Source organism: Pygocentrus nattereri, chromosome 2 (genome assembly GCF_015220715.1).
Source record: "Pygocentrus nattereri isolate fPygNat1 chromosome 2, fPygNat1.pri, whole genome shotgun sequence".
NCBI lineage: Eukaryota > Metazoa > Chordata > Actinopteri > Characiformes > Serrasalmidae > Pygocentrus > Pygocentrus nattereri.
This window is the reverse complement of record NC_051212.1, coordinates 13,532,401-13,595,695: the sequence shown is the minus strand read 5'-3', so window position 1 is coordinate 13,595,695 and position 63,295 is coordinate 13,532,401. Positions and strand designations below refer to the sequence as shown.

General features: G+C 41.7%; 2 protein-coding genes across 6 annotated transcripts; both read left to right on the top strand.

Annotated features, from left to right (window-relative positions):
• Positions 1-3,063: 3,063 nt before the first annotated feature.
• LOC119265397 (GTPase IMAP family member 9-like) lies at positions 3,064-5,290 on the top strand. Its single transcript, XM_037545842.1, has one exon. The coding sequence runs from the start codon at positions 3,084-3,086 to the stop codon at positions 4,113-4,115; it is 1,032 nt and encodes a 343-aa protein (XP_037401739.1). The 5' UTR covers positions 3,064-3,083; the 3' UTR covers positions 4,116-5,290.
• Positions 5,291-12,044: 6,754 nt separating this feature from the next.
• LOC108436866 (GTPase IMAP family member 9-like) lies at positions 12,045-52,585 on the top strand. 5 transcript variants are annotated; one of them, XM_037543506.1, is made up of 4 exons: positions 12,045-12,151; positions 47,171-47,233; positions 50,332-51,203; positions 51,234-52,585. In XM_037543506.1, exons 1-4 carry the CDS (start codon positions 12,145-12,147, stop codon positions 51,435-51,437), a joined length of 1,146 nt encoding a protein of 381 aa, XP_037399403.1. In that variant the 5' UTR covers positions 12,045-12,144; the 3' UTR covers positions 51,438-52,585. The 5 variants fall into 5 exon arrangements, with proteins under 5 accessions (XP_037399403.1, XP_037399407.1, XP_037399402.1 ...); XM_037543510.1 differs by adding an exon at positions 46,203-46,380 and having other exon boundaries at positions 50,332-52,585; XM_037543508.1 differs by lacking the exon at positions 12,045-12,151 and adding exons at positions 33,297-38,698; positions 46,203-46,380 and having other exon boundaries at positions 50,332-52,585.
• Positions 52,586-63,295: the final 10,710 nt, after the last annotated feature.

Sequence of the window (63,295 nt, the reverse complement as noted above, 5' to 3'; positions counted from 1 at the left end):
AGTTCGCATATCGGAGCAATAGATCCACTGAGGACGCCATCTCCACAGCACTACACACTGCACTGACCCACCTGGACTGTCAGAACTCATATGTGAGAATGCTCTTCATTGATTTCAGTTCAGCATTTAACACAGTGATCCCGTCCATGCTGATATCCAAGCTCAACCATCTGGGCATCAGCACATCACTTTGCAACTGGATTTTGGACTTCCTGACTAACAGACCCCAGTCTGTTAAATTAGGCAATCTCCATTCATCACACATCACCCTGATCTCACCTGGTCCTTGAACTCCTCCGTCCTCATCAAAAAGGCGCAGCAGCGCCTTTAATTTCTACGGAGCCTCAAGAAAGCTCACCTGTCTCCCAGGATCCTGGTGAACTTTTACCGCTGTACCATTGAGAGCATACTCACCAACTGCATCTCCGTATGGTACGGCAGTTGCTGTGCTGCTGACCGCAAAGCACTCCAGCGGGTAGTAAAAACGGCGCAGTGCATCACAGGCACCGATTTACCCACCATCGAGGACATATACTACAAACGCTGCATGGGCAGGGCAAGAAACATCATCAAAGATGTTACCCACCCAAATCATAGACTTTTCAGCCTCTTACCATCTGGCAGGCGTTACAGGAGCCTCCGCTCCCGCACCAGCAGGCTTAGGAAAAGCTTTTTTCCTGAGGCGGTTATCCTGATGAACGCTACACAGTCACTTTAAAAAACTGCACTTCCTACACCTTCTGCACTGATGATATACTTCATTCATACAACTTTCATTTGTATTGCTGCTCCCTGATCTGTACAGTATCTATTACATCTACATGTCTATATTTGTATACGCATGTGTATATAATAACCTACATTCATATTACTGCATATCTCACTTTATGTATGTGTTGTATATATGTATATTATATACTATATATTCAATATGTACATTCCTGTATATAAACTTAATACACAGATAGATAGATACATATAACACTGCATATATAACACTGTATATTTTATATTGTATGTCTCATATTTTATATTACATATTTCACATTTCACTTATACACACATGTATATAACAGTTATATTTATGCACTGGTCACTGTTACCACCGCACTTTATGTAAATAATGTTATATATTGCACTTCTGGTTAGATGCTAACTACATTTCATTGGCCCTGTACTTGTACTCTGCACAATGACAATAAAGTTGAATCTAATCTAATCTAATCTAATCTAATCTAATATCATCAAAAGATTCAGAGAATCTGGAGAAATCTCTGCAGGAACTCAGGAACACTTCAGAAAACCACTGTCAGTGAACACAGTTCGTCGCTCTGTCTACAAGTGCAAGTTAAAACTCTGCCATCCAAAGTGAAAGCCACATATCAACAACACCCAGAAACACCGCCGGCTTCTCTGGGCCCGAGCTCATCTGAGATGGACTGATGCAAAGTGGAAAAGTGTCCTGTGGTCTGACGAGTCCACATTTCAAATTGTTTTTGGAAATCATGGACGTCGTGTCCTCCAGGCCAAAGAGGAAAAGGACTGTCCGGATTGTTATCAGCGCAAAGTTCAAAAGCCAGCATCTCTGATGGTGTGGGGGTGTGTTAGTGCCCATGGCATGGGTGACTTGCACATCTGTGAAGGCACCATTAATGCTGAAAGGTACATACAGGTTTTGGAGCAGCATATGCTGCCATCCAAGCAACGTCTTTTTCAGGGATGTCCTGCTTATTTCAGCAAGACAATGCCAAGCCACATTCTGCACGTGTTACAACAGCGTGGCCTCGTAGTAAAAGAGTGTGGGTACTAGACTGGCCTGCCTGCAGTCTAGACCTGTCTCCCATTGAAAATGTGTGGCGCATTATGAAGCGCAAAAAACGACAACGGAGACCCCGGACTGTTGAGCAACTGAAGTTGTACATCAAGCAAGAATGGGAAAGAATTCCACCTACAAAGCTTCAACAATTAGTGTCCTCAGTTCCCAAACGCTTACTGAGTGTTGTTAAAAGGAAAGGTGATGTAACACAGTGGTAAACACGCCCCTGTCCCAACTTCTTTGGAACGTGTTGCAGGCATCAAATTCAAAATGAGTGAATATTTGCAAAAAACAATAAAGTTTATCCATTTGAACATGAAATATCTTGTCTTTGTAGTGTATTCAATTGAATATAGATTAGAAAGGATTTACAAATCATCGTATTCTGTTTTTATTTATGTTTTACACAACGTCCCAATTTCATTGGAATTGGGGTTGTATGTATTTTATCTTTCATTTTATTTTATCTTTCTTTCTTATTACATATATTTGAGTTTCATTCAATTTCATTCAATTTAAATTATTTTGTGAACAACTATTTAATTTAATTCAAGTACAAGCGATTCTTTTTTTCTGTGTCTCCCTTAACACTTTAATATTTGTTCCTTTAAGTAGTTCATTGTTAATTTTGATGGATGTTTTAAATCATTGTCTCGTTGTGATCTTCAACCTCTTTTAATCTTCAGTTTTTTCACTGACTTTGAAACATAAATGGAAAGGATTTGTTGAAATTTAATGGAATCTTTTCTTTGCTGTCCACAATATTTGCTGTTATCACCGGTTGCTGCACAACCGCAAAGCACAATTCACCCCTATATGCTTAACAGCTGGCAAATTATTATTTTCTTGAAATGTTTCTCCTTTTTCTTCAAACATACCTTTGTTTATTGGAGCCAGGGAGTTACGTTTTTGTTTCATTAAAGCACAGAACTTGATTGCAAAATGAAGAACTGAAGAACAGGGTAAAAGGGGGCTAACAAAGTATCAGAGAAACAGATGGACTACAGTCTGTAATTGTGAAACTGTAACTGTAGAATGTGGTGGTCATAATGTTATGCCTGGTCATATGTGCAGTCATTGACACAATCAGTTCACTCATTTTTTAAAAGTTTTCATTTTAAATCTTTTCATCTTTCAGTGCAGTTTGTCATATGGACACTGTTGTTTAAAAAAAAAAGTTGCAGAAAATGTGCTCAAGCCATCAATACAGTAACCCCCAAACAACAAATCTAATTCTGTAGAGCCTCTGTGTCTCTTTCTAGGAGCTATGAATGACCTGAGGATTGTGCTTCTTGGAAAAACAGGAGATGGAAAAAGCAGCTGTGCGAACACAATACTAAATGAAGACGTATTCCCCATTGGACATTTATCCATCTCAGAAACCCACAAATGTGAGTCTAGAACAAAGCTCATCAATGAAAAGGAAATATCAGTGGTTGACACACCAGGACTTTTTGTCACAAGTCTTCCTGAAAAAGAATTAAAGTCTGAAATACTGCGGTGTATTGTTGAGTGTGCACCAGGACCACACGCCTTCGTGATTGTGCTCAGAGTTGGAAGATACACAGATCAGGAGAAGGAAATTGTGAACAAATTAACAGCTGCATTTGGAGAGGAAGCTTTAAAATATGCAGTGGTCCTCTTTACCCATGGTGATCAGCTCTCTGAAGACCAGAGGATTGAAGACTTTGTGAAACAGAGCACAGAGTTACAGGGTCTGGTAGATAAGTGTGGAGGTCGTGTTCATGTAATTGATAATAAATACTGGAATCAGCAGCAGGATGAGTACAGAAACAACAGAGTTCAGGTAGAGAAGCTACTGAAGACCATAGAGGAGATGGTGAGGAAGAATGGAGGACTGTGCTACAGTAATGAGATACTGCAGGAGGTCAACAGAGCAATAGAAGTAGAATGTGAGAACATTATCAGGAATAACAATGAAGAGTCACAAGATGTCAACAATGTAATACAACAAGCAAAACAAAGAGTGCATACAAAACTGTCAGTGAGATTAGTTGGGGTGACAGTAGGGGCTTTACTAGGTGCTCTGCTTGGCTTTGGAGCAGCATTAGATGTGTCTTATACAGTGGCACAGGTAGTGCCACCACAAGCAGCTGCTTGTGTGTTTGGGTCAGCAATAATAGCTGGGTCAGTAGCAGGGGCAGTAGTAGGAGGATGTGTAGGTTATAAAGCTGTAGAGGGGGCAGAGACTCTGACTGAAGCAATGAAGAGATCAGCTAAGGTGGTCTGGGAGTATGAAAAGATTGAACAGCTCATCAAAAGATTTCAGAAAATTTAGGTTATTGGAAAAACAACAATTAAAAAAAAAGAGGATATAATTAGATTGTTTTTCCTAAAAAAGCTTGAATGTGGCAAACTGGTGTTTGTTAATACATTTAAACCACCCAAAGAACCAGTTTAATGTAATTTCATATCATCACACCTGTGTAGAATGCTTTGATTACTCAAACAGTACTGTGTAGAAATCAGAACCCAACCATCAATTATTAAAACTGTGATTATGTTATTAATATTTCAGCAACATAAAAAAGCATAAAGAAAACTTGCATTTAACAGAAGATTACACAGAAACCGCAACAGCTAAATATAATATTGAGTTCTATAGTGTTTAGTCTGTCCACCTATTTTTTTATTATAGCTTCCAGTCTTTACAGAAAACCAGTGACATCGGAATGTGTTCTTCAATAACTGAAGCATGTCATTATTGTGGTCTGGTATTGCCCCTTTTTGCTTTTTCCTTTTTTCTTCTGTTCAATATTTTTCTACCAGGTTGACCTTCTGATTTTGGGATGGCCCATGCGTCGTTTGCTCATGCTTCTTGGTCTTTGACTATGATGTATCATTGAAAATCCTCAACCAAGGAGCAGCGCCTGGCCAGTGTGCCCCACTCGGGCAACACCGTGCGGCCATGTCTGTTTCGACCTTTGATTGCTTCTTGTTGTCTGTTTTAATGTATTAATAGCCTAGTAGGTCATTAATTGCCATCTTTTGGATAAATGGATTTTAAGTTTGGACATTTGGATTTAAACTGACTACTATGGATTACTGAAGGGTTGCCTTGACATTTATAGATCTTTCTTCTAAGCTAGTTGGCTTTTTAATTCTGTCTTTGGAAGCTGAGCTCTGTGTACAATTACTAATGTTAACCAAGACTTATAGGTGCTGTAGGGGTGGGTGCTCTTTATTTGATAACGTTTTCTCCTGTTTTACACTCAGTGAGTTAGGGAAGATGTTTGTATTTTCTTTTTCTTTTGTTTTGGATCAGGAAAGGAACCATCGTGAGGTGGTAGGTTTGATTTTGTTTGTTGTTTTTGCCTCAGCCCACCCTGAAGCTATCTAATCTTTTTCTTGTCATGTTGATTTATATATTGTATGTCCATGTACTATAAAGATACTTGGTATGATGAAACGTAAAGTAAAAAAAATGAATATAAATGTTTGGCTTTAATCAAACTTTTGTGTTGGTCTTTATTTTGTGTTACAACCTCCCGCTCACGAGAATGAATAGTGAGTTTTATCCGTCCCCAAAACACAGAAATTGTAGCATTTGTTTTCAGTTTTTGTCCAAACATCCAAAGTTCAGTCTAAGAAGTTTTTTTGCATTTTTTGCTCCTTGCAATCAAAGTAATCCAAAACATATAATTTTGTTTTGATTAATCCTTGTGTTTAACAGCTCTACCAGTCTTTTTAAACTGTATAAAAATGTACACAGAGTACGAGACTACTGGATAAGGTACAAACTCTCACAGCTATTTATTACTTACTTTCCAATGCCATGGCAATCTCTATATCTATATAATAGAATATATGTCTTCTTAATCCATCATAGGCAACATCAGGTCAAAAACAGTTACTGATTGATTTGTTGAGAATTTCTTTTATTTTGTTTTGAGTCTGTAGGGACAGTAAAGTAAATCCATAATCCATGCTGGATGTGCTGACATATCGCATTAGATGTTATGAAAAATTATGCTGTAGACATGTGTAGACATTTAACTACTGAAATAAATAATAATTTAAATATCTTAATCTGAAAATATGAACAGTTTAACTACAACAATGTCCAAGACATTACTGTATAAACGACAAAATATCTATTTGAGTGAAATCATCTTAAATCTGGTCTGTATGTCTGTTAATTCTCATTATGAGATCTAAGAACATTTTAAGATGATCTAACCAAATTTCAGCTTGTGAAAGTCACTTACTCTCTTTATTTCTCTAAACAAGCAAGATTATCTGCAAATACAATAAGACTATTTCTCTAGATAAAATTAGAAACATTAGAACATCTAGAATAATCTTATCATATTCTTACAGCCACCTCGTAATGAGAAATATTAAATGCGTTGACTAGATTTAAGATGTTTTCACTCTCCAAGATTTTTTTTGCAGTGTAGATGAATGTAATGACAGCTACTTTAGAACATCATCATATCATCTAAACTGCCATACGTTTTAAATGGGAGAAACTTGCTGCAGATATGAATTTCTATATTCATGGTTAATGTAAAGTTGGTTGTCAGCATGTGAGTTTAACCAAAGAGATCTGAATAGGCTTAATATTCTGATAAGCTGGTAAAGCAAATTGTGCTGCTTTTCCAGTTAATTCCACAAGGGGGCTCTCTCTGACCCTTTTTTACTGCTAATCTGCCCCTCTGTCTTCTGCCCACCGGTCTTCAAATATTTTCTCTGTGCTTTTCTAATCAATGTGCTATTGACTCTTATCCAGAGCGACTTACAAGAAGTGCTTTGTCAATCTAGAGAAAGTATCTTTGCTAGTTACCAATAGCTTAGAGAAAAAGACAGACCTGAGCTCAGATACTGCTAGAAACAAATGTCACTGCAGACACCAAGAGAAAAAGAAAGAGTTGAACGCAGAACTCTGAGCCATTCAATGCAACAGAATTTGTCTGCTTTCTTCACTGAGCTGTGAGTGAAATAACTTACATGAAACTATCCATCCATCCATCCATCCATCCATCCATCCATCCGTCCATCCATCCATCCATCCATCCATTTTACAAACCGCTTCTCCCTCAGGGTCGAGGGGTGTGCTGGAGCCTATCCCAGCAGTCATCAGGTGGAAGGCAGGATACACCCTGGACAGACGCATGAAACTAAATGTGCTTTATTATCACTAGCAATAAATGCAACTTCTAAGGTTTTGAGTGAGCAGTAATAATGTGTGCTAAAGCTAAAATTACTATACTCCAAATACCTGTATTGTACTCCAAAAGACTGTATTCTACTCCAAAAGCCTGTATTATACTCTGTTCCATCCCGCGCACTTGCAACAGGATTTGTTCATTTGTTTTAATCCCAGTTGGTCAACAGTTGAATTCTCTTTTCCGTCACAAGGGTCAGCCTTGCTACATTTGTTGTTTTTCCGCTTTTGACTCTTAGTGCCATCTAATGGCGAGTGGCTATAAGCAGCAAGTAGGTTAGGGAAGCAGCCGTGTCATGGTCAAGCTTTCGAACACAAAACCAATCCTCGTATCATCTGTGAGCCTTGGCAATTCATAATCTGTAAGTGTAAGAACCACACAATGTTATGTAGCATTTTGTGTTGATTTTAGTTTCTTTTATGATTCTGTTTATAGACCAGTTTCCTAGCGTAGGTGAGAATAGGCTAATGCTACTAGGCTTCAGGTCTGTCTATGCTAGTTTTGGCTAAAGGGCACGTGAATGTTCGTTTATTAGTTTATTCGTGTAACGACTTGTGACAGTATGTTTATGGAAGTGAATTTATTTTATGACAAACCATTTATGTACATCCTGGATTCTCCTTTTGTTACAGTTTTACAGTAAAAAATGTGTCTCAGTAAAGAACAGAAGACAACGTCACACCGTCTCATCATTGCTGAACCCATTAATGTTTAGCTCGCTGTCTAGGTTAATTACATGACAGTTAACTGAGGGCAGAAGATACTCCAAAAAAATTACTATACTCCAAATGCCTGTATTGTACTCCAAAAGTCTGTATTATACTCCAAATGCCTGTATTATACTCCAAATGCCTGTATTATACTCCAAAAGTCTGTATTATACTCCACAAGCCTTTACTATACCCCAAAAGTCTGTATTATACTCCACAAGCCTTTACTATACCCCAAAAGCCTTTACTATACCCCAAAAGCCTGTATTATACTCCAAAAGCCTGTATTATACTCCAAAAGCCTGTATTATACTCCACAAGCCTGTATTATACTCCAAAAGCCTGTATTATACTCCAAAAGCCTTTACTATACCCCAAAAGCCTGTATTATACTCCAAAAACCTGTATTATACTCCAAAAGCCTGTATTATACTCCAAAAATGTACTATACTCCAAAAACCTGTATTATACTCCACAAGCCTGTATTATACTCCAAATGCCTGTATTATACTCCAAAAGCCTTTACTATACCCCAAAAGCCTGTATTATACTCCAAAAACCTGTATTATACTCCAAAAGCCTGTATTATACTCCAAAAGCCTTTATTATACTCCGTAAGCCTTTATTATACTCCGCAAGCCTTTATTATACTCCAAAAAGTCATTTTTGAGAGGTGACACATTCTTTTATTTCTTGTAGATGTGGATCTGTTATGTACAGAATCCTTAAAGTCACAGTCTCTCTTCTAATAACTCTACTGTCTTTTGGCCATCAGAATAATTGTTATATTGTTATGTAATAAAGTTTCCACATGGCAACGTGGCCACCGGTTCTCATTAAAACAACCTACCATTTCTCATTAAAATGACTTGCAAAGTCGACATTTTCTTAAATACTTGCAAGATGCAGGTAAACTGAGAATGGAGCTGACTGAGATAGATGAGCTTCTGGATGGGCACCGTGGCCTGAAAGGGCTTGTATCAAAATTATATAACTTACTGTGTGGTGAATGTACATCTTCTCTACCTTATCTGAGGGGAATGTGGGAGCGAGATCTGGACAAGAACATAAGTGATGATGATTGGAAATTGATTTGGGAAGGCTTACTGTCACGATTGGCCCCTCCCAGTCCTGTCCATGTGCTCCTTTGTTTTGGTCTTCCATGTGCGTTTGTTTTGGTTTAGGTCCTGCCCCCTGTTTGGTTACTCCGCCCCTGATTGTGTTCACCTGCCCCTCGTTACCCTTTGTTATTGAAGCCCTGTGTTTGCCCTTAGTGTTTGCTGGTCTTTGTCCTTGCCTTGTTTGATGTATCGGTCTCTGTTGGATGTTTTGGTCTGTTGTTTGAACGGTTTGTGTTGCTCGTCATGTCTGACCCTCGATCTATCCGTGTTGGCTCTATGACCCTGGACTGCCTTGACCATGAACCTGGATTTACCCTCAATAAAAGTCGCTTAACCCTGCACATGCGTCCGCCTCATCGCTCCGCTTTACACTTACAGCTTAAAGTATACTCAACATCACTTCATGAAATTAGTTTATCAATAAGACTTATGTCAGTTCACCTCCATGAGATCTCCTCAGATTGCTCCAATTTTTGCTTCAAATGTAAACAGGAAAGAAGTACATATAGGCACTGCTTTTGGTCCTGTGACAAGACACAGTTTTACCAGAAGGGGATCCTTTGTTCCTATTAAACTTTGATATCTAATCTGTACTTGAGTATAAAACAGAGCGCCTGTTTGTTTCTATTAGTACCTCTGGCCAAGAAATGTATTTTACTTTTGTGGTCAATTCCTCAGGTTCCATCTGTTGATCTCTGGTTGTCCCAAGTGACAACTTTGCTTCTATTAGAGCAGCTGACCTACAACTTAAATCAGAAAATGTATAAGTTCTGGCAAATTTGGCAATTGCAAATGTCTTACCTTGAGGCACGGTCATAAATAGTAATAGTAATATTACTATTAGTAATATAGAAATAGTAATATTTCTTCCTTTTTTCCCCTCTCCCTTCTTTATGATGTCCACTATTAACCATGAGTATGTACATTCCAAGGTAACTGTATCTGTGAACCTCATTATGTGTGCAAATAAAATGGAAAAAAAAAAAAAAAACCCATTCACTGCCTCTGCTGATTTCACCTGGATGTGCTTTTACTGCTGTCAATGATGTTTTCAAAACCTGATGACATGCTTGTAACTTTCCTGCAGATGGAATGTAAGGATATCAATTTGATGGTCAGCAATGCAGGATTATTAAAGATTAAGAGACCCTTGTTTTCCCACCACGGGGAAATTTCACCTCCTCATTTAACCCATCCGTGAAGTGAAACACCACATACACACTAGTGAGCACACTTGCCCAGAGCGGTGGGCAGCCCAATCTGCAGTGCCCGAGGAGCAGGTGGGGGTTAGATGTCTTGCTCAAGGACACCTCAGTCATGTGCTGTCGGCTCTGGGGATCGAACCGACGACCTTCCGGTCACGAGGCTTGTTCCCTAACCTCCATGAGACATATCTGCTCTTATTCTGTTCTTATTAAAAAGAAGGAACTAAGATTAGTTTGATGAGTCAAAAATGTCAAATGTTTTTTTTCCAAGTATAGCACAGTTTCAGCTCAGTTCAGTTATTCTGTACATAAACATTAAAAGAAGTTTTTAAAAAGTTTAAGATGGAGGTTTAGAATCTGGTGCAAAATTAACCAAATTAATTACTTAGTAATTGGAGTAACACCATGACATTTTGCATGGCTGTATAAGATGCCACTTTTCTATGTGGTCTCACCCCTATTTATTCTGAGTGATACCTGTTACCACCAGCAGGTGACAGCAGCCTGTCATTAAACCAAGGCGTACAAAAGCCTGGAGCTTTGGCCAGCATGATGTAACATGACCAACATAATTAATATTTATTTTTTCCTATTAATACACATATTTGTATAGTAGTGTACAAATATGCACAGGAATACAGGCCTATTTCTTCCTCTATGGAAGCCGTTTTACTTTACAAAAAGAAGTAAAAATGTTAATAAATAAATAGACTTCTTGGTGTATTGTATAGTGATGTCACTTCAACAGTTACAGTTTCTCATGCTTTCCTTAGGTGTGTCAAAGTGATGGTTGAAGAGGTAATTAATGCATGTATTCACTCATCTGCCTTCACACGCATATGAACCTGAGTGACATCCCATTCTTAATCCATAAGGTTTAATATGATGTCGGCCCACCCTTTTCAGCTATAATGACTTCAACTCTTCTGGGAAGGCTTTCCACAAGGGTTAGGAGTGTGTTTATGGGAATTTTTGACCGTTCTTCCAGAAGCACATTTGTGAGGTCAGACACTGATGGTGGACGAGAAGGTCTGGCTCGCAGTCTCCGCTCTAATTCATCCCAAAGGTGTTCTGTCGGGTTGAGGTCAAGACTCTGTGCAGGCCAGTCAACTTCTTCCACACCAACCTCGCTCATCCATGTCTTTATGGGCGTTGCTTTGTGCACTTGGGTGCAGTCACGTTGGAACAGGAAGGGACCGTCCCCAAACTGTTCCCATAAAGTTAGGAGCACGAAATTGTCTAAAATCTCTTGGTCTGCTGAAGCATTAAGAGTTCCTATCATTGGATCTAAGGTGCCAAGCCCAGCTCCTGAAAAACAACCCCACACCATAATCCCCCCTCCACCAAACTTTACACTTGGCACAATGCAGCCAGACAAGTACCGTTCTCCTGGCAACCACCAGACCCAGACTCATCCATCGGATTGCCAGACGGAGAAACATGATTCATCACTCCAGAGAACTTCGTCTCCACTGCTCTAGAGTCCAGCGGCGGCACTTTACCCCACTGCATTTGGCTCTTTGCATCGCGCTTGGTGATGTAAGGCTTGGATGCAGCTGCTCGGCCATGGAAACCCACTGAACTCCTGAGAGCGACCCATTCTTTCACTAATGTTTGTAGAAGCAGTCTGCAGGCCTAGGGGCTTGGTTTTATACACCTGTGGCCATTGAAGGGATTGGAACACCTGAATTGAAGGATTTGAATGGGTGAGTTAATATTTCTGGCAATACAGTGTATGTTAGCAATTAGAAAAAGCATTTACACATTTTACAAAATCTAGTGTCATTTACAAAGTCTGCTCGTAATGATGTAATAGTCCAGATGTTGCAGCCTTGAAAATATTAACTTTGGCAACTTGATCCAGTAGTTTACGGGCTAAAACCATCATGTACCACTGCTTGAACAATGTAGCCAATGGAGTTCATGAGCAGTTTTTCCCCCTCAGTCTATTGCCCTGCAGTTGGCCCCTCCCTGCTCTTTATTCTGTTTGAACGCAGGGAGGAGCTTCACTGGGTATTTTGCTTCACACACTTGTATGAGGAAGAGTTTTTCTCTTCCAACCTCCAGCAACGGCAGTAAAAAAATCATCTTTGAGGTGAAACCATGCACAGTGAGTACCTTCAATTTCAAAAGCTTATCATTTTACTACTGTTATCTGAGAGAGTGCTTCATATATTTTATACACTTTACTTTCACTTTCTAGAGCATAGTGCGTCAAGAAGACAAGCACGGCTGAAAGAGCACGTAATTAAACAGGAACCCAATGAGTTCTATATAGATGCTCCTGAAATTGTACATTTAATGCACCAGGGGAGGCATTGTTACTTTTGGGAAATAGTGACTCAAATAGAAAAAAACTTTCCAAAATAAATGTTCATAAACAACTTGAGCAGAAGTGCAGAAGTAGCAGGTCTAAACAGTAATTACTGAGTAACTTACAGAACTGCAGTGGAACTTCCACCAACTGTCAGTGTAAAAACTGAGGATTATTGGGAGTTGTTCTGCTCTTTATGGGGTAATTTGGCTGAGATGTGTGACCAATTGCCAAGCATTTTAGAAAGAAAGAAATTAAACACAAAAGAGGGAACACAGTCAAATATGAAGGACTAAAATGTCAAAAGTAAATTATGTTCTTCATGAATATACATGAGTAGAAATACAAAGTAAAAAAAAAGTTAAAAAATACTGTTATATGGGCAAAGTTGAAATAAAAAGTTCAGTTAAAGCTAAAAAAAAATAAAGTTAAAAAAAGAAAAATGAAAGGTAATGTTGAAGAAAAGAAAAATGAAAGGTAAAGTTAAAGGGAGTGGTATCCCCTTCCTCTGGGTTATGTCTACTTTTCTGTCTGCTTTCAATTTCATTGCTGCACTGCTTGATTTCTCCAAATTCAGCAGTGACATTTAATAATGAACAATTACTTCATTAGTTGCAACTACAGCAACAACTGCTACAGTTTTTATCCATGAAGGTGGTGCCTGCTGGATGGCCACTCACCCTAAGCTCCTCATGGAACACAGACAGACCCCATGGTGGATGTTACAATACTTTATCCATACAGTCACCAAGGAAAACAGCATTACTATCAGCTGCTAAATCCACCTCTTGAACCCAGGATGACCTCTCCGCTTTTCACAACTCAGCTTCAGCCTAAGGGAACAGCCAATAGCTGAGTGGCTAGTTGATCCCAGCTAAAGAAGTACTGTGTGTTTTTTTTTTTTACTATTTTCCTCTTACTTTGTTGTTTTAGAATAAATTGGCAGCTATTTATTAAACTTTAAATCTGCTGTGCATGTTTTACAGCTAGCTGCTGTAGTTAACACAGGTGTCAGTCCATACAGTCTATCCATATAAAACATGGTTTTATCTCAGTTTTAGTGGAAAACAGCCGTATAAAGTCTGTGATACAACATTTTTTTCTTATACAAGTTCCCCATAAACTCATTGTACAGTAATTTTGTCACACCCACATTTGTTTTTCCCTCTATTTTTTTTTACAGCTCAATGGTATAAACAGTAATCTGATGATATTGTAGCATCTTGTTTTGGCTTTTTCGGCCATGGACACTTTGGGAAGTTCTTGAAAATAATTCTCAAACATCAGGGTAGGCAGAAAAAGGCAAAGGCATTTAAGGCCTCATAGCAAACAAGCATTAGTCTGAGTTGGCCCAGGCTGCCACTGACCAACACACAAAATCCGTTTATTTTATATGTTTTCATTCCAAGATATAACATAGTTTTAAAAAAGTAGGCCCAGGCCTTCAAGCTGTTGTTATTACTCATATTTCATTGTTTTTTTTTTCTTTCTAAAGAAAAATTGTGTTATACTTGAGTTTCTGTGTGTGCTTTTCCAGTCCAAGGCCCTCACACAATGTCCAAGTGTCCCTAGTTTAGACCTGGTATGACACAATTTGTAACAATCTCAGGGTTACACGGGCCAAACAGAGAGAACTGCTCATGCACAGAGATAGCCATACAGCATAGTATGATTAGTTAACTTAGCTTTCCATTATTTTAGCAAAGTTGATCAAATCTTATAAATAATAAATTCATAATCTAAGAAAATCTCTCGCTGGACTGTGCTGGGCTTGGGTGGTTTGTGTTTACACAAACCATTATTTACAATCACTGTGCGGGTGCTGCTGTGGTTCAGTAAAAGAGTTCTCATATGATGCGCTATGTTTCCTGCATCTTCTTCTTCTATGCTGACACCAGTAGAGGCAAACCTGCTCAGCTAACCTCCCTTTTAAATCCATGACACTGTGCAGGGCTGACACATGTGGTCAGAACACTTTCCCCCTCAATCTCATGACTTTACATTGTCAGAACCTTTGGTCAGTTCATCACAGAAGGCAGCTAGACTCTGCTTTCTCTCTCTCTCACCCCCCATTTCTCTATTACTCTTTCACCTCCCTGTCTCTTTATACATTTATGTTTCTGTATATTTAACTGTGAGATGTTGTTTAACTGTCAAATAAAGTCAGAATAATTTTCTGATTGTAAGATCAGATGATTACCAGACTACCTTAACTGGATAAGGTGCTGTTTAAATGGTAGAAATATACTGTACACATAACAATGAATTTATACAGTTTGAAGGCAATGAATGTTATTTTTATTGTCAGTAGAGGCTGACATTATTAATATAAGCTAACATTCAAGAGTTGACTGCAATAGGGTTAAACTAATTTGCTGAACACAAACTATGACGCCTTACACCGATCAGACATAACATTCTGACCACCTCCTTATTTTTGTGCTCATTTTATCAGCTCCACTTACTGTATAGGTGCACTTTGTAGTTCTACAGTTACAGACTGTAGTCCATCTGTTTCTCTGATACTTTGTTAGCCCCCTTTTACCCTGTTCTTCAGTGGTCAGGACCCCCATGGACCCTCCCAGAGCAGGTACTATTTGGGTGTTGCATCATTCTCAGCACTAACACTGATGTGGTGGTGGTGTGCCAGTGTGTGTTGTGCTGGTCTAAGTGGATCAGACGCAGCAGTGCTGCTGGAGTTTTAAACACCTCAGTATCCCTGCTGGACTGAGAATAGTCCACCAACCAAAAATATCCAGCCAACAGCGTCCTGTGGGCAGCATCCTGTGACCACTGATGAAGGACTAGAGGATGACCAACACAAACTGTGCCGCAACAGATGAGCTATTCAAGTTCAAGTTCGAGTTCAAAGTGTTTATTGTCATTTGTACAGAGGAAACAAGTTTCCTTATATACAATGAAAAGAGGAAAGAGTTCTTTACCAGTGGGGTACACATCACACGTCTGTACCTAAGTCTGGCAGACCGAAGTGTGAATAGTTATTTCTGATTCAGAACTCTGATTGCGGTGGGGACGAAGGAGTTCTTTAGTCTGGAGGTCTTGCACATCAAGCTACTATACCTCCGGCCTGAGGGCAGAGGTTTGAACAGTCCGTGCTGGGGGTGGGTGGGGTCTTTGATGATGGAGGCAGCCTTCCTTTGGACTCTATGGTTGTAAATGTTCTGCAGAGAGTGCAGTGGAGAATTGGTGATCTTCTCTGCAGTCTTCACCACTCTCTGTAGGCATTTACGGTCCATCACGGTCAAGCTGCTGTACCACATGGTGATGCAGCTGGTCAGGAGGCTCTCAATGACGCAGTTGTAGAAGTTGCTGAGGATCACCGGAGACATCCCAAACTTCCTCAGCCTCCTCAGGAAGTACAGCCGCTGATGAGCCTTTCTGACTAGCTGCTTGGTGTTCAGTGACCATGTGAGGTCTTCACTGATGTGGACACCCAGGTATTTAAAGCTGCTCACCCTCTCCACCTCGAGCTCCCGGATGAAAAGTGGCCGATGGTCCGTGTTGAGGATGAGGTTGTTATCATCACAACATGACACCAGTCTGGTCACCTCCCTCCTGTAGGCTGCTTCATCTCCACCAGTGATATGTCCTATCACTGCTGTGTCGTCAGCAAACTTCAGAATGATGTTGTCCTTGTGGGAGGCGACACAGTCATGGGTGAACAGGGTGTAGAGAATAGGGCTGAGGACGCAGCCCTGTGGAGTGCCGATGTAGGTGGTGATGCTGGCTGAAGTCCTGTTGCTGATCCTGACAGACTGGGGCCTGCCAGTCAGAAAGTCCAAAAGCCAGTCACAGAGGGTGGGGTGCAGGCCGAGTGTGGAGAGTTTGTGGGTGAGTTTGTGTGGGATGACCGTATTGAAGGCTGAGCTGTAGTCAACAAAGAGCATCCTTATGTAGGAGTCTTTGTTTTCCAGGTGGGAGAGGGAGTAGTGAAGGGCAGCAGCGACTGCGTCCGAGGTGGATCTGTTGTGACGGTAGGTGTACTGCAGGGGGTCCAGCGTGTCCGGTATGCTGTCCTGGATGTGGGCCAGCACCACTCTCTCAAAGCACTTCATAATGATTGGAGTGAGTGCTACTGGTCTGTAGTCATTGAGGCTGGTGGGGGGGCTCTTCTTAGGAATGGGGACAATTACTGTCCTTTTGTAGCAGGTGGGAACAATGCTCTGGCTGAGGGAGAGATTGAAAATGGAGGTCAGTACATTAGCCAGCTCGTTCGTACATGCTCTGAGGGCCCGCCCAGGAATCTTGTCTGGTCCTGGTGCCTTGCGGGGGTTGATCTTTCTCAGAGCTCTACAGACCTGGCCTGTTGATACTGACAGAGGGGGGGCAGGGGTTGTGTGGGCTGTGTGTGTGAGCCTCCCGGTGCTAGTGCTGGAGGTTTCGAAGCGGGTGTAGAAGGTGTTGTGGTCGTCCGGTAGGCTGTCTGTGGAGCTGATGTTGCTGGTGATGGTCCTGTATTCTGTGATGTGTTGTAGGCCTTGCCACATCTGCCTGGAGTCAGCAGTTGAGTAGAAGCCATCCAGTTTCTCCCTGTACTGCCTCTTGGCTGCTGTGATGGCTTTCCTCAGTCTGTACTTCGCAGCTTTGTACTCTGTCTCATTGCCTGATCTATATGCAAGAGAGTGAGCACGGAGCATGTGTCGTACCTGACTGTTAATCCAGGGCTTCTGGTTGGGAAACCTCTTCACTTGTGTGGTGGGCATGATGTTATCCACACACGTGCTGATGTAACCAGACACGTGTTCAGCATATTCCTGAATGCTGGCAGAAGAGTCCTCCGTAGTGGCTGCAGCTTTAAACACATCCCAGTCTGTTGTAGCAAAACAGTCCTGCAGTATGCTCTCAGTCTCCGGAGACCATACTTGAACCGTTTTGGTAACTGGATGTGTTTGTTTCAGCCTTTGTCTGTAAGCCGGGTACATGAACAAGGAGATGTGGTCTGAGAGTCCAAAGTGGGGGCGGGGTGCAGCCCTGTATGCACCGCGTACATTACTGTACACATGATCCAGGATGTTTTTGTCACAAGTTGGAACGTCCACGTGTTGGAAGTATTTCGGAAATACAGTCCGTAAGTTGCACTGGTTGAAATCACCGGCAATGATAAACACGGCATCAGGGTGAGCTGTCTCTAACGCGCTGATGACGTCATGGAGTTTGCCGAGCGCTGCCGCAGAGTTAGCCCGTGGATTAATATATACAGATGTTAAAAATACAGCGCCAAATTCCCTTGGGAAATGATAGGGACGACATTTTAACAGCAGGAACTCCAGGTCTGGTGAGCAGTGCTTATAAACGGTCCGTATGTCTCTACACCACGCGTTGTTTACAAACACACACACACTTCCACCCTTAGCCTTACCGGAGGCTGCCGTGCGATCTCCGCGATAGACAGAGTGAGTCTGTAGCTGGACAGCGCTGTCCGGTACTCTGTCTGAGAGCCAGGTTTCAGTAAAAATTAGAGCGCAGCACTCTCTTGTTTCCCGCTGAGATGTTATCCTAGCTCTCAGCTTGTCCAGCTTGTTCTCCAGTGACCGCACGTTAGCTAGCAAGAGGCTAGGCACTGGTGGTCGGCTAGCGCAAGCCTTTAGCCTAGCATGCAGCCCTCCCCTCTTGCCTCGCTTGCGTCGCCGCCTCTGGAGCGCTCTCCTCGGATCAACGTGCTCACTCGTGGTCGGTAGGTCTGGGTCTTCCTGGTGGTGGTGGTGGCTGCGGGAGCGGACAATGGGTTGTAGCTCTGGTGGAATAAAGCCACTAAATCCATGCATGTTGTTGTCTTTGTCTCTGACTGTACCTATATCTATAAGGTGGACTGACAAGGTAGGAGTGTCTAATAGAGTGGACAGTGATTGGAAACCAGTAAGTGTAGTAAGTGGAACTGATAAAATGGACAATGTGCGTAGAAACAAGGAGGTGGTCATCATGTTATGCCTAATCGGTGTATATAATCATCTACCCATGAAATGCACGTTTAATGTAAACCTCCTTACACAGCTTAATTGTTACTGTAATTATAAAACTACGAAAGTGCACCTATATGGTAAGTGAAGTTGATAAAATAGATACAAGAAGGTGAATTTAATGAAGCTACTAATTGATGTAAATTCAAATATAGTATTATATTAATGTAATATTCAAATGTTTGTTGCAGTACTAAAATGTGGTCGCAAGTAGTTTTTCATTATCATCTTTAAATACATACATGTCAATAATGGACATATACATAAAATGCACTGTTATGTAAAAACTGATGAAGACTTCTTTATTCATATATTCTTATATTTTATAAATATATATTATTTATAAATATGTTAATCCTCTGCTTTTTAAGGCCCAAGTGAATTAAACATTGTACTACTGGGAAGAAGTGGGGATGGCAAGAGCAGCACTAAAAACACCATCCTAGGGGAGAAATCAGCCCAAGAGAGGTCATCTGCAACTTCTTTAGTGAACCAAGTTAAAGCTAAGAACTTACAGAGGAAAACACTAAGAATTGTTGAAACACCTGGACTGTTTGACACCAGCAGTACTAAAGAAGAGTTCCAGCAGGAGGTAGAGAAGTGCATCACGCACTGTGTCCCAGGACTCCACGCCTTCATCATTATTCTCAAAGTTGGCAGATACACAGCACAAGAAGCAAGAATTCTGGACGAGATTAAAGAACTGTTTGGGGAGGATGTCCTGAAATATGCTGTAGTTCTTTTTACAAATGGAGATCAACTTGAAGATGGACAAACCATTGAAGAGTTTGTACAGCAGGGTGTGGCACTGCAAGAGCTTGTAGATAAGTGTAGAGGTCGAGTTCATGTCATTGATAATAAATACTGGAAGCAGCAGCAGGATGGATACAGGAGCAACAGAGTTCAGGTAGAGAAGCTACTGAAGACCATAGAGGAGATGGTGAAGGAGAGCAGAGGACAGTACTACAGTAAAGAGATGCTGCAGGCTGTAAATAAAAATAAAAGATCCAGAAGACCATTCGAAAATGTCACACAAGTAGTGAAGAAATATTCTCAAGGAAAAGGTTGGGCAGTTGTAGTGTTGGCCTCTGTGCTGGTAGTGGGTGTTTATTTTCGTCACAGTTGGTACGGGTTGTTTCACTGATAGGGTACTTGACATGATAAACATGCTTGGGGATGAAACTGTGTATAATTTGTGCCATATTGAAAATATGTTAAATTGATCTTGGGACACATTTTAATAATAAGAATTGTATGATAATCAATGCAAATCTTCATGAATATCTAATCAATAGTAGCCTGAACAAGGTAGATTAACAACCACATTCCTGGCTAAGAACATTGAAACAAATGTGTGTAAATAAAACAGAATTGGTGTGTAACATGGAGCGAGAGGTGGATGCATATGCTGAGATACGCGAGATTTATTAAGGGCAAATCCAGGGTCATAGTCGAGACAGTCCAGGTTCCAATAATCTACACCGAGTTCAGGATGGACATACACAACTGAGCACTAAGAAACAAACCACAATGACAGTACAAACAGAGTAAAGACAGACCAATACAAAGACCAGCAAAGACAAAGTGCAAACACAGAGCTCAAATACAACGAGGGACAGGTGGAAAACAGGTGGCGACAATCAGAGTCATGAAACGAGGGGGCTGGACCAAAACAAACACACATGGGTAAACCAAAACAACATGAACACATGGACTGGACTGGGAGGGGTCAATCAAGACATGGTGTTGTAAATGTGTTAGATGTGCTCTTTTCACTGTAAACCAGAGTAAAATCACACCACAGTAATATGCAGCAACGATTTCACCAGCAATTAACTAGTTTATTTCTAGTTTAATTTAGTTATTTGTAGAGTAATTTATGCCCCTGTTTTCAAGTTCATGAGGGATTTGAGAAATTTCAAAATGTGAGAGGCAAAAAACTGAATTTACATTACAAAAATCTGAATAACTATTTTCTGATACAATCCCAGAGTTTTCCCAAAACCATTTTCAATAGCCAGCTCAACCAATATTTAACACACTGGCTAAAACACCTAAAAATTACAAAGTCACATTTTAGTATCATATCTACATCACATTCTCAACCAGAATCTCAAGTAATTTTTAAATATTTTGTGTTTACGTCATTTGACATCACAGCCAGAATCCACAAGAAAAAAATGTCACATCAGCGTTGTGTTCCTGCTGGGTTGTAATACCCCTTTGCAAATATCACAGGCTGCAAACACTTTTTGTAGTCAGTTAAGAGCCTTTCTGTTCTTGTTTGAGGGATTTTTACCTACTCATTCTTGCAGAATGCTTCTAGTTTTGGGCTGTTGTGCATGCTTGCATGCACAGTATTTTCTAATTTTTAAAATGTTCAATGATATTCAGGTCAGGGAAATGTGGGAGCCATTCGTCGTAATAATTTTAATGAACAGTGTTCTCAATTCAGGGCGGCACGGTGGCGTGGTGTGTAGCACTGTCGCCTCACAGCGAGGAGGGCCTGGGTTCCATTCCCCGGCCGGGTGACCGGGGTCCTCTCTGTGTGGAGTTTGCATGTTCTCCCCGTGTCTGCATGGGTTTCCTCCGGGTTCTCCGGTTTCCTCCCACAGTCCAAAGACATGCAGTCAGGCCAATTGGACGTGCTAAATTGCCCCTAGGTGTGAGTGTGTGAGTGACTGTCTGTGTTTGTCTGTCTGCCCTGCGATGGACTGGTGACCTGTCCAGGGTGTATCCTGCCTTCCGCCCGAAGACTGCTGGGATAGGCTCCAGCTTCCCCCCGCGACCCTGACGGAGAAGCGGCTTAGAAAATGGATGGATGGATGGATGGTGTTCTCAATTCAGGGCGGCACGGTGGCGTGGTGGGTAGCACTGTCGCCTCACAGCGAGGAGGGCCTGGGTTCTATTCCCCGGCCGGGTGACCGGGGTCCTCTCTGTGTGGAGTTTGCATGTTCTGTCTGCATGGGTTTCCTCCAGGTTCTCCGGTTTCCTCCCACAGTCCAAAGACATGCAGTCAGGCCAATTGGACATGCTACATTGCCCCTAGGTGTGACTGTCTGTGACTGTCTGCCCTGCGATGGACTGGCGACCTGTCCAGGGTGTATCCTGCCTTCCTCCCGAAGACTGCTGGGATAGGCTCCAGCACCCCCCCACGACCCTGACAGAGAAGTGGCTTAGAAAATGGATGGATGTTCTCAATTCAAGGCGGTGTGTTAAAATCTTGTGATAAATGGTATCTTGCTATGAATGGCAGCACTGAGATACAATAGGACCAAAACAGAAGGATTTTGTGCATCAGCACTGAGGTCATTCAGAACCCAGTGCTGTCTCAGTACTATGGTTAGAACAAAAACCTGACTGAAACCTCTCATACATCCTGTTTGCTATTATATGTGCACCCAATTGTTTAAGTAAGTGATACTTTTTTGATCCCACAACTGGGGAAATTCCACCTCCACATTTTACCCATCCGTGAAGTGAAACACCACATACACACCAGTGAACACACACACTAGGGGGCAGTGAGCACACTTGCCCAGAGCGGTGGGCAGCCCTATCCACGGCAACCAGGGAGCAGTTGGGGGTTAGGTGTCTTGCTCAAGGACACCTCAGTCATGGACTGTCGGCCTTGGGGATCAAACCGGCAACCTTCCGGTCACAGGGCTGGATCCCTAACCTCCAGCCCACAACTGCCCCACAAAGTGCTGCGTTGGCTGGGAACAACATTTTCTAAGACTTCACTCTAAAAAGACAGGTTTGAAACTGGTCTAAAATGGTTTTATATGTAAGGATCTATGCTGCTCTTTTTTAGTCAGGACTTCACCATGGTCATATCAGATGTAAGTGGCTTATCAGGAAGGTTATAGGAGCTTGTTTCAGTCAGCTGAGTCTTATCAAGTCTACTTTATTTTGAAAATGAATTGAAAACTCTCAAAGACTTTAGAAGATAAAGCACCATCCACCACACTAGCAGAAATATTAGGGTTAATTAGCTGACATATGGTGGCTTTGGTATTAACTTTATTGTCTATTAATTACATTAGAGAGGTATAGCTTGATATTTACATTGTATTATTATAGGTGGTGCGGTTTAGTTTTCCAGTATAAGCGCTCTGATTTATAACAACTTCTCTTAAACTGGCGTATTTCACCAATTTTAATAAGTACGCTTGTTTTTCTTCCATTTGACAGGAGTGAGAGTTTTATGCTGTTGGGTGCAGGAGTGAATACTTCAATTCCTGCATAGTGCACAATGTAGGGAACAGGGAGCCATTTGAGATTCAGCCTCAGTGTCAGAAGAGGGGCACTGTTAGATTTTGTTAGATTTTTAAATTCCATTTCTACTTGCTGCTGTTTAAGTTTCTGCATTTACTAATGAGCCACAAAAAAAATGTAACACCGTTTCAGTAGCAGCTCAGTAACCCCAGTCACTGAGCTACCAATCGTGCCAATATGGACAATCTCTGAAGAGTCTCTGTTTTTTTTTGGGTTACACCAAAAAAGATACACCAAAACAATCCTACAATGAACTGGAGCCCCAGACTTATACATGCTCAGCCAACACCCCTGCTAAAGAGTAGATGAGTTTATCACCCTCTGCTCTTCATCCCAGGGTGGCACCTGGCCAACAAAAAGAAGACAAAGCTGGGACTGTGAGAGTGTGTGAGCCGAGGTTACAATACACATGTTAAATGGACCATTTTTGCCCGTAGGGAGGGACAGCTCCCAGTATGAATTTGGTGTTGTTCCATAAAAGTGAAAGAAAGGATCAACTGCAGTGGCTTCAACAAAACCTTGTGATCTTTCATATTACATTAACAGAACTTTTTAAATATTTTAAATATCGTCTATTGTAATAATTGCCAACAGTAAAGGTATTTTGCTTTTTTAGAATTAAAATACACTTAGTATCTTATCTACCTGTCATACATGTCATGGATGTGCTGCTAACCTTATTTTTATCTGTTGAGAAAAGACATATGGGCTTGGATAAATTCCTACAGCAATGGTAGGAATGTTCTTAATGAAAGTAGTGATACGTTTGGTAAAAGGCTTCAGCTTGAAAGTATAGTAGGTTATAGTAGGCTAAACTCATGGTGTCAGTCTTAATGTCATATTGCCAGTTGCAGACTGTTGACTTGTGAAATTGTTGAAGAAGTAATTGAGAATAAACTACAGAATTGTGTACTTTTGAGGAGAAAGCTAGATTTATTTCAAGACGTCTTCATACAGAGATGTTCACAGATCACAGATTTGGCAACTGGCCCAAACAATCGTCTTACTCAAGTCTCAAGGCCATAGGAAAAATATAGTATGTTCTAAGATGACCTGACAGAGTAAGCATAAAGGGAGTTATACAATTAACCACAATCCAATTAGAGTGAACGGGTTTCCTGCTGCTGATTATAGCTAGTGCCCCACACACTCTCAATAATGAAAGCTAGCACTCCATGCACCGTAGCTCCCAGTGTATTGTATTCATATATTTTCAGCTTTTCATATGTACACACATGAAAGCAAACTGTCAAAATAAAGAAATCTGCATGGCACTTTGTGACCATTCCTTCCAGAACACTCAAATGAAGCTCTTTCTTTGGACTATCACACTTGTATTACATCTGTCTTTACATTAATAGCAGATTATTAAAATGAATATGATTATCCACTAGAAATTCAGTAGAAATTCAGTGTAAATCTAACTATTACTTCACTCTGTCCATTGTTGTGGCTTATGTTTCTCAGCTTTCTTTATTTCCATTAGCATTTCATGAATAGCCAGCAGTTAGTAAGTCATAGTGCCTTGAAAATTAAACTGGTAAATAATCAGAAATGTCTGATCAGAATCAGAATCAGAAGAAATTTTATTGCCATTGTCAATGAACAGGATTCACAGACTAGGAATTTGCTTCGGCATGAAGGTACAACATAAAAACAAGTAGTAATAGGCATGCAAAATTAAGTCCACATAAATAAATACTCTATGCAAATATAAGATATAGATAGAATGAATAAAAATAAAAATACAAAAGGCATGTACAACAGTACTATATACAACAGTGCAGGTGGAGTAGTGAAATTCAAGTAAAGTGACCAAGGCAGGGTTATAAAGAGGTAAGTGACGTGATTATATATTGTTCTTGAGTCCAATGGCAGAATGGAAGAAACTGTTCCTGTGGCGGGAGGTTCTGGTCCGAATGGACCGAAGCCTCCTGCCCGAGGGGAGTGGATCAAATAGTCCGTGTGCGGGGTGAGAAGGGTCTGCTATAATACGATCCGCTCTCCCCACAGTCCTGGAGACGTACAGGTCTTGGAGGGATGGGAGGCTGCAGCCTATCACCTTCTCAGCGGAGCGCACAATGCGCTGCAGCCTTTGTCTGTCCCTGGCAGTGGCCCCAGTATACCACACTGTGATGATCGTAACAAAAGAAATTAGGTGAAATTCAGTTGAGAAAAGGATGTTGTGGATGATTCAAACATGAAAAGTTGTATGTCATGCAGGTACGTCACAGCCACTGAGAAAAACAGACAACATGCCATCCATGTATCTATATCTATCTTGTACTGCATATAAATTGGAATATTCCTTACTCTCATGTAGCATTATTTACTCTCATGTAACATTATTTACTCTCATGTAGCATTATTTACTCTCATGTAACATTATTTACTCTCATGTAGCATTATTTACTCTCATGTGACATTATTTACTCTCATGTAACATTATTTACTCTCATGTAACATTATTTACTCTCATGTAGCATTATTTACTCTCATGTAACATTATTTATTCTCATGTAACATTATTTACTCTTATGTAGCATTATTTACTCTCATGTAACATTATTTACTCTCATCTGACATTATTTACTCTCATGTAACATTATTTACTCTCATCTGACATTATTTATTCTCATGTAACATTATTTACTCTTATGTAGCATTATTTCCTCTCATGTAGCATTATTTACTCTCATGTAACATTATTTACTCTCATCTGACATTATTTACTCTCATGTAACATTATTTACTCTCATGTAACATTATTTACTCTCATCTGACATTATTTACTCTCATGTAACATTATTTACTCTCATGTGACATTATTTACTCTCATGTAACATTATTTACTCTCATGTAGCATTATTTACTCTCATGTAACATTATTTACTCTCATGTAACATTATTTACTCCCATGTGACATTTTTTACTCTCATGTAGCATTATTTACTCTCATGTAACATTATTTACTCTCATGTAACATTATTTACTCTCATGTGACATTATTTACTCTCATTTAACATTATTTACTCTCATGTAACATTATTTACTCTCATGTGACATTATGTACTCTCATTTAACATTATTTACTCTCATGTAACATTATTTACTCTCATTTAACATTATTTACTCTCATGTAACATTATTTACTCTCATGTGACATTATTTACTCTCATGTAACATTATTTACTCTCATGTGACATTATTTACTCTCTTGTGACCTTATTTCCTCTCATGTAGCATTATTTACTCTCATGTAACATTATTTACTCTCATGTGACATTATTTACTCTCAAGTAGCATTATTTACTCTCATGTAGCATTATTTACTCTCATGTGACATTATTTACTCTCATGTAACATTATTTACTCTCATGTGACATTATTTACTCTCATGTAGCATTATTTACTCTCATGTAGCATTATTTACTCTCAATTAACATTATTTACTCTCATGTAACATTATTTACTCTCAAGTAGCATTATTTACTCTCATGTAGCATTATTTACTCTCATGTGACATTATTTACTCTCATGTAACATTGTTTACTCTCATGTGACATTATTTACTCTCTTGTGACCTTATTTCCTCTCATGTAGCATTATTTACTCTCATGTAACATTATTTACTCTCATGTGACATTATTTACTCTCAAGTAGCATTATTTACTCTCATGTAGCATTATTTACTCTCATGTGACATTATTTACTCTCATGTAACATTATTTACTCTCTTGTGACATTATTTACTCTCATGTAGCATTATTTACTCTCATGTAACATTATTTACTCTCATGTGACATTATTTACTCTCAAGTAACTTTATTTACTCTCATGTAGCATTATTTACTCTCATGTAACATTATTTACTTTCATGTAACATTATTTACTCTCATGTAACATTATTTACTCTCATGTAACATTATTTACTCTCATGTAACATTATTTACTCTCATGTAGCATTATTTACTCTCATGTGACATTATTTACTCTCACGTGACATTATTTACTCTCATGTAACATTATTTACTCTCATGTGACATTATTTACTCTCATGTAACATTATTTACTCTCGTGTAGCATTATTTACTCTCATGTAGCATTATTTACTCTCATGTGACATTATTTACTCCTAGGTAATAGTACACTGAATATCCTTATCGGGATCAGCATATTAGAGTAGGCCCACTTCGCTCAAGTGTGTACGTGCGTAACTACACACAGGGTCCTCATGTAACCTTTTGCTCTATAACATTTTGTTCTAAAAGTTTCTAAAAATTATGTTCAGCGTCTGAACAGGAAACAGACTGGAGGGACGTGAGAGACACAACCACACCGAAACCACAGCATGCAGATGTCTAAATTAAAAAAGGCTAGTCAGTGACACAGGAAGGTGACAACGAAGGCAAAGTTAGAAAGATAACACCTCCATGAGGGGGGGAGAGAGAGCGTTAGGAGCAAGACTGTTGTGGCTCAGGCTTGGCTGTCCTCCCACGCGCATGGGAGGGGGTTTTGATTATCAGACTTTGTCAGACAGTAGAAAACACCAGATCAAGTGTATGGCCTTGTACATGGGTAGGCTCATGAATGTGTTGAGTAAAATTAAAAGCATGCAAAAGTTGAATAAAATCATTTACCAAATATTTAGCAGGACAGCAAACATGTATGTATAAGGTTGAACTTGGCTCCTTATTTTCGCAGCATCTTATTCGCAGGGCTGAACTTGGCTCCTTATTCGCAGTGTCTTATTTGCGGGCTGGCTCAGGCTTGGCTGTCCTCCCACGCACATGGGAGGGGGTTTTGATTATCAGACTTTGTCAGACTAAACTCCTGGAGCTCTGCTAATATACTATCCCCACCCACTCGTCTAAGCGCCCAATAAGTATGTTATGGTCAACTGTGCCGAAAGCAGAACATAGGTCCAGTACCATAAGGATGGCACAATTTCCTGACTCAGCAATAAGCAAGAGGTCATTTGTCACTTTAAGGAGGGCAGATTCCGTGCTGTGTATAGCCTTAAAACGTGACTGAAAAATCTCAAAAATGTGGTTATTACTTAAAAACGGCAAAAGCTGATGATACACCACCTTTTCTAGTAATTTAGCTAAAAACAGCAATTTAGAAATCGGTCGATAGTTACTGACCATTGTGACATCAAGGTTCTGCTTTTTAAGCAGAGGAGTACCTACAGCTTGTTTGAACAAGGCAGGAACCGTACCAGTAGTTAAAGAGGTATTGATGATGTTCTGGATAGATGGTCCCAAAACACCCAATGACTCCTTAACCAACTGAGGTGGCATGATATCAAGAGGGGTAGTTGCAGGCTTAGTGTTCATCACTAAGTCTGTAAGTTCCATCATTGAAACAGTATCAAATTCTCTAAAAACACAGAGATGTCTGCATGTCTGAGGAAGAGGAACATCTGGTCCCAAAAATGTAATATGAGATCGAATATTCTCAGTCTTCCCAATAAAAAAGTTTAAAAAGTCTTCACATAAGCCAGGGGACGGATTTAGCCCAAATCCAGGTACAGGTTTAAGTAAAGTGTTAATTGTCCTAAACAAAATATTAGGTCTGTTACAATTTTTAGCAATAATACTGGAAACATAAGCTTCCCTTGCAGATTTCAAAGCTAGCTGATAGTCAACTAAGCAACTTTTGAATATGTCAAAGTTTATTTGTAATCTATGTTTTTTCCATTTCCTCTCTGCTTTCCTACAAGCCTGCCTAATTTCCTGAGTGGCCGCATTTAACCAGGGTTGCATTCTAGGTTTTACACATTTAAATCTCATGGGGGCCACAATATCCAGAGCATTTAAACAATCCTGATCAAATGCAGAAACTAGATTGTCAAAACTAGGGTGGGCCAACTCATGAGTGGGCAGCATTAAAGTGTCTAAGAAGGCTCTTGAGAAATCACTAGCTGTGGAAGAGCTGACATATCTAGTCAACCGACCTGGAACAGAAACTGGGAAGTGCCCAGTAAAAGTAGATCTAAACACTACTGGCTTGTGATCAGAGAAATTGGCATCTTCAAGCTCTAGCTGGTCAACATCAAACCCAGTCGAAAACACCAGATCAAGTGTATGGCCTTGTACATGGATAGGCTCATGAATGTGTTGAGTAAAATGAAAAGCATGCAAAAGTTGAATAAAATCATATAACAAATATTTAGCAGGACAGCAAACATGCATATTAAAATCTCCCAAGGGTAAAATTCTGTCAGACATAGGAACAATCAAGGCATGAAATTCAGAAAATTCAGTAATAAAATCACTGTGTGGTTTAGGAGGTCTATATACTAGCGCACAAAGTAAAGGAAAAATAGAGTGAGCCTTAAAGACCAACACTTCAAAACTTTTAAACTTCTCAACATTAATCTTTTGACATCTGTGACGCTGTTTAAAAACCACCGCAACTCCTCCCCCTCTACCCGTATTCCGGAGTACACTGAAGAAACCGCAGTCTATTGGAGAAAGTTCCAGGAAGGAGGCGGAGTCACAAGCAGCAGTAACCCATGTCTCAGTTAAAAACAACAGGTCCAGGCCATGAGAACAGAAGAAATCATTTAAAATAAATGTCTTATTATGAACAGAGCGAGCGTTGACCAATGCCATATAAATGGACACAGACTGAGACTGCAGTAACGATGTGTGCTCCAGCGTTCTGAGATTACGAGGGTTCATTCCTCTTTCCTCTGAGAGCACGGACTCTCAGAAGAGGTTGAAGGTGTGCAGTGGGCTGCTCCAAAAACACAGCTACTCTGATGAGGCTGAAGTTAGTTACTTATTCGCAGCTCCCGATTCGTTTGGCTCCTTATTCGCAGCATCTTATCTGTAGGGCTGAACTTGTTCCAAGCGTCTTATCCGCAGGCTGAACTTGGCTCCTTATTCCCAGCGTCTTATTTGCAGGACTGAACTTGGCAATGAGGCACAGACCTCCCTTTCCCCAGCCACTTCCACTAGCTCCCTGGGGGGATTCCGATGCGCTCCCAGGCCAGCTGGGTGATATAGTCACACCAGCGTGTCCTGGGTCGTCCCCGGGGTCTCCTACTGGGTGGACTTGCCTGTGACACCTCCCAAGGGAAGCGTCCAGGAGGCATCCTAACAAGATGCCCGAACCACCTCAGCTGGCTCCTCTCGACGTGGAGAAGCAGCGGCTCTACTCCGAGTCCCTGATCAAACTTCTCACCCTATCTCTAAGGGAGAGTCCAGACACCCTGCAGAGGAAACTCATTTCGGCCACTTGTGGTTCTTTCGGTCATTACCCAAAGCTCATGACCATAGGTGAGGGTGGGAACGTAGATCGACCGGTAAATCGAGAGCCTTGCCTTATGGCTCAGCTCTTTCTTTACCACAACAGACCGGTAAAGAGCCCGCATCACTGCTGACCCAGCACCAATCCGCCTCTCAATCTCCCGCTCCCTTGTACCATCACTCATGAACAAGACCCCGAGATACTTAAACTCCTCCACTTGAGGCAAGAGCTCATCCCCGACCCAGAGAGGGCTCTCCACCCTTTCCCACCTGAGAACCATGGCCTCGGATTTGGAGGTACTGATCCTCATCCCAGCCGCTTCACACTCGGCTGCAAACCGATCCAGCGAAAGCTGGAGTTCATGACCTGATGTCCCCAATAGGACCACATCATCTGCAAACAGCAGCGATGTGACCTTCAGGTCACCAAACTGGACACCCTCCATCCCCTGACTGCGCCTTGAAATTCTATCCATAAAAATTATGAATAGAATCGGTGACAAAGGGCAGCCCTGACGGGGTCCAACTCTCACTGGGAATAAGTCTGACTTACTGCCCGCCATGCGAACCAAACTCCTGCTTTGTTTGTACAGGGCCTGAATGGCTCGTAGCAAAGAGCCATGTACCCTGTACTCCAGAAGCACCGTCCACAGAATACCCCGGGGAATACAGTCGATTGCCTTCTCCAGATCCACAAAGCACATGTGGACTGGTTGGGCAAACTCCCATGAACTTTACCTTGGAGATGGTAAAGAGTTTGTCCAGTGTTCCACGACCAGGGCGGATCGCTTGGCCTGTCGATACCTGCCAGCTGCCTCTGGTGTCCTACAGGCCAACCATGCCCGGTAGGACTCCTTCTTCAGCTTGACGGCCTCACCTAGGGTGTCCACCACCTGGTTCGAGGATTACCATCCCGACAGGCACCAACTACCTTGCGACCACAGCTACAGTCAGCCGCTTCAACAATGGAGGAGCGGAACATGGCCCATTCTCAGTCAATGTCCCTCACCTCCCCCGATATCTGGTCAAAGTTCTGACGGAGGTGTGAGTTGAAGATTAATCTGACAGATTGTTCTGCCAGACGTTCTGAGCAAACCCTCACTATACGTTTGGATTTGCCTGGTCTGACCGGCATCTTCCCCCACCACCTGGTCCAACTCACCACCTGGTGGTGATCAGTTGAAAGCTCAGCTCCTCTCTTTACCCGAGTGTCCAATACACATGGCCGCAAATCCGATGACACGACTACAAAGTCAATCATTGAACTGCGGCCTAGGGTGTCCTGGTGCCATGTGCACTTATGGACATCCTTGTGTTCAAACATGGTGTTCGTTATGGACAAACTGTGGTTTGCACAGAAATCCAAAGACTGAACACCGCTTGGGTTCAGATCAGAGAGGCCATTCCTCCCAATCACACCCCTCCAGGTCTTACTGTCGTTGCCCACGTGAGCATTGAAGTCCCCCAGTAGGACAATCGAGTCTCCAGGAGGAGCACTTTCAAACACCCTTCCCAAGGACTCTAGAAGGCTGGGTACTCTGAACTGCTGTTCAGTGCATAAGCACAGACAACAGTCAGGACCCGTTCCCCAACCCGAAGGCATAGGGAAGCTACCCTCTCGTCCACCGGGGAAAACACCAACATACAGGTGTCGAGTCGAGGGGCTATGAGAAAGCCCACACCTGCCCGCCGCCTCTCACCATGGGCAACTCCAGAAAAGAATAAAGTCCAGCCCCTCTCAAGGAGATTGGACCCAGAGCCCAAGCTGTGTGTTGAGGTGAGCCCGACTATATCTAGCCGGTATCTCTCAACCTCGCGCACCAACACAGGCTCCTTCCCCGTCAGTGAGGTAACGTTCCAAGTTCCAAAAGCCAGTTTCAGCAACCGAGGATCAGAACGGCAAGGCCCACGCCTTCGGACACTGCCCGATCCACAACGCACCGAACCCCTACTACTGCCCCTCCCATCTGTGGTGGGTCGATGGGAGGTGGTACTCATGTAGCTGAATGATGTTTATATTATATTATATTTTATTATATGTTTTTATGTTATTGAGAGGTTATGACATTTTCAGGTTGATCATATGCATTCATACCAGTATTCTTTTTCATAGCAGTTCCCAAAACATCATGTAAGTCAACATTCTGCCATTCTGGTGACTGTTTTAAACTTTACGTTGCTTTACTATTTTACTAGGTATGCACAACGATTTGTGCACAATGCTGGGATACAGTGTGACAATATCTGCATTTGTAGCCCTAAATCAATAAATGTTATATTTATTTGTGATGTTGATCATGGTGGATTTACTTAATTTCCATTTTATTAATGTTCATGTATCAGCATAAGAATTTAAAGCTCTTCATTGTGTTTACATTTAAGGGTACATGAAAGACTTGAGCAATCAGAATCACCTCTAATTTATGTCCCTTGTGCTGAGTTCACAAATGGCAAATAAGCAAAAACAGTATGGTTTATGTTGTATAGAAAACATTGCCTAAAACTTTTAATTTGAAATTAACTTTTTATAAATGTGTAAATTAAATTCACATTATCGTCATATACTCTTTGCTTCTTGTTTTGAACACAGTTTATGATCTGTGAACATAATTCCAAAATACATTAATTTTCATAAGTCTCAACCATTAGTAAATCTGTGTAGTTCTACAGCCCAAACTGAACACTGAACTGAAAACATTGAAAACACTTGATACATGTAATGAAACTGATATACTGAAAAAAAAAACATGAGAATAAACAGGATATCAATTTGCTATTCCTATGTTTAACGAAAAATGTGTTATTGTACCAATTGTATGTAATCATAATCACAGTTTTCATCTCAGCTGAGATTGTACTCAGGTATTGACATCTATAAATAGTAGTCACATTTGGAGTTCTGTTTTGTTATATTTTTCTGATGTACTTTTTAAAAAAATAATATGATGTAAGTTTAAAAAAAAATTGAAAATCTATACACATGCATTATCGACTAATAAGTAATAGTATTAAGCAACAGTAATGAACTAATTGGAATATAAAAGCAAGTACAGTAAACACGCTAGCACTACTATAGATGTTTTGCATTGTTTTGTTACCTGAAGAGTATTGTGATCATAGCATAACTGTTGTGCTAGCTAAGCCATGTGTTTCTGCAGAAGACTTTTGAAAATGTGAACTTGGTACTGAATAATGCTTGTTAGCGAATGTGAAAAAGTATAATTTTCTATTTATACCTGTTTCATACTGATTTGAAGTTGATATTGATTTAGGCTCCTTAAAGAGTCACTTCAAATGCTTAGATTTATTTTTATTGCTGTAACTGATTGTTTTATCAGTTATGCCATTACTATTTATTGATTGAACAACATTTTTACTTTACATTTACTTCAATAACTTTTTTTGTTGTTGTTTATTGGTTGTTGCTCACTGGATTATTTATTTATTTATTGTTAGTTTTTGAATGTCTTGTTTCTTTTCTATTTATTTCATTTCATGCACATTTACTAATTGTGACATATTGCCAGGTACATCTGAGATTGAAGAAGAAAAACTGTCCAAATTAATCACATTAAATTTCGATTTGGATTAGTTTTCAATCTAATTCACGAACTCAACCCTTATTTTTTTCAGTCTCATTCTTCAAACTTGCAATAAAAAAACACTGGAAATGAATTGAAGGAACATCGTATATTTACACAATTAAAGTTTTTATTTCTTTATAGTCATAATCTTCATGTTCACAGTGGTAAGATAAACACAGCACACATTCCTAATTCCTTCAGTAGTATCTCTCCATCCTTAGTCTCTTCCAATCTGTTAAAATGGGAAACTGCACAGCATATTGCGTTTGTGAACAGTCCCTTTTTTCTGCCGTCATAAGACGCTGGGAATAAGGAGCCAAGTTCAACCTGCGAATAAGACGCTGGGAATAAGGAGCCAAATTCAGCCTGCAGATAAGACGCTGGGAATAAGGAACCAAGTTCAGCCTGCAAATAAGACGCTGGGAATAAGGAGCCAAGTTCAGCCTGCAAATAAGACGCTGCGAATAAGGAGCCAAGTTCAGCCTGCGGATAAGACGCTGGAAATAAGGAGACAAGTTCAGCCCTGCGAATAAGACGCTGGGAATAAGGAGCCAAGTTCAACCTGCGAAGAAGACGCTGCGAATAAGGAGCCAAGTTCAGCCTGCGAATAAGACGCTGCGAATAAGGAGCCAAATTCAACCTGCAGATAAGACGCTGCGAATAAGGAGCCAAGTTCAGCCTGCAGATAAGACGCTGCGAATAAGGAGCCAAGTTCAGCCCGCGGATAAGACGCTGGGAATAAGGAACCAAGTTCAGCCTGCAAATAAGACGCTGCAAATAAGGAGCCAAGTTCAGCCTGCGGATAAGACGCTGGGAATAAGGAGCCAAGTTCAGCCCTGCAGATAAGACGCTGGGAATGAGGAACCAAGTTCAGCCTGCAAATAAGACGCTGCGAATAAGGAGCCAAGTTAAGCCCGCGGATAAGACGCTGGAAATAAGGCGACAAGTTCAGCACTGCGAATAAGACGCTGGGAATAAGGAGCCAAGTTCAGCCTGCAGATAAGACGCTGCGAATAAGGAGCAAAGTTCAGCCTGCGGATAAGACGCTGCGAATAAGGAGCCAAGTTAAGCCTGCAGATAAGACGCTGCGAATAAGGAGCCAAGTTCAGCCCGTGGATAAGACGCTGGGAATAAGGAACCAAGTTCAGCCTGCAAATAAGACGCTGCGAATAAGGAGCCAAGTTCAGCCTGCGGATAAGACGCTGGGAATAAGGAGCCAAGTTCAGCCTGCGAATAAGACGCTGCGAATATGGAGCCAAGTTCAGTCTGCGGATAAGACGCTGGAAATAAGGAGACAAGTTCAGCCCTGCGAATAAGACGCTGGGAATAAGGAGCCAAGTTCAGCCTGCGAATAAGACGCTGCGAATAAGGAGCCAAGTTCAGCCTGCGAATAAGACGCTGCGAATAAGGAGCCAAGTTCAGCCTGCAGATAAGACGCTGCGAATAAGGAGCCAAGTTCAGCCTGCAGATAAGACGCTGCGAATAAGGAGCCAAGTTCAGCCCGCGGATAAGACGCTGGGAATAAGGAACCAAGTTCAGCCTGCAAATAAGATGCTGCGAATAAGGAGCCAAGTTCAGCCCTGCAGATAAGACGCTGGGAATAAGGAGCCAAGTTCAGCCTGCAAATAAGACGCTGTGAATAAGGAGCCAAGTTCAGCCTGCGGATAAGACTCTGGGAATAAGGAGCCAAGTTCAGCCTGCAGATAAGACGCTGCGAATAAGGAGCCAAGTTCAGCCTGCGGATAAGACGCTGGGAATAAGGAGCCAAGTTCAGCCCTGCAGATAAGACGCTGGGAATAATGAACCAAGTTCAGCCTGCAAATAAGACGCTGCGAATAAGGAGCCAAGTTCAGCCTGCGGATAAGACTCTGGGAATAAGGAGCCAAGTTCAGCCTGCGAATAAGACGTTGCAAATAAGGAGCCAAGGTCAGCCTGCGGATAAGACGCTGGGAATAAGGAGCCAAGTTCAGCCCTGCGGATAAGACGCTGGGAATAAGGAGCCAAGTTCAGCCTGCGAATAAGACGCTGGGAATAAGGAGCCAAGTTGAGCCCTGCGGATAAGACGCTGCGAATAAGGAGCCAAGTTCAGCCCGCGGAAAAGACGCTGGGAATAAGGAACCAAGTTCAGCCTGCAAATAAGACGCTGGGAATAAGGAGCCAAGTTCTGCCCTGCAGATAAGACGCTGGGAATAAGGAGCCAAGTTCAGCCCTGCGGATAAGACGCTGGGAATAAGGAGCCAAGTTCAGCCTGCGGATAAGACGCTGGGAATAAGGAGCCAAGTTCAGCCTGCGGATAAGACTCTGGGAATAAGGAGCCAAGTTCAGCCTGCGGATAAGACACTGGAAATAAGGAGACAAGTTCAGCCCTGCGAATAAGACGCTGGGAATAAGGAGCCAAGTTCAACCTGCGAATAAGACGCTGCGAATGAGGAGCCAAGTTCAGCCTGCGAATAAGACGCTGCGAATAAGGAGCCAAATTCAACCTGCAGATGAGACGCTGCGAATAAGGAGCCAAGTTCAGCCTGCAGATAAGACGCTGCGAATAAGGAGCCAAGTTCAGCCCGCGGATAAGACGCTGGGAATAAGGAACCAAGTTCAGCCTGCGGATAAGACGCTGGGAATAAGGAGCCAAGTTCAGCCTGCGGATAAGACGCTGGGAATAAGGAGCCAAGTTCAGCCCTGCAGATAAGACGCTGGGAATGAGGAACCAAGTTCAGCCTGCAAATAAGACGCTGCGAATAAGGAGCCAAGTTAAGCCCGCGGATAAGACGCTGGAAATAAGGCGACAAGTTCAGCCCTGCGAATACGACGCTGGGAATAAGGAGCCAAGTTCAGCCTGCAGATAAGACACTGCGAATAAGGAGCAAAGTTCAGCCTGCGGATAAGACGCTGCGAATAAGGAGCCAAGTTAAGCCTGCAGATAAGACGCTGCGAATAAGGAGCCAAGTTCAGCCCGTGGATAAGACGCTGGGAATAAGGAACCAAGTTCAGCCTGCAAATAAGACGCTGCGAATAAGGAACCAAGTTCAGCCTGCGGATAAGACGCTGGGAATAAGGAGCCAAGTTCAGCCTGCGAATAAGACGCTGCGAATAAGGAGCCAAGTTCAGCCTGCGGATAAGACGCTGGAAATAAGGAGACAAGTTCAGCCCTGCGAATAAGACGCTGGGAATAAGGAGCCAAGTTCAGCCTGCGAATAAGACGCTGTGAATAAGGAGCCAAGTTCAGCCTGCGAATAAGACGCTGCGAATAAGGAGCCAAGTTCAGCCTGCAGATAAGACGCTGCGAATAAGGAGCCAAGTTCAGCCTGCAGATAAGACGCTGCGAATAAGGAGCCAAGTTCAGCCTGCGGATAAGACGCTGGGAATAAGGAGCCAAGTTCAGCCCTGCAGATAAGACGCTGGGAATGAGGAACCAAGTTCAGCCTGCAAATAAGACGCTGCGAATAAGGAGCCAAGTTAAGCCCGCGGATAAGACGCTGGAAATAAGGCGACAAGTTCAGCCCTGCGAATAAGACGCTGGGAATAAGGAGCCAAGTTCAGCCTGCAGATAAGACACTGCGAATAAGGAGCAAAGTTCAGCCTGCGGATAAGACGCTGCGAATAAGGAGCCAAGTTAAGCCTGCAGATAAGACGCTGCGAATAAGGAGCCAAGTTCAGCCCGTGGATAAGACGCTGGGAATAAGGAACCAAGTTCAGCCTGCAAATAAGACGCTGCGAATAAGGAGCCAAGTTCAGCCTGCGGATAAGACGCTGGGAATAAGGAGCCAAGTTCAGCCTGCGAATAAGACGCTGCGAATAAGGAGCCAAGTTCAGCCTGCGGATAAGACGCTGGAAATAAGGAGACAAGTTCAGCCCTGCGAATAAGACGCTGGGAATAAGGAGCCAAGTTCAGCCTGCGAATAAGACGCTGCGAATAAGGAGCCAAGTTCAGCCTGCGAATAAGACGCTGCGAATAAGGAGCCAAGTTCAGCCTGCAGATAAGACGCTGCGAATAAGGAGCCAAGTTCAGCCTGCAGATAAGACGCTGCGAATAAGGAGCTAAGTTCAGCCCGCGGATAAGACGCTGGGAATAAGGAACCAAGTTCAGCCTGCAAATAAGACGCTGCGAATAAGGAGCCAAGTTCAGCCTGCGGATAAGACTCTGGGAATAAGGAGCCAAGTTCAGCCTGCAGATAAGACGCTGCGAATAAGGAGCCAAGTTCAGCCTGCGGATAAGACGCTGGGAATAAGGAGCCAAGTTCAGCCCTGCAGATAAGACGCTGGGAATAAGGAACCAAGTTCAGCCTGCAAATAAGACGCTGCGAATAAGGAGCCAAGTTCAGCCTGCGGATAAGACTCTGGGAATAAGGAACCAAGTTCAGCCTGCAAATAAGACGCTGCGAATAAGGAGCCAAGTTCAGCCCTGCAGATAAGACGCTGGGAATAAGGAACCAAGTTCAGCCTGCAAATAAGACGCTGCGAATAAGGAGCCAAGTTCAGCCTGCGGATAAGACTCTGGGAATAAGGAGCCAAGTTCAGCCTGCGAATAAGACGTTGCAAATAAGGAGCCAAGGTCAGCCTGCGGATAAGACGCTGGGAATAAGGAGCCAAGTTCAGCCCTGCGGATAAGACGCTGGGAATAAGGAGCCAAGTTCAGCCTGCGAATAAGACGCTGGGAATAAGGAGCCAAGTTCAGCCTGCAGATAAGACACTGCGAATAAGGAGCAAAGTTCAGCCTGCGGATAAGACGCTGCGAATAAGGAGCCAAGTTAAGCCTGCAGATAAGACGCTGCGAATAAGGAGCCAAGTTCAGCCCGTGGATAAGACGCTGGGAATAAGGAACCAAGTTCAGCCTGCAAATAAGACGCTGCGAATAAGGAGCCAAGTTCAGCCTGCGGATAAGACGCTGGGAATAAGGAGCCAAGTTCAGCCTGCGAATAAGACGCTGCGAATAAGGAGCCAAGTTCAGCCTGCGAATAAGACGCTGGAAATAAGGAGACAAGTTCAGCCCTGCGAATAAGACGCTGGGAATAAGGAGCCAAGTTCAGCCTGCGAATAAGACGCTGCGAATAAGGAGCCAAGTTCAGCCTGCGAATAAGACGCTGCGAATAAGGAGCCAAGTTCAGCCTGCAGATAAGACGCTGGGAATAAGGAGCCAAGTTCAGCCCTGCAGATAAGACGCTAGGAATAAGTAGCCAAGTTCAGCCCTGCGGACAAGACGCTGGGAATAAGGAGCCAAGTTCAGCCTGCAGCCAAACGAATCAGGTACGAATGTTGTGTAGCGTTTGACGATCATAAACAAGCGATATTGGAGCACCAAGAGTGCAATCACACAGCAGTGACACACACAAAACAACAAAACACAAAGTAGGTAGAGAGCGAGAGAGACACAAACACTGGCGCCATCTTTTCCTGTGCTTATCCTTTTTAACATTATTTACTTTCATGTGACATTATTTACTCTCATTTAACATTATTTACTCTCATTTAACATTATTTACTCTCATGTGACATTATTTACTCTCATGTAGCATTATTTACTCTCATTTAACATTATTTACTCTCATTTAACATTATTTACTCTCAAGTAACATTATTTACTCTCATGTAACATTATTTACTCTCATTTAACATTATTTACTCTCATGTGACATTATTTACTCTCATGTAACATTATTTACTCTCATGTGACATTATTTACTCTCAAGTAACATTATTTACTCTCATGTAGCATTATTTACTCTCATGTGACATTATTTACTCTCATTTAACATTATTTACTCTCATCTGACATTATTTAATCTCATGTAGCATTATTTACTCTCATCTGACATTATTTACTCTCAAGTAACATTATTTACTCTCATCTGACATTATTTACTCTCATGTAGCGTTATTTACTCTCAAGTAACATTATTTACTCTCATCTGACATTATTTACTCTCATGTAGCATTATTTACTCTCATGTAGCATTATTTACTCTCATGTAACATTATTTACTCTCATGTAGCATTATTTACTCTCATGTAACATTATTTACTCTCATGTAACATTATTTACTCTCATGTAGCATTATTTACTCTCATGTGACATTATTTACTCTCATGTAACATTATTTACTCTCATGTAGCATTATTTCCTCTCATGTGACATTATTTACTCTCAAGTAGCATTATTTACTCTCATGTAACATTATTTACTCTCATGTGACATTATTTACTCTCATGTAACATTATTTACTCTCATGTAGCATTATTTACTCTCATGTGACATTATTTACTCTCAAGTAGCATTATTTACTCTCATGTGACATTATTTACTCTCATGTAGCATTATTTACTCTCATGTGACATTATTTACTCTCATGTAACATTATTTACTCTCATGTAGCATTATTTACTCTCATGTGACATTATTTACTCTCAAGTAGCATTATTTACTCTCATGTAACATTATTTACTCTCATATAACATTATTTACTCTCATGTAACATTATTTACTCTCATGTAACATTATTTACTCTCATATAACATTATTTACTCTCATGTAACATTATTTACTCTCATGTAACATTATTTACTCTCATGTAACATTATTTACTCTCATGTGACATTATTTACTCTCATGTAGCATTATTTACTCTCATGTGACATTATTTACTCCTAGGTAATAGTACATTGAATATGCTTATCGGGATCAGCATATTAGAGTAGGCCCACTTCGCTCAAGTGTGTACGTGCGTAACTACACACAGGGTCCTCATGTAACCTTTTGCTCTATAACATTTTGTTCTAAAAGTTTCTAAAAATTATGTTCAGCGTCTGAACAGGAAACAGACTGGAGGGACGTGAGAGAGACAACCACACCGAAACCACAGCATGCAGATGTCTAAATTAAAAAAGGCTAGTCAGTGACACAGGAAGGTGACAACGAAGGCAAAGTTAGAAAGATAACACCTCCATGAGGGGGGGAGAGAGCGTTAGGAGCAAGACTGTTGTGGCTCAGGCTTGGCTGTCCTCCCACGCACATGGGAGGGGGTTTTATCAGACTTTGTCAGACTAAACTCCCGGAGCTCCGTAATACAACTGCTGGAACTTCAACGTTACTGCATGTAGTCTGTTTTCTTGATGCTTGTGACCAGATCCTACGAACACGCAAGTGCTGTCAAGTCAGGGATAGTAGAGCGCACTCAACAGCAGCCAGAGTATATGAGTGCAAAGTCAATCTTATTTCCAAGAGGGAGATATGAAAACATCTAGCACAGCCATGTCCTGCTACAGAATCCCAGCTAAAACGTTCACATGACCAGTACACATTAAAGTGTGTAATTAAGCATACTTTTATGATGGCTTAACTAAATACAGACAGGCCAAACATGCACAAAGCATCATGGATCCAAAGCTTGCTGTGACACCACGCTATAAAATAAAAGCTTAACAGACGCAGATGCAGAGCTTAAGTGAATATACCAGATAAATTTAAGGTGTCAGCAACAGAGGTGTCCAGGTGTAGTGTTAAGTGCTGTAGTTTTCCTTGCTGTTGTGCTAGCTATCATTGAGCCTTAACATTAATTACATAAAAAGATGGAAAATAATACACAGAGTAGTGATGCAACTTGTATTTTCAAAAGGAAAGAAATGCAAGTGATCTGTATGTTAATATATCTTGAACTGTAATTTGATTTATGTATTATTTATGTACTAAAATCTTTTTAAACAATTTTAGCAGTGTAATTGTTAACCTGAAGAATGCTTGTACAGTGCTTTCTCTCACATCTACTTCATGTGGTAACAAGCAATTGAACAAATTTTATTCAGCTCAAAAAAATACTTTGAATGAATCATTCAGGTTGAATAAAACGAGTTAATTTAATTGACATTTTTGAGTAGATCTGATGAGCAGCGTATGTACAGTGTATATGTCTCCACAGACCTTATACATATATATATATATATATATATATATATATATACATATATTTACCAGCTACTTTCACACACTTACTATATTGTAGCATCGGCCCAAAGGGGGACGGTGCTACTTCCCATGAGCCCCTGCGGCTCCGGTATTGGTTCCTGTTATGTGTAATGTTGGCGCATGTATTTATTAGTTATGTGTTTGGTTATGTGTGTTATGTAGCTTGAGTCCTCCCTTACCGGTTTATGTAGTTGTACTGTATAAGTTGTCACCTGCCGTGTGCGTGTGTTGTATTGTTGTTGATGTCATTCCCTCGTGTGCTGGGTGGGAGACAGGTCCATTTACCCATTTGGGTGATTACGTTGCTAAGGCATTGAATTAAAAGAGCCTTTTTCTGTCAAAATGGATTGGTTCACTGTCTCTCCCTCCTCCACCACGCCACAATTGGTGTCGGAAGTGGTCCTACGAGACAAAATGAGACGCATCTCCGAGAAACTCGAGCGGCTGATGAGAGAGACGGAGAAACCGAGCGGTGCGACAAGGAAGAGGCAACAACTGGACGGCCCGAGTGACAGCGACCTACAGCGCTCAGCACGGCGGGCGACAGCGGCGGTGAACCCGCCCACTCCTCACGCGTGGGCAACGGGGACGGCGACTAGCACGGCGGCTAGCATGACGCGACGGCTTAGCCTTCCTTGCTACAATGGCGACGCCGACTGGGCGGCTTTCGAGGCCCAACTGGAGGTCGTGGCGAGCTGCGAGGGGTGGTCTGACGCGGAGACGGCGGCACAGCTCTGCTTGGCGCTTCAGGGGCCGGCACTCAGGGTCCTGGTGGAATTACCTGCTGAGTGTCGGCGCGAGCTCGCGCCGCTGAAAAGAGCACTGATGACGCGTTTCGGGAGACAGCCTGATGAGTCGGCGGCGAAACTGCTACTTGCCAACCGGAGACGGAACCGGGGCGAGCGGATAGGCGTCTTGGCCTCTGAAGTGGCACTGCTGGTGCGGCAGGTCTACCCGTCCTTCCCCCGGGAGGCCCAGCAACAGCTCTCCCTCGATCACTTTGTACGCGCGCTGGAGCCAGGTGAACTGCGGATGCACGTCCGGCTGGCGAACCCAATCACCATCAACGCTGCAGTGGACGAGGCGACCAGAGCTCAGACGATACTCTCCGGAAAAGGCGACGGATGGGACGTGATGGTGCGACCTCGGGTCGGACCTCCTGACAAGAAGCTAACCTGCTGGAGATGTGGCGAGATCGGTCACAAAGCAAACACGTGTAAGTCGTCGGGAAACGAGACGGGAGCCGCCCGGTGAGGGGCAGGGCTGTCTGAAGGGCAGGGCCAGTTGCTGTGGGCGCTACTCGACCGGTTTAGAGGGGTTTTTGCGGTCTGCGAGCGTGAGTGCTCGATGACGGGACTCGTGGTTCATGCGATTGACACGGGAGACGCGTTACCTGTTCGGCTGAGGCCGCACCATCTTCCGCTCACCAAGCGCTTGGCAGCGGAGCAACAGATTAACGAGATGGCCGCCGCGGGGGTAATAGAGCCGTCGAGCAGCTCGTGGTCCGCGCCGGTTGTGCTGGCCAAGAAAAAGGATGGCAGCTGGCGGTTTTGCGTTGACTACCGTCGGTTGAACGCGGTAACGATGGTTGATTCGTATCGGTTCAGACTGGTTCAGTTCGTTAGATCTCCGCAGCGGGTACTGGCAGGTTCCCTTGGCGGATACTGCGAAAGAGAAGACGGCCTTCTCCATTGGCACGGGCCTGTGGCAGTTTACTGTCTTGCCTTTCGGGCTCTGCAATGCACCGGCGACCTTTGAGCGCCTCATGGAGTGTGTTTTAGCGGGGGTCGCTAGGGAAAAGTGCGTTGTTTATTTGGACGATGTGCTGGTACACGCTGCTGGGTTTGAGGCTGCGTTGGCCAATCTGGAGCTGGTGTTGGGCCTTATTAAAGAGGCGAGTCTCTCGCTTAACCCAGCCAAGTGTAACCTGCTACAACGACGGGTTAGTTTCCTTGGGCACGTAGTGAGCGGGGAGGGCATCGCCACTGACCCAGACAAAATGGCTGCGGTTCGCGACTGGCCCACTCCCCGCACGGTACGCCAGGAACGCAGTTTTTTGGGGTTCGCGTCGTACTACAGGCGGATTGTGAAGGGCTTTGCGGAGATTGCTGCGCCGTTGCATCGCTTGACGGGTGGCAGTGGTACCAGGCTTCGTTGGTCCGACGAGGCGGATAGAGCTTTCCTCACACTGAAGGAAAAATTGTGCAGCACGCCGGTCTCAGCCTACCCCATACCGTTGGGGCAATTTGTGGTTGACACTGACGCCAGTGATCACGGGTTGGGCGCTGTACTGTCACAGATGCAGGATGGGTCGGAACGGGTGATTGCTTACTTTAGCAGGCGGCTAGATAAGGCGGAGCGCAATTACTGTGTGACGCGGCGGGAGCTGTTAGCAGTCGTGGAAGGACTTCGCCATTTTTGGACGTATGTCTACGGTGTCCCGTTTAAACTGCGCACTGATCACGCGTCGCTGCTTTGGCTGATGCGGTTTCGAGAACCGGAGGGGCAGCTCGCGAGGTAGCTCACGAGACTGCAGGAGTTCGATTACACGGCTGAGCATCGTCCGGGTCGTAGCCATGGGAACGCTGACGCCTTGTCCCGTCGTCCGTGTACAGAGTTGAGCTGCGTGTACTGCCAGCGCGCCGAGAGTAGAACTGTGGAGGTAGGGTGTTGCGCGGCGGTTGGTCAGGCCCCCTTTGCCCCACCAACGCTGTCATGCGTCTCCGGGGAAGAGCTGTCTGCGGCTCAGAAAGGGGATCCCGAGTTGGAGTGGGCGCTACGCGGTGTTGAGACGGGTTTATTACCGGACTGGGACGTTGCGGTGCGGTTGGGCCCCGTGGCCAAAGCCATTCAGTCAAGCTGGAGCAGCATGAGGGTCGTGAGGGGCATCCTTTGCCGCGTGTGGGAAGACCCGAGCAACGGGCGTACGCTAACTCAGGCGGTAGTGCCGCGACGCCTCTGTGATGCAGTGCTGCAGGCGGTTCATGGGTTGCCGGGCTCGGGGCACTTCGGAATAACAAAGACGCTGGGAAGGTTACGGCAGCGCTTCTGGTGGCCGGGATGCCGTCCTGACGTGGAGCTCCACGTTCACTGCTGTGACATCTGCGCCGCGAAGAAGGGCCCTGCAAAGGCCGCACGCGCTCCTCTTCAACCGATGCAGTCTGGGTCCCCCATGGAGAGGGTGGCGGTGGACGTCCTGGGCCCATTCCCCGTCACGGATGCGGGGAACCGTTTCATCATTGTATCTATGGACTATTTTACCAAATGGCCGGAAGCCTACGCTGTACCGGACCAGAGTGCAGTTACGACAGCTGAGGCCCTGGTTGACAATTTCTTCTGCAGGTTCGGTGTTCCTGAGGTCCTGCACAGTGATCAGGGCAGGAACTTTGAGTCTGAGGTGATGGGGGAAGTCTGCAGACTCATGGGCGTCCACAAGACGCGCACGACCCCCCTTCACCCGCAGTGTGATGGGCTGGTCGAACGATTTAATCGGACCCTGGCCGCCCAGCTAGCCATTGCTACACAAGGACACCAGCGCGACTGCGACAAGTGGCTGCCTGTTGTACTGTTGGCCTGCCGCTCGGCAGTGCAGGAGACCTCTGGTTTCACGCCGGCCATGCTTATGTTTGGGCGGGAGCTGCGGTCTCCCATTGAGCTGGCCTTCGGCGCCCCTCCGGATAGCGAGGACGACACACCACCCGGACCCCATTTGTCAGGGGCTTGCTGGACCGGCTGCGCGATGTGCACAAACTGACCCGGGAGAACCAGTCCGCGGCTGGAAACAGGCAGAGGCGCGCATATGACATGCGTTGCTACGGCGCGTCTCTGCCTGTGGACTCGGATGTCTGGCTGTACAACCCCCAAAGAAAAAAGGGACTGTGCCCCAAGCTTCAGTTGGCATGGGTTGGGCCGTGCAGGGTCCTCTTCCGAATAGGAGAGGTTGTTTATCGCATCCATTGGGGCCGGCGGCGCTTGGTGGTGCACCGCGACCGCCTGGCGCCGTACCGGCCTAAACTTATGGGTGCTGGATGTTGCCCGGATTCTCCTGCTCCCATTTCCCCCAGTGTTTCCCCTAATACTGCTCCCTCTGTACCCCCCGTGGCCAGACCGCAGCGCACGCGGAGGATGCCGCGCCGGCTGCAGGACTGCGTTTGACTATCGTTATGCTTATGCCATGTGTGGGCCTTGTGGGTTGCTTTGGGGTTATTATGGGGTGTGATATGTTCTGTGTTTTAGGTGTTCAAATGGAAATGATGGTTCTGTTATTCTGGTTCTTATGTCACTCTGAGATGCCTCGTGCGCTGTACTTGTTACTGTCGTGTGACTGCTGCGATGCCGTGCCCTAGTGGGGTCACCAAGGATGGCCCAAAGGGGGACGGTGCTACTTCCCATGAGCCCCTGCGGCTCCGGTATTGGTTCCTGTTATGTGTAATGTTGGCGCATGTATTTATTAGTTATGTGTTTGGTTATGTGTGTTATGTAGCTTGAGTCCTCCCTTACCGGTTTATGTAGTTGTACTGTATAAGTTGTCACCTGCCGTGTGCGTGTGTTGTATTGTTGTTGATGTCATTCCCTCGTGTGCTGGGTGGGAGACAGGTCCATTTACCCATTTGGGTGATTACGTTGCTAAGACATTGAATTAAAAGAGCCTATTTCTGTCAAAATGGATTGGTTCACTGTCTCTCCCTCCTCCACCACGCCACAATATTATTTGTTATTCTATTAATTTGAATATTACTTCATTTGTCCCTAGATAATTATGTGTACATTAACCTTTTGTACTTGTTCTAGTCACATTCCCATAAAATCCATGGAGTGATCTGGGCATGCCTGTTTATCTGGCATTTGGCTTACTTCCAAAAACCTTCACACATCTCCCGGGACATGTGAGAGCACACCTTAAGGAGAGTATTAGCATAGCGAAGCAGAATATTGACAAGACAGCGAAGGGACACAGATGTTACAAAAGGTGTGTAAGTGGTGTGTAAATAAGCCCAGACAATGTTCAATGCCATAATATGCTTTGATGTTATCCCAGTTTGACATGGTGATGCAATGTATAGCAGGTTATGGTCACTTAACTGCTGGATGTCCAAATGGTACTCAGAAAATAAAATGGGCCTTGTTGAAAATACACTGTAAAAAGTGGCTTGTCAGATCTACCTAAAAAGTTAGGTAGATGTGGTAAATGTGGTAACGGGTAAAGGAACTTTTATTCAACTTAAAAACTATGTTTATTTGAAAGAGTCTTTCAGTCAATATATGAATTTAAGTTGAATAAAACTAGTTAAGTTACTTATTACCACATGAAGTCTTTTTTTAGGTAGATCTGATGAGCCAATTTTTACAGTGTAGGTCTATAGAAAATGGAGATGATCAAATGGACAATGAGGAGGTGGTCATCATGTTAGGCCTGATTGGTGTACATTCGGTTAGAGATAAAGAAAAGTCAAATGGTTATTTTTTATATTGATAAACCAAAACTTGTACAAAGTTAACATTCTAGTTTCTTATAAATAAACTTGACAGTTCTATTTTACTTAATTTATATCAATGCCATAATGTACTGTATATGAAAGTAAAGACATGATGGGTTGCTTAATGACTCACTTATCTAGATTGAAAAGTAGTATCTCAGAATGTTTTGTCTCTTATGGATGGGACAATGAATGTAAATAAGGTGTGGCTCACAAAAGTGAAAGAGAGAAGTGCTGCAGCACATAAAACAGTAACTTGCTGTGATCTTTCTTTCATCTTAGATTTACAGAACCTACAAGACTGTGCTTCACTTTGGATGTTTGAAGTGCCTGCCAAAAATAAAGGTACGGGAGTCTCATAAACCTTTCAATGTATTGTACTTTAACTTAAGAGTTATATTATGCTAAACACTGTATATTCCATCTATTTATTGTGAAACTTATGGTGGTGCTACTTATGGCTTTGAGCTGTAGAGAACAGACTTATGGGCTTGTAGAATTTCCTAGAACAGTGGAGAACAAAGTACACAGATCCTGTGAGATATCCAAATGTTTAAAGTAGTTGTTTTTTTAAATGTAGATTTTAATATCTAGTTTAGATTTAAAACTTTGAATTGCATTACATTGATAGTGAAAATGGAAATAGGCTACAACAAGAGCAGTGATATTTGAAAAGGTGTTTATTTATCTCTTGAAATTTTAATAGAGAAAACCTTTTGAGAAAAGAAAAAAAAATAAATGCAACTTTTCTATTATAAAAAGTGGCCTCTATTGGACATTGAAGATACTGCAGTTCTACAATTTTAAAATTCACATATCCATATAACTTCAACAGAATCAAGAGTTTTTACTGAACTGGGAAAATCTGCTTTTAGTTACGGTGCACCAGCGAGCTGGAATTCACTACAGGAAACATTAAAACTCAGCTCACTGGTGTCATTTAGTTTTTTTAAACTTTTAATATCGAACCACCTTCAGACAGCCTGTACCTGTTTTATTTAATCTCATTTATTCTTAACTTTTATTTCTTGTTTTAGTTCTTCTCTTAGTTCTTTATTACTTTTTAACTTATTTTAATTAGTTTATTATTATTATTAACTAATTTATTTTTTATTAATCTCTTATCTTCTTCTGATCTTAATCTCTTTTCAATTAAACCTCAAGTTTTATTTTGATCTATTTTTATCTTTTTTCATTGTTATTTTTACATTTTCTTTTAATTTAAAACGATTAAATATAGATATTATTTTCTTTGTCATGTCAATCCCTGTTTTTATAAATGCTCGGCTACATTGAAAGTGAGGGTTGCCCTCAATGTACTTCTGACTCAAAATAAAGGTTGACTGATTGATTGAATTGCAATTTTTCATTGTTATTAAGCAAATATATTTCAGCAAGATGGAAAATTGAATGAAAGGTGACTATCTAAAATGAAAACCTGAATAAAAGCTGAATATATTTTTCATTTTATTCATTCAGGTTTTCATTTTATATAGTCACCTTTCATTCATTTTTCTTATTGCATATATCTGAGTTTCCTTCAATATCCTCAGGTATTCCAAACTTATTCTGTGAATGACTATATTCATTTAATTTCATTCAAAACAACCATTAAATACAAGCTATAGTTTTTTCCATGTCTCCCTTATACGCCTTAATCTTTTCTTTCATTAAGTAGTTTATTGTTAATTTTGATGGATGTTTTGGATCATTTTCTTGCTGTAATATCCAACCTCTTCAGGTTTTTTCACAGACTGTAAAACATAACTGGAAAGGATTTGTTGAAATTTAGTAGAATCCTTTCTTTGCTCTCCACATTTCTCCATTTCTTGTGTCACTGGTTGCCACACAACCACAAAGCACAATCCACCCCTTTATGCTTAAAAGCTGCAAGGTATTATTTTCTTGAAATGTTTCTCCTTTTTCTTCAAACATAGCTTTGCTGATTGGGGCCTAAGAGTTATGTTTTTGTTTCATTAGAACACAGAACTTGATTCCAAAATGCCTCTGCATATCTAGATTATTCTATCTGCACTTAATGATGGGATCACAAACATTCATTCTATGTAAAGGATATTTGCACAACCAGTGCAGCACTACATTAACACTTTGGCAGCTTGAGCCAGTTGCTCATATAGTTGCAAAAGTGAGTTGCTGATTTTTTCACTCTCCATATTTTCTGGTAGCTAATGTTATTTATGAAACACAGCAACTCAGCCCGCCTGGTTTCCCTCGCAGCCCCACCTCCAAACCTGAACATCACTGCAGTGCCCCTCCCATTTTTCCAGCCTAGGGTTTGAGCCTAGTTGAGCTAGGGGTGGAGTTAGCTGACAATAGTTAGGTTTAGTTAGTCTTTAAACTCCAAACTCCTCCTCCTGTGCTGACATCCAGCACACTGATTGGCTAAATGACATTGTGCAGGTAATGATGACTGACACAACAGCCAACCTATAAAACAAAGACAGCCAAGACATGGGAGAGAAGCGAACTGGAGAGAAAAGAAAAAAAAGACACATACACTGATCAGGCATGACATTCTGACCACCACTTGTTTCTATTACTTGTTGTCCATTTTATCAGCTCCACTTACTGTATAGTTGCACTTTGTAGTTCATCTGTTTCTCTGGTACTTTGTTACCCCCCTTTACCCTATTCTTTAGTGGCCAGGACCCCCATGGACCCTCACAGAGCAGGTACTATTTGGGTGGTGGATCATTCTCAGGACTGCAGCAATACTGATGTGGTGGTGGTGTGTTAGTGTGTGTTGTGCTGGTACAAGTTGATCAGACACAGCAGTGCTGCTAGAGTTTTTAAACACTGTCCACTCACTGTCCACTCTATTAAACACTCCTACCTTGTCAGTCCATGAGATGACAGAGATGACAGTGATGACAGCTCATCTGCTGTACAGTTTGTGTTGGTCATCCTCTGATCCTTCATCAGTGGTCACAGGACGCTGCCCACAGGATGCTGTTATATTTTTGCTTAGTGGACTTTTCTCAGTCCTACAGTGACACTGAGGTGTTTAAAAACTCCAGCATCACAGCTGTGTCTGATCCACTCAGACCAGTGCAACACACACTGACATACCACCAGCACGTCAATGTTACTGCAGTGCTGAGAATGATGCAACACCCACATAGTACCTGCTCTGTGTGGGTCCATGAGGGTCCTGACCACTGAAGAACAGGGTAAAAGGGGCTAACAAAGTATTCAGAGAAACAGATGGACTACAGTCTGTAACTGTAGAACTACAAAGTGCAGCTATAGAGTAAATGGAGCTGATAAAATAGACAATGAGCGTAGAAACAAGGAGGTAGTCATAATGTTATGCCTGATCATATGTGCAAGCATTGACCAATAATCGGTTCACTCATTTTTTAGAGAAAATTCATCCTTCCCATACAAATCTAATTCTGTAGAGCCTCTGTGTCTCTTTCTAGGAGCTATGAATGACCTGAGGATTGTGCTTCTCGGGAAAACAGGAGCTGGAAAAAGCAGCTGTGGAAACACAATACTCAATGAAGATGTAGATGTATTCCCCACTGGACATTCATCTTCCTCAGAAACCCACAAATGTGAGTCTAGAACAAAGCTCATCAATAAAAAGAAAATATCAGTGGTTGATGCACCAGGACTTTGTGTCACAAGTCTTCCTGAAAAAGAATTAAAGTCTGAAATACTGCGGTGTATTGTTGATAGTGCACCAGTACCACACGCCTTCGTGATTGTGCTCAGAGTTGAAAGATACACAGAGCAGGAGAAGGAACTAGTGAACAAAATAACAGCTGCATTTGGAGAGGAAGCTTTAAAATATGCAGTGGTCCTCTTTACCCATGGTGATCAGCTCTCTAAAGACCAGAGGATTGAAGACTTTGTAAAACAGAGCACAGAGTTACAGGGTCTGGTAGATAAGTGTGGAGGTCGTGTTCATGTAATTGATAATAAATACTGGAATCAGCAGAAGGATGAGTACAGAAACAACAGAGTTCAGGTAGAGAAGCTACTGAAGACCATAGAGGAGATGGTGAGGAAGAATGGAGGACAGTACTACAGTAAAGAGATGCTGCAGGAGGTCAAGAGAGCAATAGAAGTAGAATGTGAGAACATTATCAGGAATAACAATGAAGAGTCACAAGATGTCAACAATAATATATTACAACAAGCAAAACAAAGAGTGCATACAAAACTGTCAAAAAGATTAGTGGGGGTGACAGTAGGGGCTTTGCTAGGTGCTCTGCTTGGCTTTGGAGCAGCATTATATGTGTCTTATAAAGCGGCACAGGTAGTGACACCACAAACAGCTGCTAGTGTGTCTAAGCCAGAAGCAATAGTTGGGTCAGTAGCAGGGGTAGTAGGGGCAGTAGCAGGGGCAGTAGTAGGAGGATGTGTAGGTTATAAAGCTGTAGAGGGGGCAGAGACTCTGACTGACGCAATGAAGAGATCAGCTAACATGGTCTGGGATAACTCTGAAGCAGTGTATGAAAAGATTGAACAGCTCATCAAAAGATTTCAGAAAGTTGCTGTTATTGGAAAAACAACTATTTAAAAAAAGAGGATATAATTAGATTGTTTTTCCTAAAAAAAGCTTGAATGTGGCAAACTGGTGTTTATTAATACATTTAAACCACCCAAAGAACCAGTTTAATGTAATTTCATATCATCACACCTGTGTAGAATGCTTTGATTACTCAAACAGTACTGTGTAGAAATCAGAACCCAACTATCAATTATTAAAACTGTGATTATGTTATTAATATTTCAGCAACATAAAAAAGCATAAAGAAAACTTGCATTTAACAGAAGATTACACAGAAACCGCAACAGCTAAATATAATATTGAGTTCTATAGTGTTTAGTCTGTCCACCTATTTTTTTATTATAGCTTCCAGTCTTTACAGAAAACCAGTGACATCGGAATGTGTTCTTCAATAACTGAAGCATGTCATTATTGTGGTCTGGTATTGCCCCTTTTTGCTTTTTCCTTTTTTCTTCTGTTCAATATTTTTCTACCAGGTTGACCTTCTGATTTTGGGATGGCCCATGCGTCGTTTGCTCATGCTTCTTGGTCTTTGACTATGATGTATCATTGAAAATCCTCAACCAAGGAGCAGCGCCTGGCCAGGGTGCCCCACTCGGGCAACACCGTGCGGCCATGTCCGTTTCGACCTTTGATTGCTTCTTGTTGTCTGTTTTAATGTATTAATAGCCTAGTAGGTCATTAATTGCCATCTTTTGGATAAATGGATTTTAAGTTTGGACATTTGGATTTAAACTGACTACTATGGATTACTGAAGGGTTGCCTTGACATTTATAGATCTTTCTTCTAAGCTAGTTGGCTTTTTAATTCTGTCTTTGGAAGCTGAGCTCTGTGTACAATTACTAATGTTAACCAAGACTTATAGGTGCTGTAGGGGTGGGTGCTCTTTATATGATAACGTTTTCTCCTGTTTTGCACTCAGTGAGTTAGGGAAGATGTTTGTATTTTATTTTTCTTTTGTTTTGGATCAGGAAAGGAACCATCGTGAGGTGGTAGGTTTGATTTTGTTTGTTGTTTTTGCCTCAGCCCACCCTGAAGCTATCTAATCTTTTTCTTGTCATGTTGATTTATATATTGTCCATGTACTATAAAGATACTTGGTATAATGAAACGTAAAGTAAAACAAATGAATATAAACGTTTTGGCTTTAATCAAACTTTTGTGTTGGTCTTTATTTTGTGTTACAACCTCCCGCTCACGAGAATGAATAGTGAGTTTTATCCGTCCCAAAAACACAGAAATTGTAGCATTTGCTTTCAGTTTTTGTCCAAACATCCAAAGTTCAGTCTAAGAAGTTGGTTGCATTTTTTGCTCCTTGCAATCAAAGTAATCCAAAACATATCATTTTGTTTTGATTAATCCTTGTGTTTAACAGCTCTACCAGTCTTTTTAAACTGTATAAAAATGTACACAGAGTACGAGACTACTGGATAAGGTACAAACTCTCACAGCTATTTATTACTTACTTTCCAATGCCATGGCAATCTCTATATCTATATAATACAATATATGTTTTCTTAATCCATCATAGGTAACTTCAGGTCAAAAATAATTACTAATTTGATGAGAATTTATTTTGTTTTATTTTGTTTTGAGTCTGTAGGGACAGTAAAGTAAATCCATAATCCATGCTGGATGTGGTGACATATCGCATTAGATGTTACGAAAAATTATGCTGTAGACATGTGTAGACATTTAACTACTGAAATAAATAATAATTTAAATATCTTAATCTGAAAATATGAACAGTTTAACTACAACAATGACAAAGACATTACTGGCCTCTGTATAAATGACAAAATATCTATTTGAGTGAAATCATCTTAAATCTGGTCTGTATGTCTGTTAATTCTCATTATGAGATCTAAGAACATTTTAAGATGATCTAACCAAATTTCATCTTGTGAAAGTCACTTACTCTCTTTATTTCTCTAAACAAGCAAGATTATCTGCAAATACAATAAGACTATTTCTCTAGATAAAATTAGAAACATTAGAACATCTAGAATAATCTTATCATATTCTTACAGCCACCTCGTAATGAGAAATATTAAATGTGTTGACTAGATTTAAGATGTTTTCACTCTCCAAGATTTTTTTTTGCAGTGTAGATGAATGTAATGACAGCTACTTTAGAACATCATCATATCATCTAAACTGCCATACGTTTTAAATTGGAGAAACTTGCTGCAGATATGAATTTCTATATTCATGGTTAATGTAAAGTTGGTTGTCAGCATGTGGGTTTAACCAAAGAGATCTGCCCATCAAGCCCTTATTTCATGGAAGTCATGCTTTTTTTTCATTTCCAGTTATAACACAGCAGAAAAAACTCCATTATACTGCAGAACTAATCGTTTAGTTTGAATAGGCTTAATATTCTGATAAGCTGGTAAAGCAAATTGTGCTGCTTTTCCAGTTAATTCCACAAGGGGGCTCTCTCTGACCCTTTTTTTACTGCTAATCTGCCCCTCTGCCTTCTGCCCACCGGTCTTCAAATATTTTCTCTGTGCTATTCTAATCAATGTGCTATTGAGTAGAAGTTTACAATCCACACTTCTGACAGAATTGAACAGAATTTGTCTGCTTTCTTCACTGAGCTGTGAGTGAAATAACTTACATGAAACTATCCATCCATCCATCCATCCATCCATACATCCATACATCCATCCATTTTCCAAACCGCTTCTCTGTCAGGGTCGAGGGGGGTGCAGCAGTCATCGGGCGGAAGGCAGGATACACCCTGGACAGGTCGCCAGTCCATCGCAGGGCAGACGCATGAAACTAAATGTGCTTTATTATCACTAGCAATAAATGCAACTTCTAAGGTTTTGAGTGAGCAGTAATAATGTGTGCTAAAGTTGGACTTGCCCTGCCGCTCAAATTTATGGTTACAGATACCCGCCTCTGTACACACAGTGCTGTGAAAAAGTATTCGTCCCTTACCAATTTTTGCATATTTGTCACACTTGAATGTTTAAGATAATCAAAAAACTGCACAATGATAACCCAAGTAAACGCTTAATGCTGTTTTTAAACAATGCTTTCATTTCATGAAGGAAAAATGCTGATCAGCCCTACCTGGCCCTATGTGGGGAAATGTAATCACCCCTTAGCTACTAAGTCAGCCAGTTAACCAAATTCATTTGATTATTAGGTTCAATTTCACCAGCCATACCCAGGCCTGATTCCCAGATCTAATCATCACTTAAATAAAACCTGTCTGGCAAAGTGAAGCAGTCTAGATCTCAAAAAGCAGTTCCTGATTCCAAGTTCTAAAGAAATTTTAATTCAGTAGTGAAACAAAGTCATTGAAATCTCCCAGTCTGGAAAGGGTTACAAAGCCATTGCTAAGGGACATTATCCACAAATAAAGAAAACCTGGAACAGTGGTGAACCACAGCACTGTATCTGCATGTCTGTAGTTGATGGCAGATAATGTGTCTTGCATTTTTAAAGAGCCAATATCAAGTAACATTTATGTTCTCCGGCAAGAAAAATAATGACAGAATGACAGGTTTTGCATGATGTAGTGGGGTAAAAAGTAACATATTAGACTCTGATATGCAGTGGAATGAAAGTAAAACTTCACCCAAAATGGAAAGACTTTAGTAAAGTACAGATACACGAAAAAACGTCTTAAGTACAGTAACGAATTACATTTACTTCGTGACTGTAAGCCACTGTGAATAACACTATATTTACATACAGTATATACACCTATTGGACCTAGAATTATTTAGACTCACCCATTCAGAGACTGTTTCAACTCAGACAGCTTTTTGAATCAGGCACAATACAAAGAAGCCAATCAGGAGAGGGGTCATTTACATATTTCAGTCTACTTAGTTTAGCCTCAGTTTACTTAGAGATAAAGAACAAACATCAGTGGTGCTCAAGGAAAAGCATAAAATACATGAAAAATTTAGGATATGGGCTCTTTTCCATAACCCCAAAATATCCTTTGTCATGTTTTAGCTTTGAATTAGCATTTAATTGCACAGCATTTCTCAGGAATGCAACTGCTGTCCACAAGTTTTACGTGACTCACTGCCCATCCAGTGTCTCTTCTGAAAAGAAATGTATTAACAGGGAGTTTGTCCACCTTTTCTTCAGTAACAGCCGGTGCTCTTCTGAGAAGGCTTTACTCTAGATGTGGAAAAATTGCTGTGAGGATTTGATTGCATTCGGCCACAAAGGTATTAGTGAGGTCAGGTACTAATGGTGTCCAGCTCATCCCAGAGGTACTGGATGGAGCTCCATCCCTCCAGAGAATACAGTTCCACTGCTAAACCATCCAATGATGGGGACCTTATACCCCTCTAGCCCACACTTGGCATTGGACATGGTGATGCTCATGTGCAACTGCTCCAGAGTGAACGCCTGTGTCAGCAGTTGGTGCACATTAAAGCACCTGAATTCACTAATCACAAGGGATGTCTAAATACTTTTGGGCATAGAATTCCCAGTGTGTTTCAGTCCATTCACCATGTTAGCAGAGGGTTAATATTTGCTGTGTAGTATAACAGTAACAATAAAGATATAAAGTCCACAGCCCAGGGTACAATTTAGGATGATAAATAAATATAACTGTAAAAAGGCCCTGTTGTAACAGCGTGTGAATTCAGAATAAATTATGTTTAATACATTCTGTTTAACTGAAACTATAAATACAAGGTGTTCTACTGACAGAAGAGACCCCTATTAACAAGGGCAAGGTCTCTAAGGTAACTAGCAAAGATGACAGAATAAAGAAATCTCTTTAGTGGTTTTTGGTCACACCATAAAGTTCACTTAAAGAACAAAATATCCTCTTAATCTTGACACCTTTTGGTCCTTAAATCTGCACTTTATAAGGTGTTGTGTTAAAAGAAGTAGTCAATCCCCTGAATATTTTCTGAAGTGAAAACAGTGTTTTCTGAAACTGAAATCTTTTATCCATAAATGCATTCAGACCTTTATTCAGACCTTTATTCAATAAAAGCCCTGTTGGCAGCGATTGCAGCTTCAAGTCTTCTTGGATACATCTCTACAAGCTTTACACACCTGCATTTGGACAGTTAATCCCATTCTTCATGGTAGATCCTCTCAAGCTCCATACGATCGGATGGTGAGCGATCTGTGAACTGTCATCTTCAGCTTTACACAGACTTGCCCTGAAGCCACTGGATTAAAAGGTAAACTGTCACCCCGGTTTGAGTTTGTGTGCACTCTGGAGGAGGCTTTCTTCAAGGATGTTCCTTTATTTGGCTGCATTCATCCATCCTTCAATTCTTACCAATGTCCCTGTCTCTGCCACTGAGAACCAGACACATAGAATGAAGCTATCACCACCATGTTTCACTGTAGGGATGGTATTAGCCAGGTGATGTGCTCTGCCTGTATTTTGCCAGACATAGTGTTTGCTGTTCTGCCCAAAGATCTTAACTATCATTTCATCAGACAAGAGAGCTGGCCAGACAGTGGACTCTAGGAATATTCAAGGTTGGGCCAAACTTTTTCCATTTCAAAGTTATTAAGGCCCCCTTGGTGTTAGGAATACTAAAAGCTTTAGACATTATTTTAAATCCTTGCTCTGATACATGCCTAGTCAAAATTTGATTGCAGAGGTTCATGGACAGTTCCTTGCACTTCATGGCTTGGTTTTTATTCTGACAGTACAGTGTAAATTGTCAGCAGACATAGGCATGTGCCTTTCTAAACTAAACTTAGCACAAAAAGTAAGGAAATTTATGTTTGGTAGATTATTACTTTGTTGTAACAATTCTTCTTGGCAATAAATCTTATTCCGTTGGAAAGCCTGTTCATTTCCCTTTTAATTGGTGCCATTTTTGTAAGGAACATGCATTTGTGGGATGAGCAGTAGAGCTGAATATGTGGGTTGCACCCATGGAAAATTTGTCAAATCCTCTCTGCTAATACCAAACAGCTTATTCTGCCATTGACTCGTTTGGTGTTTGGTGTACTGGATGATTGAAGTTTGAAGAAACAAGACATATTGGCAATTTAACAATTTATTCATTTAACAAACAGGAGCCTCAGTAGCGTGTTGAAGAACCATACAAAGCCGCAATAGCCTGGCACCTCCTCCGCATGCTGGTCACCAGCCTGGTCACACACTGCTGTGGGATGGCATCCCATTCTTCAACCAGCATTTGTTGCAAGTCAGCCAACGTGGTTGTGTTGGTCACTCTGGCACAAACAGCACGCCCAAGCTGATCCTGCAAGTGTTCAATGGGGTTGAGGTCAGGACTGGTGGCAGGCCATTGCATCCTCTCCTCTCCCAAATTCTGGAGGTAGTCTCTGATAAACCCTGCTGTGTCAGGGCGAGACAGATCATCTTGGAGGACAGAGTTCGGTCTCACACTGTGGAGATATGGGATTGCCACTGGTTGCAGAATTTCATCTCGATATCTCTCTGCAATGAGATTGCCTCCAATGATGACTAGCCTTGTTTTTCCAGTGAGGGAGATGCTGCCCCACACCATCACACTGCCTCCACCAAAAGATGTTACTCTATCGGTGCAGCAATCAGCATTGCGTTCTCCTTGTCTTCGCCACACTTTGACCCTATGATCCAACTGCCATAGACAGAATCTGGACTCATTGCTGAACATAACGCTCCTCCACATGTTCAGGTTCCAGTGTATGTGTTGCCAACACCAGCACAAACGGGCCTGACGGTGAAGGGCAGTCATGGCAGGCCTCCTGGCAGCCTGATGAGACCAGAGATTGGCTGTGTGCAGTCTGTTCCAGATTGTCTGGGCAGAGAGCCGTTGGCCATATCGTCCTGCAAACCTTTAGTGCAAATGTGTAGAAGACAGCCTACGGTACCTAAGTACTGACAGGGCAAGGAAACGATCTCCTTGGGGTGTCGTCTTCTTGGGACGCTCACTTTGCGGCCTGTCTCGACATCCCCGTTATATGGAACTTGGCCTCCAATTTGGAGACGGCACTAGGGCTCACTCCAAATAACGCCACAAATTGGTTTTACGGAACACCATCTTGAAGTTGCCCTATAGCATGGACCCTATCCAGATCAGTCAAACGTGACATGCCGATTCTTGGAGCAGACACCTGCTGACCACTGTAGCAGGGCCCATGCTCACAGGTGCTGCCAATTAGGTGCCAATCAGGCACCTGATTGGCAGCACCTGGGGGTACCAGAAGCTCAAAACAACTGTCAATGGCAACAGCAAAAAAAGCTGTTTGGCAATGGCAGAGAAGATTTGGCAAGTTGTTCATGGGCGCAACCCACATACTCAGCTCTACCGCTCATCCCACAAATGCATGTTCCTAACAAACGTGGCACCATTTAAAAGGGAAATTAAAAGGCTTTCCGACAGTATAAGATTTATTGCCAAGAAGCATTGTTACAACAAAGTAATGATCTACCAAACACAAATTTCCTTACTTTTTGTGCTAAGTTTATGTCCATCCAGTTCAAATTGATAGAGGTGGACAGTTGAGGTCAATCACAAGGATAATTAAAGCAAGCATGATGCACCTTATTACAATTTGGAGTGTCACAGCAAAGTCTGAGCTTTTTATTTTTAATTAATTTTGAAAGACTAAAAATGTGTTTTTTACTCTTTCAATGTGGGTAATTAAATGTAGATTCATGGGTAAAAATAAGGATTATATCCATTCACATTCAAATCCATTACAAATTGTTCAAAAAGTGAACATGAACTGGAATTTCCCATGCATATATGCTGAGATGTATATTAACAGGAACATTCCCTTTTAGGTTTGATTTTCTTTGTGTAACATCTCTTTTTTTTATCTGTTTTGATCTTTGATGAATTTTTATTAAACATTACTAAATAAAGAACAAGCATATTATGAGCTCACAAGCTGTTCAGTGTCGTCTGTCATTGTACTGTTATGATTTTCATCCTGTAGTTCCGTATTTATCCACTCAAGTGATCTATTATTTTTCATTTATAAAAATGAATATTCATTAATATCAATTATTATTATCAGCATTTTATCAACATTATTATTTTTCTTCTCATGTTATTTTTCTTATGAACATCACATCACAAATTTGTTGAGCATGAAAATGATGCCCATCATATGTTTCACAAAAGTAAGAGTTGGCAAGGATGAGCACTTTCACATAAAGTCCCCAACACAATGGATTCTGTGGCATCCTGGTTTTAAGTTGTGAAAAATCCTGCAACTAAAAATGAAAAATAATTTATACATGTTATTAGAAATTACTGCACATTTAACTGTGATTTTACTATATGGGAAAACATAGATAAACAAACTGCCACAGATCAGGTTTAAGCCTGACAGGAATGTCTGTATTCACATATACAGTTAGGTTCACTATCAGCATGTGCGCTTTATCAAAAACATCACAATATCAATCCTTATTATCATTTTTAATGAGGTAGAGAACAATCAGAAGCCAAGTTATTTTCATGTTTCAATCATAGCACAGCATTGCATTAGTTTAGACTTAACATGTCTAGAAGAAAGGATAATGGCTTGAATGGTTCACCAGCAGTCAAATAGACTGAATGGCTCAAATGTTTTTGTAATGACTTCACAGATGCTGTAGTATTATTTTTATGTAAGTCATAATATAAAATATTATGTCTTTTATATATATATATATATTAATGCAATATTTGTAGTTTTTTACATTTAACATGAGTTTGAAACTAAAATGCAGACTATATTTTACTGGTGTTGTACTGGTGATGGTATTACTGTCATTGGTGTTACAGCTTTACTGATGTCACTCAGTATAACAGACTATATTTACATTTGAATTACATATCAACATTTATACCCTGTTTGCCACCACAATGGTAGAACGACTCACGTCCTGCTCCAGTCTTGATGACCAACTAGCAAGTTCCATATAATGTAAATAAACATTATATTGGTATATAACCTTATATTATATGAAGATTATATAAATCTCTAAACGATTCTTCACTCTCACATGTCTTTTTCAACCATGTTTCTTGAAGGATGCAAATATGGTTCTTCTATGGCACTGCACAAAGAACTTTTGTGGCACTTTTATTAAGTGACCATATCACTTCAAACATGCTGGCAGTTACACTTGCCTAGCTGACATATGCAGATCTGAGCAATTGTCTCTTGACTGCCTGTGTGAATTATAATTGATCATAAAGAAGTTAAGAGCTTACTGCTATTTCGGAATTGACCACCAGGGGTCACTCTCTGACTATGTTTGCAGTTGGTCTGCCACCGTTGCTCTTCTTGGCCTATCGGTTGATCCTCATTAGAATGAGCAGTGGTAATAGGTCCCACTGTGCCTATGATGGAGCAATAGAAAAAATCTTGAATTACAAACACACAAGTTTTCTCCAACACATATACAGAGCGCATACCAGCTGTCAATTCAGTGGCTACATTTAGGCCATGGACATAAATAGGATTTGTACACAAACACATAGAAAGGAACAGAGAGCTAGTGTGTGAAAAAGATTTTATCTACAGTGTTTCTGCTGAACCTCATTACTTTGTATAGATTGACCTAGAAACTGATGACTTAGGCCATGTCACGCTTTAGCAGCAGTGGACACTCAAAGGTCTTCTAGGCCTAAGTATTGTTGAAAATAATTCATTATGTTTTTTTTTGTTTGTTTTTTTTGCCTGCCACCATCTGCCCCTCTTCAGAGGACCAATTTCTCTTTATCACTGGTATTACAAATTTCTTTTACTATACAGTGTCATTGTATAGAGGGAGGACAACAAATTGCAAACAAACAAGCAAACAAAAATTACAAGGGGGAACAGAGGAGAAAAAAAGGTAGAAAGTGGGAGAAAAAAGAAACATATAGAACACGTAAAACATAAAAACGAGAAAAAAGAAAAAGAAAAGAAAGAAAAGAAAATAGAAATTAGAATGTTTGTGCCCCCAGAGAATGAACTGAGTTTGGTTATGTTGAGAAATGTTTTGTTTGGAAAGATTGGAAACATCATTATGTTTGTTTTAATCCTTGAAACATAAATTTCTCCCCTGTGATGTTTAAGTAGATACAGCCAAACCAGCTCTCGCACTGGTTAGGCTTTCAGGAGCTCAGCTGAAGGCCTAACGCATCACATAAAACACCAGCAATTAGGCACTGATAGTGGAATCAACCAATCATGTTTTGTTGTCTTATGGGTTTTATGAGACGAGTTTTATGAGAAAAAAACTTCCCTTTAGGTCGTCTGAAAGTTCTAGAGTTCTAGTGAGTATTAATGAGTATTAATGAAAACAGCACCAGCGCTATGCCAGGACTTCTGAATGAGCCACTATTAAACATGAAAAATATTCAGCACAAGCTTTAAAAGAAAACATGGAATGCCTTTTATAAGCTTCACATGTTGAGCGTGTTCATCAAAAAAATGTTTATCCTAGTGGCCATTAGCTTAGCACTAACATGCTGCTAGATTCCCATAGGGGTGCCAGCAGAAATTAGACTTATGTGCAATTTTTGACCTAGTCTTTGCATTTATGGCCTGAACCGAAGGCCTAGTTCTAGTAGTCTCGGCAGCACTGCAGTTCAGAGTTGTAGGCCAGCATTCAGGCTGCATATTTTGTCTTCATGGCAATACTGCACTGAAATATAATACATAGGTTCAATTAAATTACGGAAGCGACACGCAGAACAGTGATGAGCTTCGTGAGCTGAAAGCCAAACGTTCTCCCAGTGCAGCTCTCTGATAGAGACTGTGCTAATCCGTTCAAGTTGTTTTGCATTCCTCATCCATATAGAGGCCTTTCCATCTCACATGGCTTGTATAAGCTGAGCGCAGCATGTTTTGCCCTTTTTCTCTCTGAATTCAAACCCAGATGTCACACCAACACACATACACAGACACACACAGACACACAGACACACAGACACACACACACACACTCACACACACACACACACACACACACACACACACACACACACACACACACACATGCCATTCTGGAATTTTATTTATGACGCTGCAGTCAGCATAGCTAATGCTTCACATGGCACATTCACTCAACGCAAAGGGGGGAAAAAAGAAAGGAAATAAAAGGAGAGAGAGCAAAAAAAGAAATATCCGTCCAATTTCATAGTCGATTCAAAAGCAGCAAGCCACCCTCCCCCCCAGCCCCCAGCCACAGAGGTACCAATTTATTCATCACCAACAATCAGAAGTAACATGTCGGTGGTCATTTGAATGTTTCACATGAGGGGGGACACGAGGAAAGGAGAAATCGAGACTCTGCCTTCACACTTATTACCTATGTGCAGCATGCTCTAACAGTCCACAGCTGTGGCTTTGTATTGAAAAAGAGTTCCTTTTTTTTTTTTTTCAAAAAGCTCAGAATTATTCATGTGTTTATGTAAATTGCTGGCATCCACTGAATGCAGAACTTTCTTCTGGAAAAGACTTTTGGTCCCTGGGGAGTGAAACCAACAGTCTGTTCTTCATTTCTTTTTGGAACATAAATATCACATTTTAAATGCAGACATAGAGGAGGAGTTGGGGGAAAAGAGCACATGCTTGCCCTAAATGATACGATGCTAGAGTGATGAAATGCACGTTGGAACGCGAGGGGCAGATGTAGAACAGCTGCAAAGCGCATCTATAACGTATTCGTATGGCGTGGAGACAGCAGGGTGTAGCTCATGTATGTAGAAGAGAAGCACCAACAATGAACTGATGATACATCAGAGTTCAGGTGGTTTTATGTGTTACTGATATGAAAGTCCTACAAATTTTATATTAGCTGTTCCACACATGGAAGACTTGGACAAGGGAGTCTGCTTGCTTGAGGAGCTTTACTCCTGTGAAACGGAAGCTCCACACCTGTGGAACAAGGCACAATGAGACAAAGCAGAAGCTG

Bases quoted from the DNA above. Each gene is read 5' to 3' on its own strand.
- LOC119265397 (XM_037545842.1), top strand. From the start codon at position 3,084: ATGAATGACCTGAGGATTGTGCTTCTTGGAAAAACAGGAGATGGAAAA.
- LOC108436866 (XM_037543505.1), top strand. The intron at 47,234-50,331 runs GTACGGGAGTCT...GTCTCTTTCTAG, and splicing joins AGTGCCTGCCAAAAATAAAG to GAGCTATGAATGACCTGAGG.